General features: G+C 40.5%; 2 protein-coding genes across 4 annotated transcripts; one reads left to right on the forward strand and one right to left on the reverse strand.

Annotated features, from left to right (window-relative positions):
* The first annotated feature begins 10,095 nt into the window (after window positions 1–10,095).
* Window positions 10,096–30,718, forward strand: MED4 (mediator complex subunit 4). Its single transcript, XM_059996224.1, has 7 exons — window positions 10,096–10,232; window positions 20,801–20,867; window positions 23,303–23,473; window positions 25,246–25,303; window positions 26,098–26,184; window positions 27,673–27,804; window positions 29,594–30,718. Exons 1-7 carry the CDS (start codon window positions 10,108–10,110, stop codon window positions 29,764–29,766), a joined length of 813 nt encoding a protein of 270 aa, XP_059852207.1. The 5' UTR covers window positions 10,096–10,107; the 3' UTR covers window positions 29,767–30,718.
* Window positions 30,719–33,588: 2,870 nt separating this feature from the next.
* Window positions 33,589–47,935, reverse strand: NUDT15 (nudix hydrolase 15). 3 transcript variants are annotated; one of them, XM_059996226.1, is made up of 3 exons: window positions 47,695–47,935; window positions 42,792–42,988; window positions 33,589–35,026 (listed from the first exon to the last, which is right to left on the reverse strand). In XM_059996226.1, exons 1-3 carry the CDS (start codon window positions 47,850–47,852, stop codon window positions 34,944–34,946), a joined length of 438 nt encoding a protein of 145 aa, XP_059852209.1. In that variant the 5' UTR covers window positions 47,853–47,935; the 3' UTR covers window positions 33,589–34,943. The 3 variants fall into 3 exon arrangements, 2 of the variants coding, with proteins under 2 accessions (XP_059852209.1, XP_059852208.1); XM_059996225.1 differs by lacking the exon at window positions 33,589–35,026 and adding an exon at window positions 39,677–39,838; XR_009516850.1 differs by lacking the exons at window positions 33,589–35,026; window positions 47,695–47,935 and adding an exon at window positions 47,299–47,410 and having other exon boundaries at window positions 40,258–42,988.
* Between the last annotated feature and the right edge of the window lie 14,372 nt (window positions 47,936–62,307).

The raw sequence follows: 62,307 nt of genomic DNA on the forward strand, positions 1-62,307 counted from the left end.
GCTCTGGACATATCATCTTCACTATGAGTTGCCACACATTATGAAGGACCAACTAGAATGTGAGAAAGAGATGATGATCAGGGTGATGAAAGACCTGGAAATCCTTTCAAATGAGGCACAGCTGAAGGAACTAGAGATGGTTGGTGTGGAAAATGAAAAGTTGGGAAGGAAATACAGCAAAATGATAACAATGTGTGTCTCGTAATGGTAGGATAACAGATGATTTTATTTTCTTTATATTTTCTAAATTTTTTAAGATGGAATGTTTATTTTGTTTTTTTAATTTATTTTTTATAATTACTCTTACAATAAGAAAAAACACTTTAACAAATCACAGTTAAAAGAAAAATTTGAGTGATAGATGTTAATGAAACATTATGGTAATCATTTTGTAATTTATATATATACCATATCACTATGTTCTACACTTTAAACTTATACAATAATATGTCAATTATATTTCAACAAAGCTGGAAAAAATAACACCTATATATACACGTCTAGCACAATATTTAACCCCTTTTTGAAAAGGGACTTATTCACATTTTATTTTGAAATCTAAGATTTTGAAATGTGTATTTGAAAATATAACCTTTTTTTCCCTTGTGAATTCTATGACTATAGGTTACATTTCGCAGAAAGAAAGAAAGAAAAACTTGATAGTTTTTTTCTGTGAAAGACAGGTTAAATGTTTTGCTTATGACCTCAGAAGACAGAGTTTGGTACCAATTATCTTGAAGCACATTTGGGCTCATTATGAATGGAATTGGTTGACATGTGAGGTGGCCAGCTTCCCTTTTCCAGAAAGGGATTAATCAGAGGCTGGGGTTGGGCTAGACCAGATGACCTCTGAGATCTCTTTTGACTCTTACTCTATAACTTGGGCTACTACTTGTGACCACAACATGTTTCTAATGGTTTTAGCTCATGATGTACAAACTGATGCTGTTAATAGAAATGCATTTAGTTTATTAATATTCAGGCACCCAAGAAACACTTAGCAATTTGTTTTACATATAAGAAGAAATGTGATTGTATTTCCTTAGAATCTAATTTAGAATGTCTATTCATTCAAACTAGACTTCTTCCTTCGTGTATTAGTTTCCTAGGGCTGCTATAATAAATTGACACAAACCAGGAAGCTAAAAGCAACAGAAGTGTATTCTCTCACAGTTTTGGAGCCCAGAAGTCCAAAATCATAAGCAGAGCTCTGCCCCCTTGAAGGCCCTAGGGAAGTATCTTTCCTTGACCACAGGCATTCCTTGGCTTGTGGCTGCGTAACTTTCATCTCTGCCTCTGTCCTCACATGGCCTTCTTCTCTTCCCTGTGTCTCTCCTCTATGTGTCTCATATAAAGACTGTTATCATTGGGTTTAGGGCCCACTTGGATAAGCCAGGGTCATCTTTTTTTTTTTTAATTAATTTTATTTTTGGGTCTTAGTTGCAGGCATGCGTGATCTTTGTTGTGGCATGAGGGATCCTTCACTGCGGCGGGTGGGCGGGCTCTTTGCTGTGGCACACTGGCTTCTCTATAGTTGTGGTGTATGGGTTTTCTCTCTAGTGTGGCATGCTGGCTCCAGAGTGCGCAGGCCCTGTAGTTGTGGTGTGCAGGTTCCAGAGCTCACGGGCCCTGTAGTTTGTGGCATGCGGGCTCTCTAGTTGAGGCGTGTGGGCTCCATAGTTGTGGCAGGTGGGCTTAGTTGCCCCGCGGCATGTGGGATCTTAGTTCCCTGACCAGGGATCAAACCCGCATCCCCTGCATTGGAAGGCAGATTCTTCACCACTGGACCACCAGGGAAGTCCCAGCCAGAGTCATCTTATCTTGAGACCCTTAACTTACTTAATTTTCCAAGTACCCTTTCTCCAAATAAAGTCACATTCACAGGTTCTGGGATGTGGACATATTTATTTATTTATTTATTTATAACATCTTTATTGGAGTATAATTGCTTTACAACGGTGTGTTAGTTTCTGCTTTATAACAAAGTGAATCAGCTATACATATACATACATCCCCATATCTCCTCCGTCTTGTGTCTCCCTCCCACCCTCCCTATCCCACCCCTCTAGGTGGTCACAAAGCACAGAGCTGATCTCCCTGTGCTATGCGGCTGTTTCCTACTAGCTATCTATTTTACATTTGGTAGTGTATATATGTCCATGCCACTCTCTCACTTCATTGGGTTGTGGACATATCTTTATGGAGGTCCACCGTTGAATTCACTATGCATTTGAATCAAGAAGTTGTTGAGATATTTTAACCATTCTCTTTCTGACATTGATTCCTTACTCTAGTTCTCCTTTTCTCCATCCCTGCCTATCTTCCTGCCCATCTCCAACACTTAGCCCAGCCAACTTTTACCTTCTTAGGAGTTTCTGATTTCACCTCTTCCAGGAAGCCTTCCCTGACCAGTGTTGTTTTGTTTGCCTTCTACAGGCCCAGCATTTAGTGTGATCCCTGGCACATAAACAGAGCTTAATAAATATCTGTTGAAAGAATAAATGAATCTATCAAAGGAGGCCAATGATGATTCCTACCTTTCTTTGGTATTACTGAGAAGTGGTAAGTTTTCAATGATACCTGGAGAACTTCAGGCAGGAGATAAGACTTAATCTTTTTAAATTTTTTAATAAATTTATTGATTTATTATTTTTGACTACGTTGGGTCTTCATTGTTGCGCGTGGGCTTTCTCTAGTTGTGGTGAGTGGGGCTTACTCTTCGTTGCTGTGTGCAGGCTTCTTGTTGCGGTGGCTTCTCTTGTTGCGGAGCACGGGCTCTAGGTGCAGGGGCTTCAGTAGTTGCACCACACAGGCTCAGTAGTTGTGGTGCACGGGCTCTAGAGCGCAGGCTCAGTAGTTGTAGTGCACGGGCTTAGTTGCTCCGCAGCATGTGGGATCTTCCCGGACCAGGGATCGACCCCGAGTCCCCTGCATTGGCAGGTGGATTCTTAACCACTGCACCACCAGGGAAGTCCGGAGACTTTATTTTTAGAAGGTTTGTTAATTCCAGAAAACCTTTGCATTGAAACCACACCATGAATATTTAAAAAGAATGAGATGTTTAACTTAAACTGTTTTTTGTTCTCAAGGCACAAGAATGTAGGGAGTTAAAGACAAATTGCCACACTTTCCACAGGGCTAATGACTTTAATTAATGTTGAAGAATTTTGGACAGTGGGAGTTTTTTGTTGTGTTGTGTTTTGGAATGAGGAGGATAAGGTTCTTCTGATGAAAGCTTCCCAGTGTAACTAGGACAGGAGGATGAAGAAGATAAGGGGCTTTGTTCAGCTTGTAAAACTTCTCCTGATGTAGGACAGCCCCAGCTGGATTGACCAGAGATAACTCGGCTTATTAAAAGTAGTTAAAATGGCACATTTTGAGGCTTTGTAATTGATTTAAAATTTGAAGTTGCTAACACAACATTGTAAATCAACTATACTCTGACATAAAATAAAAACTAAATAAAAAAGTTTTTAAAGAAACATATACATATAAATGGAAGTTGCTGCCCTAAAACCCAGCAACTTAATGGGAACCCACCCCTTCCCCTCAGTAGCTTTTTGAGAGGTGATTTATGGTTCAGAAACCATAAATGTGATTCTTGACATCAGAGCTTGCTCCTGAATTGAGTGGTATTTTTACCTGGGATTAGGGACTCTGAGGCCTGTGCTTTGAGATACAGTCTCAAGGCTTTCTGCTTTTTGAAGAAGGAGTTAATCAATGCCGTGGGCCTGTTTTCCTTTTCTCACTGCCTGACCACTGGGAGAGAAATGCCTGAGTCTGACTCTCCACCTCCACCCCTGTGGGTTTGACCTGGAATGTGAGTCTTCAAGCTTACTTTGGGGACTGGCTGCGGGAAGGAGCTTCAGAACAGAGGAAGCTGGAATGAACCATTATTTCTCGAGTTACAAGGTACCAGGGACAGTACCCACCACTGCGCTGCCGAATATTCCATTTTTGCTTGAGGATGTTATAAATATTTGGAGTTGCTTTTGAGACTCTTCAAGGAGAATATGGACAGAAGTCATTGACAGTAAGGCTTTACCAGTTAGAAGCAAAATTGTAGACAACTACAGTTTGTTTTCAGTGTCTGATGATTTCAGCATCTCTGTCAACAACAACAAATCCAATAATTGTTATTGGTGTCCACTCCATTTCAGACAGTATTCTAACACTGGGGCTATGCCTGTGAGCAAAAGGGCCAAGAGACCCTGTCCTCATGGAGCTTACATGCTAGTGGAAGAGACAACTGGCAAAGCACATATCAAGTGAATTATATAGAGTGTTAGAAGATGACAAGTGCTGTGGGAACAAAGTAGAGCGGGGTAAAGGCGATGGAAGGTGGGGTGAGACTGCAGTAGTAAACAGGGTGGCCAGGCTGGGGGTCATGGAGAAAGTGACGTTTGTGCAGGAAGTGAGAGGCTAGCCATGGGCCTAGCTGGGGGACAACGGGTGAAGACAGGGAGAATGGCCAGTGTGAGGGCCCTAAGGCAGGAGTGTCCTGGTGTGCTTGTGGACCACAATGGCTAGAGCAGAATGAACAAAGGGAAGACAGAAGAGCCAGAGAAGTAATGCCAAGTCAGAGAAGTAATTACTTCTGTGAAGACAGAAGAGCCAGAGAAGTAATGCCAAGTCAGATGACGTTGGGCCTCAGAGCTAACAGTGTTTGGTTTTCACTCTGAGTGGGATGGCGAGCTGCTGCAGAGTTGTGGGTTATTTTGGCGCAGCACGTGGGATCTTAGTTCCCGGACCAGGGATCAAACCCGCGCCCCCTAGTGGAAGCGTGGAGTCTTAACCACTGGACCGCCAGGGAAGTCCCAGCTGCAGAGCTTTGAGCAGAGGAAAAACATGACCTATCTTGAGTTTTAAGGGGATCACTCTGACCGCCATGCTGAGAATGGTCTGCAGACATCGGGGGAGAAGCCGGGAGAACGGTGACAAGGCAATTTCAGGAAACACCGGTGAGAGATGATGGAGATGTGGACCTGCAATTATAAGTGGAAAGGTGAGGAGTGGAAAAGTTCTGGGCACGTTCTGGAGGCAGAACCACCTTGATTTCCTGATGGATCGGCTGCGGCGTATGAGAAACAAGGAGCAGAGTCGAGGATAACCCCAAGTTTTTTGCCTGGACAACGGAAATGAAGAAATTGCCATCAATTGAGTCGAGGGAGGCTGCAGGTGCTTTGGGTGGGACGGTGAGGGGCGTAGAACAGGAGCTCTGCTTCGCTTATGTCTTTCAGACACCTAGGTAGAGGTATCTAGGGGGAGCTGCAATACAAGTCTGAGTTCAGAGGACAGGTCTGGGCAGGAAATAGAAGTTTGGGAGTCGGTTTACGGGTAGCATTTAAAGCCACTGGACTGAATGAGGTGATCAGACATGAGTGCCGATAGAGATGAGGGCCTAGCAGTGGCCCGAAAACACTCTTGTGTGTAGAGGTCAGGAGGAACCGGGAGGAAGCAGCCGCAGTGATGGAGAAGAGAGACCAGGGAGGAAGCAGAAGAATGAAGAGGGTCTGGCATCTTAGAAATCAAGTGAGGAAAGCGTTATGGAGGAGAAGGGGTGATGGACTATGTCCAGGGCTGCTGAGAGATCAAACACAGCGAGCACTGACCGTTAACATTAGGCAGCACGGAGGTCTCCGGTAACCTTTACGAGCTGAGTTTCGGTGGGGAAGTAAGGGTGAAAAGCTAACTGAAATTGACACAAGGAAGGAATGGACTTGGTAACAAAATAGTCTGAACTCTTTGCTGCACAGGGGAGCAAAGAAGGAAAGCAGTTGCTGGAGTGGGAAGCGGGGTCAAGAGAAGAATTTTTAAATAGGAAAAATAGCAGCAGGTATGATGAGCAGGATGAGTAGGGGGTGGAAAATACCACAAACTGGGTTTTGCTTAAACAGTAGAATATTTTCTCACAGTTATGGAAGCTGGAAGTCCAAGATTAAGGTGTCAGCAAGGTTGGTTTCTCCTGCAGCCTTCCCTTGGCTTGCAGACGGCCGCCTTCCCGCTGGGTCCTCACACCATCTTTCCTCTGTGCCTGCACATCCCTGGTCTCTCAGTATGTCCAAATTTCCTCTTCCTATAAGGACACCAGTCAGCTCACCCTAACAGCTTCACTTTAACTTAATTACCTCTTTAAAGGCCCTACCTTCAAATACAGTGGCATTCTGAGGTACCGGGGGATAAGGCTTTGACATATGAATCTTGAGAGCAAATAGTTTGGAGCCCATAACGACACCCTCCATCTATACAGTGCATCATAGATGATCATCTCAACACACCACTTTATTTGTACATGTTTGCTTTGACTTTCTGCCCCTGGAACACATAAGTTACACAAACTTTCCCTTTGGGTAGTTTCAGGTAGAAGGTGTTGTTTTTCTAAGACCTAGGGTTGGTATCATCCTTACTCTCCAATGCTTGCAAACTTTTTCAATCCACAGTAAAAAATATATTCTGTGTTTGACCTAGTATCCACATACATAAATATACAACCGAAAAAAGTGTCCACAAAGTAGTGATATGCACTTTGATGAAATGTTCTGTTCTATTCTGTTTTTTTAAAAACCTCTACAGAGATATCTGTTAGGTATCTCAAACAAATGATAATTCCTAGTTACATGCAAATGATAGTGTAGTAATGTAAGCACTGACTATCAATTTAACAAAAACTTGGATTTTATAGTAGAAGGACCAATTAAAGATGTTGAGAGTGGTTGCCACTAGGGTGAGGGATGTGACAGGATGTGGGAGTTGGGGAGGTGGTGGCTGAAAACTCTGTTTTTGTGAGCTTTTCAGGGCTGTTTGACTTTTTAATCATGCATTATATAAAAAAGTATACACATTGATAAAAATAAAAAATGATTTTAAAAAGACATGTAATGTGCGCAGCCACCTCTGTTGACTCAGGGGCAGCCTGATTAGTTTCTTGTTCTCACTCAAACGTCCACCAAAGGTTGTAGCTGCTTTTTGCTCAAATCTCTGAACTGTGTGTTTGACGGTGCTTGTGTTTTAGACAAGAGGTGCCCAACCCATTTTCTGTACAGGAAGGCAACTCTTGCTGTAAAAAGAGGCAGGACAACCAGAGGCTAAGAGCACAGACGTTGGAGCCGGTCCCTGGGTTCAGATCCCAGCTGTGCCACTGACCAGCTGTGTGGCCTGGGGCGAGCCTCTCCACTTCTCCGCCTCCAGCTTCATTATCTGTAGCATGGAGATAATTACAGTGCTTACCTCTGGGAGGTTGCTTTGTTTTTTTAATTTATTTTTTATTTTATTTTATTTTTGTCGGCGTTGGGTCTTTTTTGCTGTGCGCGGGCTTTCTCTGACTGGGGTGAGTGGGGGCTACTCTTCGTTGCGGTGCAAGGCTTCTCATTGCAGTGGCTTTTCTTGTTGCGGAGCATGGGCTCTAGGCGTGGGGGTTTCAGTAGTTGTGGCACACAGGCTCAGCAGTTGTGGCTCACGGGCTCTAGGGCGCAGGCTCAGAAGCTGTGGCGCACGGGCTTAGTTGCTCTGCAGCATGTGTGATCTTCCCAGACCAGGGCTTGAACACGTGTCCCCTGCATTGGCAGGCCGATTCTTAACCACTGCACCACCAGGGAAGCCCCATTTCTGGGAGTTTTATGAAAAGTAAAGGAGTTCATTTTTTAAACATACTTAGAACAGCACCTTGAGGTTGCAGACATAAATATTCACAAGAAGGTGGTACTTACCCTTTTCGATTCTATAGATTGAGAAAATCTTTTGCACTCAAAGTTACCATGAATTCAGTTATCATAACAATACAAATATATAAAGTATTCATATTTAATTACAGTTGACCCTTGAACAACACAGATTTGAACTGCGGGGGCCCACTTATACGTGGAAGTCTTCCAACAAATATAGAAACTGCATTTTCATTTTACAGATCTTTAAATTAACTAAGTGTGGGGAAAAGCTTGTGTTTGATTACAGATCACAATATATAGAATCAAAAGAATTAGGGTTTGAGTCCTGATTCTGTCCAATCTTATTTCAGCTTTCTGCCTTGGGTGAGTCATTTAACCATTTCTTTGTTTTTGAGGCAAAGATAGCAGTACTCCGATTGGCACCCTTAACTCTCACGTTGCTCAAGGCTCAGCTGTATAATGTATTATAAAATAACTCATATTTTGTTTCTCACGCTTAGGTCTGCACAGTTTGCAAAAGAGTGTATCAGTAGGAAGTGCCGTTACTTATCAGTCTATAGAGACTGTTCAGTGTGCATGTGAATTTGCACAAATCTGAGGGGTATGGAGTTCACAACACACATATACTGCCCACATATTGACCCTCATTATCTGTAAAGTAGGACTTATAATTGGTCATTTTTAACTAATTAGAACCCTCCCAGAACTTTTATGTGGAAGCTACGCTAATATGACCTCTCTCCCCCCACCGGAATCCTGACCCAAGACAAACCTGTAAGAGTTGAGTAAACAAAACCCACACAGGCTGCAGGAGTTTAGACCATTGGAAACTTAACATAAGAAATTATTGACTAGAGCTACTGGGAGGCATGCTTAGAATGCAATTGTAATTAAGAAAGCTTAAATCTAATTTAGTCCATTGCCTGAGAATTGACTGTATTAAAAGAAGGGGTTAGCCCAGAGCAGAAGTGGAGGGTGGTTGGAAAATAAAAGGTGTCCACGAGTCTCTTGCACTGTCTAGGGAAGGAGGCACGCTGACCTATGAACACAAATATGCCAATCTCTCATATCACTACACTATGGAGGTGCAAATCCATATGATTGCATCAATTAAGTTTTTATTTATGTTCATTTGTTCTGCCAAGTTTATCAAGCGACATTCTGGTGATAATTTATGGCTTCCTGTGTGGGTTTGTCTATGAGTATAATTGTGCTCATCGTAAGAGAATAAAGTGGCATTCTGGATTATTATTATTATTCAGCAGTTACCATGAATGAATTTATTTAGCATGAGTCCCAAGGAAATCCTCAGCTCTGGGTGTCCAGCAGGAGTCAGGTTTGGCACATTCAGAAGGACAGAGCAGAGGACAGGACTGGAACGAGGGGACCACAGGTACTCCTGCCTCGCTCCCAGCTGTTGTCTGTAGGTGACAACTTTCCAGCTCACCTTCTGTGACAGCAACTTGGGCCAGATACAGAGCTCCCACTGCCAGTGCTGTTTAACTTCGGGTTTTCCTAGTAAGGAAGGTCTCCTACTGCATTATTCTCCCCCAGAAAAGTGGGCTAAGGTACATTTTTGGTTGATTTGGAATGTGTGCTACATCAATTATTTAAACTATTTTCAACAACCATTTTCATACTATATTGATGGATTCAGTTCGCTGGTCATCTTGAGCAATGAACAAAACAGTTTGTTGGGGGATGTATGATTTTAAAGATGGAGTACGAAATTGTGGAAGCAAGCCAAGTGTCCCTGACAGATGAATGGCTAAGCAAGGAGGGAGGGAAGAATGGGAAATTGTTGATGAACGGATACAGAGTTTCAGTTTTGCAAGATGAAAAGAGCTATGGGGAAGGAGGTGGTGATGGTAGCGCACAGTATGAAAGTACTTCATGCCTCTGAACTGTACACTTAAACACGGTTAACATGGTACATTTTATGCTAAGTGTATTTTACCACAATAAGAAAATAAGATGGATTTCGGTTCCTGTCCCAAAGTGCTTACTGCCTCCCTGAGAGCCCAAGCAGGAGGGTAGGAACAGTGTTATGGGAATGCAGACTAAAGAGAGGTTAATATGAGGAGACCCCGGCCCATTTTACGAAGAAACGACACAAGAGGCAGGCCATTATGTAATTCCCTCAAATGCTTGAAATCCGTTGAGCAGAAGCTTCCCATTCCAGCTTGAATAACCTAAGGCTTAGGAGACCCTGACCGCGATGGAACCCTTCCCTGTTCTCGGTTTGGCTCTCGCTCCAAGGGTTAGACCCGAGAAGCCCTCGCTGCCCAGCAGATGGCGCTGGAGCCCGCAGGGCACCTCCAGGAGCACAGGGGGCGCTCCCGCCCGCCTCTCGTCCCCCGCCTCGGTGACCCTTCCTTCCGCTTGCCGAGCCCGCCTCTCCACGCCTGCGCGTAGCTGCGCGCACGCTGGCCCGTTGCGGAGAATGGCGGCGTCTTCTAGTGGCGAGAAGGAGAAGGAGCGGCCGGGCGGCGGCTCGGGAGCTGTAGGCGGTAACAGCACGCGTGAGAGGCTGCTGTCTGCGCTGGAAGATCTGGAGGTCTTGTCGAGGTGAGGCCGTCGGCCTGAGGGCCTGGCTGGGGCTGGGCAGGGAGGACTGACTCGGGACCACCGGCCTGTCTTGGGCTTGGTGGGGAGGGCCGCGCTCGGGGCTGTGGCGCACGCTCCCAAGGACAGTGCACGAGGGTCGGGACGTGGGCCCGCAACCCTCAGGGGCTCGGACGGCATATTCCCCCCTTAGAGGACATTTTAATACTGACAGTGACTCTGGAACCCCTGACTGTCACAATCGTAGCGAACCTTAGAAGTCGCTGGGTGTGAGTCCCTTCGTCCACCGACACACTCGACAGACATGTCAGGAACTCCCCTGGGTGCTGCGCGCTGGGAGAGGTGTTGCGGGGGAGGCTGGATGTCGACGAGAAGGAGCCCAGTGTCAAGGGGGAGAGACTTACATGTCAACAGTGACTGTGGCGCGGAGCTTGTTTTGATAGGTAGTTAGGGCAGGCTTCCTGGAGAAAGGACTGTATGGGGCGAATGAGTCCCGCAGACCTATTAGGCGGCATGTGCCTGGAACAGCATGTGCAAAGGCCTGGAACAGGAGCACGCACGACTTGGTGCTGGAATTACCAGTTTGGGGTGGCGGGAGTGCAGTGTGTGTGGCAGAGGTAGGAGATGAAATTGGATGTCCTCCTCCTTATTCTGCCATTTTTCATGGTAATCTGTCAGCGTTCCTTAACTCCAATGCATTCACTTGGATGTTAAAATTGTTCTGGTTCTTCCTCCTAAAATGTTCCCATCCCCACTGTTATAATTAATTCTTAATGCAGCTTCCCAACAGTTTCACTTGCCTTAATGCTTCTGCATTTTATCCTTCTATATTACCTGAGAGCAGAGCTATCTTTTTAAAAAAGCTTCTGGTATTACTTTTCTGCTTTAGAATATTTGGTAGCTTCCCATTGCCCAGTGAAGTAAAGTTCAAACTCTTTAGCTTATCGTGCAGTAAAGCCATTCTCCACCCCTGTTAATCCATCTTGTTGTCCTTACTTACTGCCGCATCCCTCTGCCCTCCCATACCCTTTATTCCAGCCTCGGTGAATGCTCCCCATTCTCAAGCTGGCTAGCTTCCTCATCTTCAGTACCGTTTTTACTCCACCTCCAACTTGATGAATCATTCATTTACCCTCCAGAATCCAGTTCAAGTGTCACCTTTTCTGTAGTCAACATTCTTTGACGTTTTTGAATAAGTCTTATATATAGGCATACCTTGTTTTATTCCACTTTATTGCACTTTGCAGATTTTTTTTTTTTTACAGATTGAAGCTTTGTGGCAACCCTGTGTCAAGCAAGTCTGTTGGTGCCATTTTTCCAACAGCATTATTTTTAAATTAATACTGTTTTATTTTATTTTTTAAACTTTCTTTTTTTAAATTTATTTTATTATTATTTTTTAATTTTTATTTTATATTGGAGTAAAGTTGGTTTACAATGTTGTCTTAGTTTCAGGTGTACAGCAAAGTGATGCAGTTATACATATACATCTGTAACCAAGTCCAGGCTCCTACTGCTAACCACATGACAGGCTAATAAATCAAGAGATGAGGTGTTGGGGCAGGGAATAGAGACTTTATTCAGAAAGCCAGCAAACCGGGAGGATGCTGGACTCATACCCCGAAGAACCATCTTGCCTGAGTTAGAATTCAGGCTTCTTTTATACTAAAAGGGGAGGGGCTAAAGTCAAAAATTTAGGTCAGCCTCCTGCGGGGATGTGTTCATTTCTTCCTCTCTGCAGTCTTTCACAGGTGGGCCTGGTCAAGATGTTTCGCATGAGCTCAGCAAAGGTGTTTTAGCTTAATGCTCATTACCCGGAGGCAGGACTCCCAGAGATGGGCCATCATGTATAATTTAAGCTTATAGGCAACGTCTCTTTAGTAATTAACTTGTAATAGAATAAAAAGGTTCTTCCCTATTACAGATTTTTCTTTTTCAGATTCTTTTCCCATATAGGTTATTACATACAGAGCTCCCTGTGCTATACAGTAGGTCTTTGTTGATGATCTATTATATATAGTGGTGTGTATATGTTGATCCCAACATCCTAATTTATCCCTCCCCCCCACCTGTCCCCTTTGGTAACCCTAAGTTTGTTTTCTAAATCTGTGAGTCTGTTTCTGTTTTGTAAATAAGTTCATTTATATCGTTCTTTTAGATTCCACGTATAAGTGATATCATATGATATTTGTCTTTCTCTGTCTGACTGACTTCACTTAGTATGATAATCTCTAGGTCCATCCATGTTGCCGCAAATGGCATTATTTCATTCTTTTTTATGGCTGAGTAATATTTTATTGTATATATGTATCACATCTTCTTTATCCGTTCGTCTTTTAATGGACATTTAGGTTGCTTCCATGTCTTGGCTATTGTAAATAGTACTGCGATGAACATTGAGGTGCATGTATCTTTTTGAATTACGGTTTCCTCTGGATATGTGCCCAGGAGTGGGATTGTTGGATCATATGATAGGTCTATTTTTAGTTTTTTAAGAAACCTCCATACTTTTCTCCATAGTGGCTGTACCAATTTACATTCCCACCAGCAGTGTAGGAGGGTTCCCTTTTCTCCACACCCTCTCCAGCATTTATTGTTTGTAGACTTTTTGATGATGGCATTCTAACTGGTGTGAGGTGATACCTCATTGTAGTTTTGATTTGCATTTCTCTAATAATCAGCGATGTTGAGCATTTTTTCATATGACTGTTGGCCATCTGTATATGTTCTTTGCAGAAATGTCTATTTAGGTTTTCTGCCCATTTTTGGATTTGGTTGTTTTTTTGATATTGAGCTGCATGAGCTGTTTGTATATTTTGGAGATTAATCCCTTGTTGGTCGCATTGTTTGCAAATATTTTCTCCCATTCTGTGGGTTCTTTTCGTTTTGTTTAAGGTTTCCCTTGCTGTGCAAAAGCTTTCAAGTTTGATTAGGTCCCATTTGTTTATTTTTGTTTTTATTTTCATTACTATAGGAGGTGGATCAAAAAAGATCTTGCTGCTATTTATGTTAGAAAGTCTTCTGCCTATGTTTTCCTGTAAGAGTTTTATAGTATCTGGTCTTACATTTAGGTCTTTAATCCATTTTGAGGTTATTTTTGTGTGTGGTGTTAGAGAGTGTTCCAATTTCATTCATTTACATGTGGCTGTCCAGCTTTTCCAGCACCACTTATTGAAGAGACTGTCTTTTCTCCATTGTATATTCTTGCCTACTTTGTTGTAATTAACTGACCATAGGTGCATGGGGTTATTTCTGGGCTTTCTATCCTGTTCCACTGATCTGTAAATGTGTCTTTGTGCCAGTACCATACTGTTTTGATTACTGTAGCTTTATAGTGTAGTCTGAAGTCAGGGAGTCTGATTCCTCTGGCTCTTTTTCTTCCGCAACATTGCTTTGGCTGTTTGGGGTCTTTTGTGTTTCCATACAAATTTTAAGATTTTTTTCTTCTAAAGATCTGCAAAAAATGCCATTGGCAATTTGATAGGGATTGCATTGAATCTGTAGATTGCCTTGAGTAGTATAGTAATTTTGACAGTATTGATTCTTCCAATCCAAGAACATGGTGTATCTTTCCACCTGTGTCATCTTCCCATTTCTTTCATCAGTGTCTTATAGTTTTCAGAGTACAGGTCTTTTGTCTCCTTAGGTAGGTTTATTCCTAGGTATTTTATTCTTTTTGATGCGATGCTAAATGAGATTGTTGCCTTAATTTCTCTTTCTGATCTTTTGTTGTTAGTGTATAGAAATGCAAGAGATTTCTGTTTATTAATTTTTGTACCCTGTAGCTTTACCGAAATCATTGGTGAGCTCTAATAGTTTTCTGGTAGTGTCTTTAGGATTTTCTTTGAATAGTATGTCATCTGCGGTGACAGTTTTACTTATTTTATTTCTTTTTCTTCTCTGATTGTCATGGTTAGGGCTTCTAAAACTATGTTGAATTAAAGTGGTGAGAGTGGACATACTTGTCTTGTTCCGGATCTTAGAGGAAATGCTTTCAGCTTTTCACCTTTGAGTATGATGTTAGCTGTGGGTTTGTCATATGTCTTTATTATGTTGAGGTAGGTTCCCTCTATGCCCACTTTCTGGAGAATTTTTATCATAAATTGGTGTTGAATTTTGTCAAAGGCTTTTTCTGCATCTATTGAGATGATCATATGGTTTTAATTCTTCAGTTAATGTGTATCACACTGATTTGTGGATATTGAAAAATCCTTGCATCCCTGGGATAAATCCCACCCGATCATGGTGTATGATCCTTTTAATGTATCCTGGATTTGGTTTGCTAGTATTTTGTTGAGGATTTTTGCATCTATGTTCATTAGTGATACTGACCTATAATTTTCTTTTTTTGTGGTATTTTTGTCTGGTTTTGGTATCAGGGTGACGGTGGCTTCATTAAATGAGTTTGGGAGTTTTACTTCCTCTGCAGTTTGTTTTGTTTTTTTTGTTTTTGCGGTACGCGGGCCTCTCACTGCTGTGGCCTCTCCCGTTGCAGAGCACAGGCTCCGGATGCGCAGGCTCAGCGGCCACGGCTCACGGGCCCAGCCGCTCTGCGGCATGTGGGATCCTCCCAGTCCGGGGCACGAACCCACGTCCCCTGCATCGGCAGGCGGACCCTCAACCATTGTGCCACCAGGGAAGCCCTGCAATTTTTTGAAATAGTTTCAGAAGAATAGGTGTTAACTCTTCTCTAAATGTTTGATAAAATTCGCCTGTGTAGCCGTCTGGTCCTGGACTTCTGTTTGTTGGGAGTTTTAAAATCACAGTTTCAATTTCAGTACTTGTGATTGGTCTGTTCATATTTTCTACTTCTTCCTGGTTCAGTCTTGGGAGATTGTACCCTTCTAAGAATTTGTCCATTTCTTGTAGGTTGTTCATTTTATTGGCATATAGTTTAAGAACAGCTAATGGTTAATTGGAAAATACCTCCCTTGCTACTTTTTGAGCCAATTTTTTCCACTTGCTTGAATTCTGGGTCTTGTTCTGTTTGAAATATTCCCTTGAGCTCTTTCTTCTTTTGGGAGAATTCTCACCAGAAGCCCAAGTCTAATACTTGATTGACTTCTAGAATTTTTGCTAAGGAATCTTGATGACACTGATGAGTGTGAAATTAGTTGAGTTAAAATGATCCTTATTATTTGTTCATTTTGACTAACCACATGGTATGGATGGTGGTAATTAATTTTTCTGTAAATATGTTGACTTTGTGAAGAAGTAACACCCCCTTTGGGAAGCAATGGATGCTGCCTTTTGTTCTGAGTAGGTCTTAGTCTGAGAATTTCAAATCTTTGCCTTAGTATAACCAAAGAACTGTTACATCTCACCCTTCTACTCTGGAGTCCAGTAAATTCGTTTCTTTTCTCAGCTTTACTTGCTGTAACATAATTTGTCTGTTTTGCTGAGTAACCCTAGTATATATTTCATGTCCACCAAGTTCAGGAACTGTGTTTCTGAGCCTACCCATTCAGTATAATGGTCTTTGAGAACATCTCCTGACATTGGACAGCCCAGTAGTCAATATTGAGATCTTGCCTCTAGATTGGCTCCTGGGCTGTCTATCTATGGTGTGTTTACCTGATGCTGTCGGTACTATAGGAGTGCATATACTTGGTATTCATGTACTCTTTGCTTGAGATAGCATAGCTAAGTAATTTATCAGTTATGTTAAATTTGAGACTAAATTGAAATTCTCTTGTATCTAGATTTGACCAATTTATCCCTCTCTATATTTGATTCTTGATTGTCAAGTATAGCATTTTCGTTTGATGAAGTGTATTTATCCACTGAAATTCTGAATCATTTAAATTTTCCTCAGGAACCTCGGTGTTTCTGAAACTTTCTCCTTCAGCTTTCCCGTTGTACATGATCACCTGAAGTGCTGAGTTCTCTTTTGCTTCCTCTAAAAGAAGCTGTAGTTCTTCTGCTTCCCATGCTCCAGAAATGCCAAAAAGACTTGGATTTCTCGTTAATTTGTAGTCCTCACTGAATCTGTTGACAGATTGGTTAAAGCCTTCTTTCTTGAGGCGCTCTGCTGCCTGTGGTAATAGCCATTGTCTTAGAAGTTCGTTTTTCTTTTTCTCTGATTTTCTCATGCCGTATCTGCCACATTGTTTTATTTGTTCATCTCTAAAGAAAGACTGGGTGACAGTAAGCAAGTGAGAATTTCTCTCTTTTATAATCCTGGAAATGGTTGTTAGTGGTGATGGAAGACCACCTAAGACTCATTGGAACTCCTCCACAGAATGAGGCTGCTCCAGTGTGATTGGCTTTCCAAAAAGTCCCATTATGTGGCCAGTCACACATAGATACTTATACTGATTCTGTGATATGTGAAGTTTGTCATTATCCTATGAATGAACTTATTCTCTTTGCATTTTTTTATGAAAAATGAAAAAAACCTCATTATTGTAACCTCTTGACTTTAGAAAGTAGTGGTTGTGAAATTTGGCATATATTTTTTTACTCTTACCTGATTATATAGCCTTCTAGTATATTATTGGGGTGGCCAAAAAGTTCCTTAGGTTTTTAAGTAAAAATGAAAGACACATTTTTCATTTTCACCAAGAACTTCATTGAACAACGTATTCACCCTTTTGTTCCACTACCTTCTGCCATTTTTCAGGCAACTTCATAATTCCATCTTCCCAAAACTTTTTATCTTTTTGAGCAAAGAACTGTTCCAGGTGCCTTTTACAGTCTTCCAGGGAATTGAAATTCTTTTCATTAAGAGAATTTTGTAAAGACCGAAATAAATGGAAATCTGAAGGTGCAATGTCTGGTGAATACCGCAGAGGAATCATAACTTCCCAGCCAAACTGTAACAGTTTCTGCCTGGTCATCAAAGAAACATGCGGTCTTGTGGTATCCTGATGGAAGATTATGCGTTTTCTGTTGACTAATTCTGGACGCTTTTCGTGCTTTCAGTTGGTCTAATTGGGAGCAGTACTTGTTGGAATTAATCGTTTGGTTTTCTGGAAGGAGCTCATAATAGAGGACTCCCTTCCAATCCCACCATATATACAACATCACCTTCTCTGGATGAAGACCGGCCTTTGGTGTGCTTGGTGGTGATTCATTTCACTTGCCTCATGATCTCCTCCGTTCCACATTATTGTACAGTATCCACTTTTCATCACCTGTCACAATTTGTTTTAAAAACGGAACATATTCGTGACGTTTCATTAGAGAATCACATGCGGAAATATGGTTAAGAAGGTTTTTTTTGCTTAACTTATGTGGAACCCAAACATCAAAGCAATTCACATAACCAAGCTGGTGCAAATGATTTTCAGCGCTAGGTTTCGATATTGTGTGTCAGCTATCTCCCGCGTGGTCTAACGTTGATTGTTCTCAATTAATGTCTCGGTTTGATTGCCATCAACTTCAACTGGTCTGCCTGACTGTGGAGCATCATCCAGCGAGAAATCTCCAGCACAGAACTTCACAAACCACTTTTGACATGTTTGATCAGTCACAGCGCCTTCTCTGTACACTGCACAAATCTTTTTTTGCATTTCAGTTGTGTTTTTACCTTTCTTGAAATAATCAAGCATAATGTGCTGAAAATGTTGCTTTTTTTCTTCCATCTTCAGTATTAAAATGGCTACACAAAAATTCACCAGGTTTGGTAAGTGCTTTTTTAAATGCATGCTGACATGACAGCTGTCACAGTACAGTCTAACAAAGTTGTTTTGAATGAAGTTAAAGACCACTAAGCGCTGCTAGAGCCATCTACGGAAAAAACCGAACGAACCTTTTGGCCAATCCAATACTTTGTAAGATGTGATAGAATCAGGTAGTCTTTGGAGGAATTAAAAAAAATAGAAACCTATAGGTAGATTGTAGTCTAAAAAGTTTTTCTTAACCTGTTTGTAACTCAGAACTCATTGTGGAACAGAAACCACATTGATAGGAGTCTTGAGGTTTCCCCACCAGCCTATTAATTGTTTACCTGGGGCTTCCCTGGTGGCGCAGTGGTTAAGAATCCGCCTGCCAATGCAGGGCATGGGTTCAAGCCCTGGTCCGGGAAGATCCTGCATGCCGCGGAGCAACTAAGCCCGTGCGCCACAACTACTGAAGCCCGTGCGCCTAGAGTCTGAGCTCCGCAACAAGAGAAGCCACCGCAATGAGAAGCCCGTGCACTGCAACTAGAGAAAGCCCGCGCACAGCAATGAAGACCCAGTGCAGCCAAAAATAAATTTAAAAAATAAATTAATTTAAAAGAAAATTGTTTACCTGAAGTGTAGTATCACAAATAATATAGGACCTAACCCTGTATAAGTTATATTTGTGTGGAAATGTGGGAGGATTCTAATTTGGCATGCCAGGAGTACAGCTGCTTCCTTTGTAGCGCTACGGGCCTCCCACTCCCATAATGAGAGAGAGGACAGGGGGTCCTTCAGCCTCTCTTCACCCTTGGAGTGGACAGAGGTTTCCACTTTGTCCTAGACAGTTAGTGAAGAGCACTGAATCTTACAGACCTCTCCCTCCCTCCCTTAAAGTAAGCCCTTGTAAGGTTTTCTGTTGATTTATACTCCCAGATTGGCAAGAAAGGGTCATTCTGCATCTCCCACCATACCCCCAACCCCTTACCACCATCCCTTCCCCACAGAAACCAGCTTTTATTTAGGCCAGGGGTTCTCAACTCTCTTCATCTCATTAATGGGGTGCAGAAAAGGGCTAATATAACATGCTATTTTCATAAAATGTCTGTTTAATCCATTAGCAAGTCCTGTCAGCTCTGCTTCCAAAATATATCCTAAATCTGTCCATGTTTCCCCATTTCCATTACTAAATCCTAGTGGCTAGGACGTAGTCAAAGCCAGTGTCATCTTTTGCCTGGGACACTACAAAAACCACCTAACTTGATTCCCTTTCTAGCTCTCTTACAGTCTGTTCTCCAGATAGTTCAGCAGTTGTTTAAAAATGTAAATCAGGTCATGTCCTTTGCCTGTTTAAAATAATCCAGTAGCTTCTCTTTGCACTTAAGAGTGAAATACTAATCCTGTACCCTGACCTACAAGGCCCTACACAATCCAGCCCGCCCCCTCCCTCTCTCTTTCACTCCCTCCCTCCCTCCATTGTCCTTATTTTGTATCCTGCTCCCTGGTGCCTGCTGTGCTCTGGCCACATTTCCTCAAACCCGTCTTTGAGCCAGTGAGCTAGCTGGGTCTTTTACCAAGCATTCTTTCCTCCCACATCTCCTGGCTGGCTTCTCTTGTTTAATTCATGTTTTACTTCAAAGATATTCCCATAGAGAAACCTTCCCTGACCACCCAGTTTAAGTAGCCAAAACTACCTCACTGACCCTCTCTGGTTTAACACTGCTTTATTTTCTTCCTAACCCCTGTCACTCTGGTTTTACTTACATATTTTTTGTCTTCTCTATTAGAATTTAATTGCCATTGTTCACTTTACTAACCCAAGCATCTAGAAAGTGCCTGGCACATAATAGGCACTCAAGAAACATTTGAATGAGTGAATGAAGACTTTTTATTCCCTTATCTACTTTTTTCATTAATTAGGTAATTAATTCATACATAATGGTGTATGGGAGGGAGGTTGAGTCCAATTTGCACCATCCACTAAAATAGCCTGAGGCTAGTGAGTGGAAGGTGGAACTATGAAGGTAAAAATAGCATGGCAGCCAGTGAGAAGGTACAAACCCTGGGCTGACTAGTAGTGGCAGGTAGTTAATTGTGAAGCTGTCCTCTCCTGGATAATTTCTGAATTAAGTCCCATCTATCAACAATTTTGAAACTAATATATAGAATATTACCTGCTACACATTTTTCCCCAATCATTCTACTGTTTTTCATGTAGAAAATTAGCATATTTAACAAATGAGCATTCTAGAAATGTATGATTTATTATGTGTAAGTATCCCTCTTAGCTGATACCTGTTTGGTTAATTTAAAAATTTGCAGGTGAGAAGTTTTGTGTCACAACTACTCAGTTCTGCCATTGTAGTGGCAAAGCAGCCTCAGGCAATATGTAAATGAAGGGGAGTGGCTATCATCAAAGAAAAGTTATTTACAAAAACCACAGATGGGCTGCATTTGGCCTGTAGACCCCTTATGTAGGAGTTTTTCTTGCATAAACCACGCATAATGCATTGTCTGCATTTTCTACTTTGGTTTCTTTAAAGTGAAATGAGCACTTGGACACTCATCAAGCAGACTTAGGGCAGGCTCTTGCTGAGTTTTTATGACTTTACTTCTCCTGGTTCCATAGTTATTCTTTACAAACCTCTGTTAAGTGTTTCCAAGCTTAGGTTTTTATAGAAACAGTTTTTCCTATTCACAGTCATACTTCATTTGTATTTATATACTCAATTTATACAATTATAGTAATAGTAAAGTTTGAATAAATGGGCCTGGTAATGAACACAGCTGAGTCTTGGTGAGAATGTACTGTGCCAGTGAGAGCTGAAGTCCACAGTCAAAGTGGCCTGTGGGGCAATAGCTCTGAGTACTCAGCTTGCTGTGGGTACTGTGAATCCAGCAAGTCAGTCAGGTGGAGATCAGGTAGAGCCTCTATTGTATTTACTTTGCAAACTTTTTGTTTTATAGAGAACTTATAGAAATGCTGGCGATTTCTAGAAACCAAAAGTTGTTACAGTCTGGAGAGGAAAACCAGGTAAGTGGTTTCTTTTTGAATTAAACACAAAAAAACCTCCCATCATTTCTACAATTTCCTATTTATATTTACTTTGTGTGAGAACAGGAAGATCAGATTCTATTAAATTATTAATTGCAGTTTTTAAATTGAGTTTTTTTCATCATTTAGGTAAGGTATAATTGACATGTAATATTTTTTTTTTTTTTTTTTGCGGTACGCGGGCCTCTCACTGTTGTGGCCTCTCCCGTTGCGGAGCAATAGGCTCCGGATGCGCAGGCTCAGCGGCCATGGCTCACAGGCACAGCTGCTCCGCGGTATGTGGGATCTTCCTGGACCGGGGCACGAACCCGTGTCCCCTGCATCGGCAGGTGGACTCTCAACCACTGTGCCACCAGGGAAGCCCGACATGTAATATTGTATTAGTTTAAGATGTATATCATAACAATTTGATATAGGTACATAATGCAAAATGATTACCACAGTAAGTTTAGTTAACATCCATCACCTCACATGGTTAAGTTTGTTTGTTTGTTTGTTTTTTTGCCATACCACGCGGCATGTGGGATCTTAGTTCCCCAAGCAGGGATGGAACCCACGCCTCCTGCAGTGGAAGTGTGGAGTTTTAACCACTGGACCACCAGGGAAGTGCCCAGTTTTCTTTTCTTTATTTTTTTTTTCCTTAAACAAATTTTATTCATTTATCTATCTATCTATTTATTTATTTATTTTGGGCTGCATTGGGTTTTTGTTGCTGCACATGGTCTTTCTCTAGTTGTAGTGAGCAGGGGTTACTCTTTGTTGTGGTGCGCAGCCTTTTCTTGTTGTGGAGCACATGGGCTTCAGTAGTTGTGGCGCACGGGCTTAGTTGCTCTGCAGCATATGGGATCTTCCCAGAGCAGGGCTCGAACCTGTGTCCCCTGCATTGGCAGGCGGATTCTTAACCACTGTACCACCAGGGAAGTCCTTTCTCTTCTTATGATAAAAACTTCTAAGAAAATTGCAGGGAAAGTGGCACCTTTTCATGTACCTGTTGACCATTTGTATGTCTTCGGAAAAATGTTCAGTTCCTCTGCACATTTTTTTTTTTTTTTTTTTTTTTTGCGGGCCTCCCACTGTTGTGGCCTCTCCCGTTGTGGAGCACAGGCTCTGGACGCGCAGGCTCAGCGGCCATGGCTCACGGGCCCAGCCACTCCGCGGCATGTGGGATCTTCCCAGACCGGGGCACGAACCCGTGTCCCCTGCATCGGCAGGCAGACTCTCAACCATTGCGCCACCAGGGAAGCTCCTGCACATTTTTTAAGAACTTTTAGAAGTTGCTGAGATTTATTCTCTTAGCTATTTTCAAATTTACAGTACTGTATTCTTAATTATAGTCACCATGGTGTACGTTATATTTCCAGAACTTATTTATCTTATAGCCTGGAGTTTGTACCTTTTGACCACCTTTACCCATTTTGCCGCCTTCCCCCTGGCAGCCACCAATCTGAGCTCTTTTTCTATGTGTTTGGCTCTTTTTACATTCCACATATAACTGAGATCATACGGTGTTTGTCTTTTTCTGTCTGACTTATTTCCTTTAATGCAATGTTCTTAAGGTCCATCCATGTTATCCCAGATGCCAAGATTTCCTTCTTTTTTTGTGGCTGAATGATATTCCTTTGTGTGTGTGTGCATGTGTATAGATTTACATCACGTTTTCTTTATCCATTCATCCATTCATGGACACTTAGATTACTTCCTTGTCTTGGCTATTGTGAATAATGCTACAGTGAACATACGAGTGCAGATATCTTTTCGAAAATAGTGATCTCATTTCCTTTGGATAAATACTCAGAAGTAGAATTGCTGGATCATATGGTAGTTCTAATTTTAATTTTTTAAGTAACCTCCACACTTAATGGAATGTTTTCCACAGTAGTTGCACCAATTCAGATTCTAAGGGTTCCCTTTGTCTCCACATTCTCACCAACATTTGTTATCTTTTGTCTTTCTGATTATAGCTGTTCTAGCTGGTGCAGGGTCATATCCAGTTGTGTTGATTTGCACTTCCCTGGTGATTAGTGAAGTTGAATACCTTCTCATGTATTTTTGGCCGCTTGTATATGTTTGGAGAAATGTCTATTCAGTTCCTGGTGTCAACTAATAAAATCATCTCAAATTTTACCTTCCCTGAGAAATGAATAAACCTGCTCATTTTGGCATATTGCTAGTTCTGAAAGGTTTGTTTTATTTTGTGTGAAAGAATAGCATATAATTAGAAAAAGCAGAAAACCTTGATATTAATCTCTTCTAAAATAATCATAGGTAGGCTAATTTTAACAATGATTAGTAAACAGTACTTTGAAGGTGTTAAGACTTTATGGACTAGCCAATTCACATGTGGATTCTTTGTTTCACTGGAATGTAGTTCTTCAGTATTCTGTTGTCTGCTTTAATCACCTATTATCTGACAGGTCCTGGAGTTGTTAATTCATAGAGATGGGGAATTTCAAGAACTAATGAAATTGGCACTTAATCAGGGAAAAATCCATCATGAAATGCAAGTTTTAGAAAAAGAAGTAGAAAAAAGAGACAGTGATATTCAGCAACTACAAAAACAGCTAAAGGAAGCGGAACAGATACTGGTAAGTTGATAGAGGCTGTTTCTTAATGTAAAAAAGGATACTATTTACTCTATTTCTGAAAAATAAATCTATTACAATTTTGAAGTGGTAGAAAACTTGAATTTCCAAGTCTAAAAGTGACCCCTTGTCACTTTGGTTAGATGAAAGACCATGTCATTCCCTTTTTTTTTAATGTTTATTTATTTTATTCGTTTATTTTATTTATTTATTTGGCTGCGTCTTGTCTTAGTTGCGGCACGCAGGATCTTTTCGTTGTGGCACGCGGGCTTCTCTCTAGTTGTGGCATGTGGGCTCGAGAGTGAGTGGGCTCTGTAGTTGCAGCACGAGGGCTCTCTCATTGAGGCGCACGAGCTCAGTAGTTGCGGCACGTGGGCTTAGTTGCCCCGCGGCAACTGAGATGTGGGATCTCAGTTCCCTGACCAAGAAGAAGGCGGATTCTTTACCACTGGACCACCGGGGAAGTCCCTCCCTTTTTAATTATTGTTTTCCGATAGTCTGCATTACTTTTGAGCCATATTTTCATTATTTGAAGATTTCACAAGTTTGAATTAATAGAAATGGGAAGTTTTACTTTTATCCTGTCCTAAGTTTTCATTTGTTAATAGTCTAAATCTCTACTTTAGTTTTAGAAATAATTTTTGAAATCAGTAAAAGTATATACCAATTTTATATATTGATTAAAATTTACATTTATTTAGTCTTCCATCCTAAACTAGATGGGATTTATATGTAAATATATATAGATATAGATATATGTTAAGGACTCTAGTTTTTCCTTTCTTGTTCTTGGCTACTATTTCAAAGAGACAATTTATTTGTTATTATTTGCTCAGTTATTTCACTAAATACTAACTAATGTCATTGTTATGTGGTGGTATTGCAGGAAGACTTGAGTTTGATTCTCATATGGACCAGACATTGCTGGCTCCTCTCTAGATTAGATTTCCAAAAGACAGTGAACACAAGGACTATAAAAAGACTAAATTTTATGATTTAGATAGTGGCAACTAACAGTTATTAAGTACTAGTGCACCAGGCCCTGTACTTTGCACTTCATGTGTATTATCTCAATCTTCATCACAGTTATATGAGGTCAGTACCGTTATTCTATTTTTACAGACAAAACCATAATTTTAAATGAATACCTACCTTGCCCAAGAGGTAAAAGTTGAGAGATGGAACATAAACCTAGATCTCTCTGACTCCATACTCTTAAATGCTGTGTTACGGTGGAGGATGCATATACTAGGTTAGCTTCATTTTACCCTTTAGTTTGCCTTTGCCCAGGGGAGGGTGGGTGGAAGAGTTCATTATAATAGTCATTAAGCATGGAGGTAATGGTAATGTATAAATGAATGAGACTATCAATCCAAGAATTTATCTTGTAAACTAGAAAAAAAAATTTTTTGGTATTTTATCCTTGAACTAGATATAAGAATAGGATGCTTTGGGAGTAGTACGTGGTCTGTTTTCTGCCTGTTTATGATAGATGACATAAAGAAAAAATGGTAGTGAACAATCCAATTTACATTTTGTTTCTAACAACTAATGTGTATGGAGATTGACTCATAAATGTTTCTTTTTTTCATTGACTGTAACTGATACAAATGATACCCAAGTGGTGGTTCAGAATATTACAAATAAATTGTGGGGATTTCCAAATTTTACATATTGTTTCTATGGGATAAATGATTTTGTGAATTTAGCCAAAAACTGGGCTTGGTATAGTTTTGAATAATCCATATTTCTTTTTTTAATGTTGTTTAAATTAGGCAACAGCTGTTTACCAAGCAAAAGAAAAACTCAAGTCAATAGAAAAAGCAAGAAAAGGTTAGTACTGTGGGAACACTGAATGACTTTCTGAAAAATCCGAATTTTGGTTTCAAGAAACTGATGAGAGGATTATTGGTAATCATTTGCTGCTGTTGAAAAGTTTCCAATAAATTTTCTTGTAAAGTGTCTGCTATATAGCACTATGCTGGGCATTGCTAGGGAGGTGTCACATCCTTTTCCAGGTTATAAAAAGCAATAATAGAAGTTACGGCTATTACCCAAACGTGCAATAAAGACAGTGGGTTTTTTAAATTGTTGGGAGAGGAGAACATGGGCTGGAAGCAAATGGGATTTGAGGTGGATCTTGAAAGACTGTGAAGTCAGAACTAGATAAGGCTTTGGGATGTGTGCACATGTAGTGGTGCTTCGAGAGGCTCAGCATGGCTTCTCGTCCTGTCCTGCTTCTCTCTTTCAAAGGCTTCCATTTTGGATCTTTTAGATTGCATACTAAAAGTCAGAATTATAATGAAGACTTTGGTTACTTTTAATGATTTGTAGGTATGATTTACATCTAACTCGCCTCTTGTCCTATTTTAGATTAACTGCTGTTAAATGTTTGATGTGTGTTCTTCCAGATTTTTCTTAGATCTGTAATACATACGTAACAAGAACAATACAAATACATATATTCTAAAATAAAAACCAGGTTGTGCTATACATATTATTTACTAGTGTACTTTTTTAACCTAATGTATATATTTTAAGTATGAAGTGTATCTGTGATGTATGCACTGACAAACTTGTATGTTTACTAGACTGAAATGTTAACACTATCCTCTTGACTCTCTCAGGTGCTATCTCCTCTGAAGAAATAATTAAGTATGCACATAGGATTAGTGCAAGTAATGCTGTGTGTGCCCCACTGACCTGGGTCCCAGGTAAAAGTAATTCTCTTTTTACTAGATACATGTGGTTTTGAAAATTCTTAGGTGACTGTACACAAAAATAGGAAGAAAAGATTTAAATATGGAATGTATTTATCCTTAGAAACATGTTTCATATTTTCACATCTTTAGTGTCTTATAAGTGATAATATAGGCCATGGGGTTTTATCAGTTTGGTTTTCTACAAAGCTGTTGCCACTGGAAACTGTTTCTTTCCTTTTTTTAAAAAAAATAAGTAATAAATTTTAAAAGTATAATATGTGATGATTCTAAAGCTATAGATTTATATACCTGTAAAACCCAGGCTGGCCAGAAGCTAACTTTTTTGAGCCATTAGGATTTCCACAAGGGTTCCAGCCTGAGAAAGAGACAGTCCCGACTCTTAGGGGATAAAGATGAAGCACTGGACACCCAGCAGCAGACACACAGGACTGCAGAGAGCTGGAGTAATTAGAAATAGCAGAGAAATAAACTGCCACATATATATATATTTTTTTTTAACTTTTATTTATTTATTTGGTTGCATCAGGTCTTAGTTGCGACACGTGGGCTCCCTAGTCACTGCAGGCGGTCTCCTTAGTTGCGGCATGCCAACTCTTAGTTGCTGTGTGGCATGTGGGATCTAGTTCCCCGACCAGGGATTGAACCCCGGCCCCCTGCATTGGGAGCGCAGAGTCTTATCTACTGCGCCATCAGGGAAGTCCCTTGCTACATATACTGACAGCAGAGACGTCAGGTAGAGCAGCAGCCTTTTGGGAGGAATGGGAGGTAGTTATCTCAGCTCTAGTCAGTCCTGACGGTGGTATTTTGCCATACCTGAAACACTAAGGGTAGCTACGGTTTTGGAGGATAAATAATCTGGAGTTGGTGAGAAAATATTACCAAAAAATTGGTCCAAATCTGGCCAAGTTTTCATCAACCCAGAACTAAAAAGTGTGCTTTCATGATTGGAAATGAATGTTATTGGCTCCTGATACTCCACTGGAATGTTACAGGAATTAGCTTTCCTTCCAACCTCCCCGCAGCATGCGGCGTGTGGGACCTTAGTTCCTGGACCAGGGATGGAACCCGCGCCCCCTGCAGTGGAAGCGCGGAGTCTTAACCACTGGACCGCCAGGGAAATCCCCAGGAATTAGTCTTTAAATTACGTGATCAAAGAGGTTGGTTAGGAAAAGGTTTTAATTTAGAAGACTCAAGATTATACTTTTCTTTGTCATTTGGAATGTTTGCTTAAATGAGAGACTTCTTTTCATATAGAGAATAGTGTATTATTGTGAAGATCTAGAGAAGAAATAAAAATACATGTATTTAAAATTTTAATATATTATGTCTTAATAACAATTGATAAGATGACCTTCATATTCCAAAATTGAAAATGTGGCTTGAGTTCTTCAAAGTGAACCAAGGAAAATCAATATTTCAGAGAAGGTATCAAAGCTTATTTTCATATGTGACTGAATTAAAAGCAGTCTTATTTTTTAGGGGACCCACGGAGACCATACCCAACTGATTTGGAGATGAGAAGTGGATTATTGGGCCAGATGAACAACCCTTCCACTAATGGAGTGAACGGTCATCTACCAGGGGACGCACTTGCAGCAGGCAGATTGCCAGGTAACGTTAATCAGAATAATGCTTTCAAACAAAGGTTTTTTTCAGAAATGATGAGGAAGACAGAGATCTGAACAAGTTTGAGGGTCTGGACCCAACTCATTTTAGTTGCTAGGTTCTCTACCAGTTTATCCTCTCTGCTTAGTTTAAAGACTGTTCTAGATGGAGGCTATGAAATTAGAATAAACTGATTTTATGTGCCATTTTCCTCAGGAATTAGGCCTCATTAACTAAGCTCCAAACATAGCTTTTTAAAATGAAGTATATTTTATAAACAGGATAAGATGTATGTATGTTCAGTTTAAAGAATACCAAGTGAGCACACTTGTGAAAAAACCCCAGATTAACAAAGTGACTAACAAAGCTTTTTATGGGCGTTTTAATACCTAAATAGAGTATCACTTTTTGTGAGACTCAGCTCATTCTGAACTTCAGCCTTCCTCAGATTTTGCATATAGGTTTGTACTGTTCTTATGTTTATTTTATGTTCCCCTTTTACCTTTTGTAGGTGACTTGTTTTGTTTTGATCTGGTAGAACATATTAAAAGTTTTTTAAAAGGCATAAAAAAGGGGAAAATTGCTCTTTTTTGAGCAGTTTTAATATTTTACATATTTCATGTTTTTTCGTGTATTTTTTACATCGCTAAAAACATACTGTAGATAATGCTTTTTTATGCTTAACATTTCATTGTAAGGCTGTCCCTGTGTTATTAAAAATAATTTTATAAACATCGCTGTTGTTAACTATCTAAAGTACAAACTGGGAAGTCACTGTGCATTAGTTTCCCTTGGTATCTCCTCATTTTTCTCATTGTGGTTTTACTGTGTCATAATATGCCAGTCAGGTCCAGGCAGGAGGCAGAAACCACACCAGCAAATATGAAGGAAAATGTAAAGAGCTACTGAGTAGTAACCAGGTACTAACTACGAGACAGTAAAGAGAAGTATATTTTCTAAATGCAGTAATAACAGATGCAGGGGGCAGCTACTGCATGTAGGATGAGGCAGATAGCCAAGGAAGGGAATGACTGAGAAGAGGCTCCCCCCCCACCCCCACTCCCCATCCCAAGGCTGATATTCAGCCCGGAGTGGAAAAGGTGTAGCTCTGGCCTGTTGGATGGCAGAGAAGTTAGATGAGGTGTCACAGGCCAGAGCCGGCAAGTAGGAAATTATCCACTAGGGTCCAAGGGAGACTTGCTGGGAAGTCATCCAACTGGGATGCCACTGATGTCCTACACACCCACCAGACACCACAGGAGGGAAACGCAGGATCCCGGAAGGGAAGCCTGTTCCTCCTGTAGAGTCCTTGCAGTGCCCTCTACTGACAGAGCTTAACATTGTGGCTGCTGGCAAAGGAGAAGTGTTTTCAGGGTCCAGGGAGAAGAGTGGAATTGAAGCTTAAGAGGCAGTTTAAACTGGAATACACAGTATAGTTTACATTAGCTACTTATAATATATAAAGAGAGAATATATAGAAAGTACTATATATGACTTATTATATATGTGCATAAAATATGTATAGACATGAGACATTCGATTTGAAATTATGAACATCTTGAATAGTGACTATAGGAAAGTATGATTTAAAAAAAATAAACCAGAGTCTAAACATCACGATACTAAAACATCAGATTTTTCCATGATAAATTTGATTATTGGCCAAATGTATATTTTGATTTCTAGCCTTTTAAGAAATTTTACTTCAGATTATTTGCATGAAGGAAAGTATAACTAAGAAGTAAATTAATTTTTAGTAAAGATGTTCTCATATGTGCTTCTTTCTTTTCTCCAGATGTCCTTGCCCCACAGTATCCATGGCAGTCAAATGACATAGCAATGAATATGTTACCACCAAATCACAGTAATGACTTTTTGTTGGAACCTCCAGGACATAACAAAGAAAATGAAGATGATGTAGAGGTTATGTCAACAGACTCCTCAAGCAGTAGTAGTGACTCTGATTAAAAAAGCATAAGACAAAAACATACAGAATTGAATACTATAGAATTCTGTTTCTTAAATAATTGCAAACCTGTAAAAATAGCCAGGTGATAATCGGCTATAGTGGAATTGTGCTGCCTATTAAAAATCACAGTGGACTTCCTTTTTAAAGCCAAAAAGCATGGTTTCAGTTCTAAACCACTAGGTGAATATTTAGAGAAAATCAAAATTTACTGTTGGAAAAAAAGATTATTCAGTTCATTGTTGTCTTGTTCTATTTCAGTTGTGTTGGACTTGTGCATAAGAGTTCTGGAAATAAGATTTTAGGGAAATGACCCATGTACATATCACTAATAGGCCTCCTGGAATTATTTAGAAAAGCATAAACAAAGGCAGCGGATCACTGAATGTGCATAACTCAGAATAACAGAAACCCTCATTTGAAAGTAAAGGCCGTTAGCTTCTGTCTCAGGAACAGGAGAAATTGTCTCAATTTGTACTATTTGTAATTATTGTATATTTTGTAAGTAAACTCACTTTTGTTTGTACTTTCTATGCTTTTTTTTTTTTAAATTTCAGCATAGGTAGGATATTTCTGTAAATCCAGTTGCATTTTGTACATACTTTAGAATTTGGAGGATGAATGAACATGAGGTAATGTATACATCTGAACTAGTAATACCAACTTTGGTAGGTTTCTTAAAGGCACACACTGCCATTCTTAGAAGAAATAAAATGAAGTAGTTTTTTAAACTAATTGAAAACTTACCATAATGTCATAACAAGCATAACAAATTGTATGAAAGGTTGTAGAATGGAAAACACTCTGGCCTTCACCTTCCCTCTTATGGCAGTTCCCAGAAGGAATCACTTTTAACTTCTGGTGGTTAACATCCATGTTTAAATAATATGCTTATACAGCTATATTTTGACTTATCAGTTTTAGACAGTATTGCACTCTTTACTCTTTTTCCTGATCTTTTGTGGAAAATTTAGCAAATATGGTTCAGCATAAAGGAGACACAATGAAATTAGCATTCTACCCAGAGATTATATCAATTAACATTTTGGTGTAGACTTTTATCTTAAAAAAAAATACACATTATATACATTTTGTTTGAAAAAAATAAGAATATTGTAAAAAGAAAAAGCATACCCCATATGAAGGATGTCAGACTTGTGCAAAGCACAATGGCCATGTTGGTTACATTTTAACTGTCTTGAAAGTGGTATTTCTCAAAGTCTGGCCACAAACCAAGCGTATCCAAATTACTGTGGTGGCCGTTAGAAGGCAGATTCAAGAACCTGCTTCTTACCTGCTGAATGGGAATCTGTGTGAGGCCTTCACATCCAAATCTAAGTACTGGGACCTTAAAGCCTTTAAGATCCTTGTCAGTCACTTGCCATTCACAATTCAAGAATCTTAGCACCTCTTCCCTCCAGGGGTTTTTACTTATAAACCAACAGAGACTAAGAACATAAAAAAAATAAACCCAAATGGAAAAATAGGACTAATTAATATATAGATTCCTTATGAGTTGATGGTTCAGTGGATTAGAAAACAAGTGGAAATTTCACATGTACCTCAAAGAAATCACGCTGCTGTATACATGCTCACTTGGCGTTTATCTGTACAGCTCTACAACCCCTCATCCAAAACCCTCGGGTCTAAATGTATCTCAGAACTTGGATTTTTAAAAATATTCTAGAAAGTTAATAGGACTTATATATCATATGTTATATAATACCTCCAGCAAGATCTCAAGAGCCATCTTATAAATTAAGCACATTAAACTTTCATTTTAAGGCACGTTTCACATACACGTTATTTAGCATTTTCCCCCAAAACACAGGAACTTGTCCTCATTATTCATCACTGTTGGTAAACGGACGTTTGGATTTCAGCTTCCCCCACCTGGTTTCGGACTTTGTGCAGGTCTTTAACCTCCAAGGCAACTCTGTTTCTATTTCAGACTCTAGCTCCTCTCTCCCTACACCTATAGAAACAGTTCTCCTTTATGTCCCTCCAAATACCTGGAACAACATTTGCATTCCCTTCTCTGAGTATGCTCAGCACTACTTGTCTTGTTCCAGCCCAGGACAAGGACTAGTTAAGAACTACTAGAAGGTCAATTTTTCACTCAACCAGCACACACTGGGCATTTAGTACTCCCAGTCACCACTGGCTGCTGTGTGTATAATACACACAGTCTCCAGCCTGAAGTTTACTTTCCCCGGGGAGGCAAGCAATCAACAGAACACAGCAAGGCATGTGCTGCAGTTCACAGGCACTGAACCAAGCTCAAGACTGCAAATAATCAACGGTGGTGCTCAGCCACAGTAAATACCCCGAGAATCACACCTGATCCCTGAAATGTGGACATGTTTCCTCTTCATTCATACAAACAGTGCTTATGCAAACTATGCACTATAAACGAGCACCTATTTTCAGCCATTTTTAAGAAGGCTGATTTGGGAGCATTTTATCTGCAGAATCTATTATTTCACAAATGCTTTGGGAGTGAATTCAACCCATTAGAAATTAAACCAAGTTATACAAGAAGGCAAAAGTAGATGACTTTAGAAGAACACAAGTGTCACATATCACTTAAGCCTACAGCCTCACTAATTCAAAAGCCACCACTGAAGTTAAACTGCAGCAGAAATAGTGTAAGGCGTGGTATGTGAAAGTCAGCCTGGTTGAGTCTAGAAAGCTTCACAGAGGAAGGGACCCTTGAAGTGCAGTATGAAAAATTGGTAAGGTTTTGTTGAGGCAGACTGAGGGTGGGAGTGACATTCAGTTCACAAGGAGCTGCAGACACACTGGCGAAGTACACTTGAGGAAGCACAAAGAAACACACCTGGAATGTAGTAGAGTGAAAAAGTGATGTGGATATGGTGGGAAAGTTACTATAGAGAAATTATGAAAGACCTTGCATGTCAAGGATTTTTCATACAAGCAATGGGGAACTTCTCAAGAAGTTTGGGAAGACAAGAGACACGACCAAATTTATGATTCTGAGAAGTCATTCTAGGAGTACTGTCAAAGATGAGTCAGAGGGTTAAGATGGTAAATTTTATGTTGTGTATTTTACCTCAATCAATCAGTCTGAGGGTACAGCTGCAGGAACAGGAGAGAAGATGATGAAGGACCTGGACCAGGGGAGAGGCAACCAGGACAATGTGGTAAGAATGGATCCAAGAGGCATGAAAGAAACAGAATGGACAGAGACTGCTTTATGTGGGGAAAAGGAAACTAATCTGAGCAACTAAGCAGATGGTAGAGGCATTCCCTTCGAGGAATACAAGAGGAAATTCAGTTCGTAATGTATCAAGTGAGAAGGACAGAGAAAATCTCACCTAGAGATGACTGGTGTGTGATTGGTGTGTGATCTGGAGTTTAGGAAAAAGGTTTGAGCTGAAGATAATGTTGTTTGCGGAGCCATCAAACAATAGGTGGAAAGTGAATCTGTAAAGAAAAACAGAAGAATAGAGGACAGAATACCAAGGCAAATTGAATCTGGTGATAAGCTTGGCTTGCTTGCTACTTAGTTCTGTTTGCCCATAAATTGTTCTTGTAAATAAAATGAGGAGTGATATAACTTAGTGCATATAAAGCTATTAAGTGACATTATGCAGAAAGCCAAATACTTAAACATTTTAAACATAAAAATGGGAAATCTAGAATGGGAATTTGGCATTAAGGAAGTGTGATAGATTCAATTTACAGTGTAAATATTATTAAGCATCTACCACAATATTTGGCACATAGTAGATGCAAATTAAATGTTTATGGGGGGCCTTAACTTACGTGTTCAATTTCTTGAGGTACATAAAATGGAAAGCTTAGTACACACCTCTCAGTCAATGCCTACTGTTATTTTTAATTTGCATTTTTCACAAGCAGTACTCAAGTGCAACACTGATTTCTAAGTACAACATAAATAATTTAAAAATAAAAGAGGCAGCATCAATATATGATTGAGTTTATGTTGGAAGACTTTGTTTCCTCCCTTACAGATGACTCCCTGAGCTCTCCTTCTCCACGATCCCTAAATGATCCTTGATGCCCCCAAGAAGAGAATATTTCATCTGAAGGAATATTCGCCTTATCTGGAAAGCTGGCAGTCCAGATAATGAAGAACTGCCTCTTCCAGGTGGATCTCAGGGAGGCCGAATTCACATGATGCTCCGCTGGGCAGACCTCTGCTCGGATGTTGTGAGGGTCAGTGTAGGAGCACTTGCCTATCTTGGGATAGAGGACACCTCGGGGCTTGATTTAGCAAATACATGAAGAGCTATTTCAGACTTGCCAGTATCCTGGCAGAGTGAGGTATAGACATTTCATGAGAATACTGCGAGTAGTAGTAGTTTTTTCAATTAAAGGCAATTCTCAAAACATTTAAGAATTAACTGCTTACTTAAAGAGCTCTAAATCCTGCTCTGGTCATTCACTCTTTTAGAGAGAAATTTACAGAGTGATTATTGGATGCCACTGAGCATGCTGGGTGCCGAGTAAGTGCAATCCCCCTCTAACATGAAACTTAGCTTTTTACTTTTTACTATAAATAAGGGCCCAGGTTGGTTTTTTTCTTTTCATTGAAATAGACCTTCATGTCTAATTTGGTGAATTTAAAACAAACAAATGGAAAACCTCACAAGCTCCTAATGAGTTTGTCTACTAAAAATTGAAAAGTAGCAGATACAGAAAAAACTCCTCAGGTTTGTGATAAGTTTCTGAAACTATAAAACACCTGCTTGGATAAGTACTGGCATAAAGACATATATCAATGAATTCCCAATCAACTATATTTGGGATAAAGCCATGGAGGAGTTTCACCTACAAGGCAGCCTGGGTTCTTCTTATCAAGCCTCCCATGTCTATCATTTAGGGAGGAGCCAGGGACAAACAAGGATTATGTCAGTTGAGGAAGGGAGTAAAACTAATGAGCAAGCAACAGAAGGATATGGAGTAATCAAACAGGAGTAGGAAAAACTGAAATTCATAAGTTCAAGGAATATACACTAATTTCACTTGGGCTCCTCTCACACTCTTAAAAAAAAGTCTTTTAAAATAGAAAATGAGATTTGTAAATGGTAAACTATACAATGTGCGTATATAACTTTGAAAACGTAAGCAATTAAGAAAACAACTTTAGGGACTTCCCTGGTGGTCCAGTGGTTAAGAATCCGCCTTCCAATTAGGGGACGCAGGTTCGATCCCTGGTTGGGGAACTAAGATCCCGCATGCCACAGTGAAGATCCCGTGTGCCGCTACTAAGACCTGATGCAGCCAAATAAATAAATATTAAAAAAAAAAAAGAAAATAACTTTAAAAATGATCTTCATTCACTGAAGAAAGATTCTTTTGTAACACATATTACAACAGTATTTGAGTCTGTTGAAAGGGCAAAATTCAAATGTAACCAGCTTTAGGAGAAGCAAGGGATTTTACAGAAATGGGCTCATAAAGGAAAGGATGTGAGTTCATGGCCTAATCCAGCAGTTCTCAAACTTTTTGGTTTTGGATCCTGTTACACTCTTAAAAATTACTAAGGACCTAAAGACTCAACACAAAAACTATTAGATAAATGAATTCAGCAAGGTAGCAGGATACAAGATTAATATACATAAATCTGTTGCATTTCTTTACACTAACAATGAAATATCAGAAAGTGAAAAAACAATCCCTTTTAAAATCATGTAAAAAAACCCACCTAGGAATAACCCTGACTAAGGAGGTGAGAGACTTATATGCTGATAACTATAAAACACTGATAAATGAAACTGAAGATGATTCCAAAAAAAAATGGAAAGATACCCCATGCTCTTGGATTGGAAGAATCTTATTAAAGTGGCCATACTACCCAAAGCAATCTACAGATTTAATGCAATCTGTATCAAATTACTCAAGCATTTTTCACAGAACCAGAACAAATAATCCTAAAATTTATATGGAACCACAAAAGACCCAGAATTGCCAAAGCAATCCTGAGGGAAAAGAACAAGCTGGAGGCATAACCTTCCCAGACTTCAGACAATACTAGAGTATCAAAACAGCGTGGTACTGGCACAGACACAGACATATGGATCAATGGAGCAGAACAGAGAGTGCAGAAATGAGCCCGCACACCTATGGTCAGTTAATCTTCCACAAGGGAGGCAAGAATATACAACGGAGAAAAGAGTCTCCCTTCAGCAAGTGGTGTTGGAAAAGTTGGAAAGCAGCATGTAAATCAATGAAGTTAGAACACTCCCTCTCACCATACACAAAAATAAACTCAAAATGGCTTAAAGACTTAAATAAGACACGACACCATAAAACTCCTAGAAGAGGACATAGGCAAAACTCTCTGACATAAACTGTACCAATGTTTTCTTAGATTGGCTTCCCAAGGCAAAAGAAATAAAAGCAAAAATAAGCAAATGGGACCTAATCAAACTTATAAGCTTTTGCACAGCAAAGGAAACCATAAACAAAAGGACAACCTACAGACTGGGAGAAAATATTTGCAAATGATGCAACCAATGTTGGGCTTGATTTCCGAAATACACAAACAGCTCATATAGCTCAATATCAAAAAAACAACCCAATCAAAAAATGGGCAGAAGACCTAAACACACATTTCTCCAAAGAAAACATACAGATGGCCAAGAGGCACAGGACAAGATGCTCAACATCACTAATTATTAGAGAAATGCAAATCAAAACTACAATGAGGTATCACCTCACACCAGTCAGAATGGCCATCATCAAAAAGTCTACAAATAATAAATGCTGAGGAGGGTGTGGAGAAAAGGGAACCCTCTGATACTGTTGGTGGGAATGTACATTGGTGCAGCCACTATGGAGAATATGGAGGTTCCTTAAAAAACTAAAAATAGAGCTGCCATATGATCCAGCTGTCCCACTTCTGGGCAGATATCCAGAAAAGATGACAATGAATTAAAAAAGATACACACACCCCCAATGTTCACAGCAGCACTATTTACAATAGCCAAGACATGGAAGCAACCTAAGTGTCCATTGACAGATGAATGGATAAAGAAGATGTGGCACATATATACAATGGAATATTACTCAACCATAAAAAGGAATGAAATAATGCCATTTGCAGCAACATGGACGGACCTAGAGATTATCATACCAAGTGAAGTAAATCATATGATATCACTAATATGAAGAATCTAAAAAAATGATACAAATGAACTTATTTACAAAACAGCAACAGAGACTCACAGATATAGAAAAAAAACTTATGATTACCAAAGGGGAAAGAGGGAGGGGAGGGACAAATTAGGAGTTTAGGATTAACAAATACACTAATATTAGATATAAAATAAACAACAAGGACCTACTGTATAGCACAGGGAACTATATTCAGTATCTTGTAATAACCTATAACAGAAAAGAATCTGAAAAGGAATGTGTGTGAGTGTGTGTGTGTGTGTGTATTAATATATATCTGAATCACTTTGCTGTATACCTGAAACACAACATTGTAAACAACTATACTTCATTTAAAAAAAAAATTACTAAGGACCCCAAAGAGTTCTTGTTTTTGTAGGATTTTATCTAGTGATAGGACCATATTAGGAATTAAAACCAAGAAATTTTAAGAATTCTTTTATTAATTTATTTAAAAATAACAAAAACCCATAACTCAAAACCATTATATGTTAACATAATTTTTATAAAAAATATAGCTATTTTTCTTAAAAAAAAAAGCAAAAGAACCAGTGAGAAGAGTGGCACTGTTTTACATTTTTGTCAGTTTCTTTCACATCTAGCTTAATAAAAGAGAGCTACACTCTCATGTCTGCTTTGCATTCAGTCTGCTACAGTATCACACAACATGCAAACTCCTCTGTACACTCAGGAAAGAATGAGAATGAAAAAAGCAAATGAAGTCTTCATATGACAAAAACAGCTTTAACCCTGAGGGCCCTTGAAAGGGTCTTGAGGACTTCCCCGGGCCACACTTTGAGATCCACTGCCCTAGTCTAATCGCATTTTACACATAAGGAAGCTGAATCTCAGAGAGATCAACTGAGATCCCAAATGACAGGGCCTGTTAATGACGGGATACAGATCCTGGATGGTTTGTCTCACTTCCCTTGCTTTAGGTTCTCAACTGGAAATCTGGGAAATACACCCTAAAGACCTGTCGTGTTTGCTCTAGTTGCAGGGACTGTCACAATATATTACCAAAAATTTTTTTGACTTAAATAAAACAAAAGAGGAAAATCAACAAATGTGATAAATTCTGCAACGGGCATACTGTGTTAGCACCTGAATTAGGTTCTCTATTAGAACTGAAACACTAAGACAAATTCTGCACTCTCCTCCATGCACACTGGTAATGACAAACAGCACAGTCAAACCACAGAGTAATATGGAAAGCAGAATTACCACAACGTCACCATTTATCACGTTTTCTGAGTCTGAAATATAATTCATGACACAATCCCCGAAAATTTTTCACGAGTACAGGCTGAAAGGGTATTGGGTATATTAAGAGACTCCAAATAAATAACTGGCAATTGTGTGGGACTTTTCAGCTAAAATGGAGCTGTTCTGAAATGAAGATATTTTTCATTCTTTTACAGGACCTTATTTTGCCTTTTATGTATGGGTTGGCCAAAAAGTTCCTTTGGTTTTTTGGGTAAAAATAAAAGACACATTTTTCATTTTCACCAAGAACTTCATTGAACAACGTATTCACCCTTTTGTTCCACTACCTTCTGCCATTTTTCAGGCAACTTCATAATTCCATCTTCCCAAAACTTTTTATCTTTTTGAGCAAAGAACTGTTCCAGGTGCCTTTTACAGTCTTCCAGGGAATTGAAATTTCTTCCATTAAGAGAATTTTGTAAAGACCGAAATAAATGGAAATCCGAAGGTGCAATGTCTGGTGAATAAGGTGGAGGAATCAGAACTTCCCAGCCAAGCTGTGACAGTTTTTGCCTGGTCATCAAAGAAACATGCGGTCTTGTGGTATCCTGATGGAAGATTATATGTTTTCTGTTGACTAATTCTGGACGCTTTTCGTCGAGTGCTGCTTTCAGTTGGTCTAATTGGGAGCAGTACTTGTTGGAATTAATCGTTTGGTTTTCCGGAAGGAGCTCATAATAGAGGACTCCCTTCCAATCCCACCATATACACAACATCACTTTCTTTGGATGAAGACCGGCCTTTGGTGTGGTTGGTGGCGGTTCACTTCGCTTGCTCCACGATCTCTTCCGTTCCACATTATTGTACAGTATCCATTTTTCATTGCCCATCACAATTTGTTTTAAAAATGGAACGTTTTCATTACGTTTCAGTAGAGAATCGCATGCGGAAATACGGTCAAGAAGGTTTTTCTCGCTTAACTTATGTGGAACCCAAACGTCAAAGCGATTCATATAACCAAGCTGGTGCAAATGATTTTCAACACTTGATTTGGATATTTTGAGTATATCGGCTATCTCCCGAGTGGTATAACGTCGATTGCTCTCAATTAATGTCTCGATTTGATCGCTATCAACTTCAACTGGTCTACCTGACCGTGGAGCATCGTCCAGTGAGAAATCTCCAGCACGAAACTTCGCAAACCACTTTTGACACGTTCGCTCAGTCACAGCACCTTCTCCATACACTGCGCAAATCTTTTTTTGCGTTTCAGTTGCATTTTTACCTTTCTTGAAATAATCAAGCATAATATGCCGAAAGTGTTGCTTTTTTTCTTCCATCTTCTATATTAAAATGGCTATGCAAAAATTCACCAATTTTGTTAAGTGTTTTTTTAAATACACGCTGATATGACAGCTGTCACAATACAATCCAACAAAATTGTTTCGAAAGAAGTTAAACACAACTAAGCACTACTAGAGCCATCTTACGGGAAAACCAGATGAACTTTTTTTTTTGGCTAACCCATTAAAAAAAAAAATCAGGGAGTCTCCTTGTTCACCTCTAGGTGATTTCCTTTGTATCCTACCAGATGATCCAAATCTTCTCTAAATGGATCGTAGCCTTGTTCCTTTAAACAACGTAGTGGCCAGAAAAGCTGGTCTAGGGGAGGAAATTCTTCCCAAGGAACCCACTCCCAACCTAGAAAAGAAAGGTATCAAAGCAATTTCTTTAGATGAAAGGAAACAAAGGATATCTATTTTGGCAAGTTAACCTATACTAAGAAAAATTAATTAAATTTAAAAATGATGGGCTTCCCTGGTGGCGCAGTGGTTGAGAGTACGCCTGCCGATGCAGGGGACACGGGTTCGTGCCCCGGTCCGAGAAGATCCCACATGCCGCGGAGCGGCTGGGCCCGTGAGCCATGGCCGCTGAGCCAGCGTGTCCGGAGCCTGTGCTCCGCAACGGGAGAGGCCACAACAGTGAGAGGCCCGCGTACCGCAAAAAAAAAAAAAAAAAAAAAAGATTTGCTACTAATGAAGTGCAATAGTGATGCTATGCATTAGCTTGGCTATACAAACATAATTTGCATTTAGAATGAAGATCTTAAGAAGGGAATGATGATCATTTAAAACATGCTGTTATTTGAATATGACGCCAAGTTTACAAAGGCCACATTGTGGTCAAACCCAGATTTAATGCCCCTGGAGAGAGAGAGAGAGAGAGAGAGAGAAGAAGGAGGGGGAGGGAGACACTCACAATGTGCTGCAAGATGCTCAATTAACTGAGTCGCAAGAGAGCTGAAGTAAAGTTTATCCTAGGGGCCCCCTAGAAAACGAAGCATCTGGATAATCCTTCTAAGTATAAACAGATGGCTAGAGGAAACTGAAGCAGGCAATCCAGATCCAGGACCTGATGAACATGGGGCAGAGGCTGCATGCTTATATTATAAAAAACGAAGACCCCCGAGTGCCTGCACCTTGGCCAGGTTATCAGCTCCCCCAGTGAACCTGGTACAATCCTGCCTCCCACTTCCTAAGGCATGAATAATTTCTGTTGTACCCTAGGCCAGCTGAAGGCCTTTGCATACTTTCTGTGTGTTTCTTTGTGTGACATCGTGATATAAGAAATAGGTATTTGGTCTTTATCCCTGTTTCCTGGCAGGGTTCCTAAAATCTTTGTAATTTCCTGAGTGATAGGGATCAGAGGAGCATCTTTTGTTTCCATAATAAGCTCCTTTCAACCAATGCTGAGTTTATGCTAATGAGATGGCTGGTGGCTGAGGACCCCTGGAGAGTTTCAGGATGGGGGCTGGTGACCAGGAAGACCCAGGCCTGATCACAGGGTTGGAACTTTCAGCCCACCTCTCACCCCACACTCCACCTTAGGGATGGAGAGAGGGGCTGGAGACTGAGTTAACAGCCAATGGACATTGATTTAACCAATCACAGTAATAATAATCCCATTACATAGGAACCTCCATAAAAACTCTACACAGCTGGGTTCAGAGAGCTTCTGAGTTGAACACATCGAGGTGCTGGGAGGGTGGCACATCCAGAGAGGGCATGAAAGTCCCGTGCCCCCTCCCCAGACCTGGCCCTACCTCTTTCATTTGGCTGTTCCTGAGCTGTACCCTTTAAAACAAACTGGTAATGTAAGGAGAGTGTTTTCCTTAATTCTGTGGGACATTCTAGCAAATTACCGAAGAGGGGGTTGTGGGAGCCTCGATTTATAGCCAGGCCGTCAAAAGTACAGGAGGCCTGGACATGAGATTGGCATTGGAAATGGGGGCAGTCTCATGGGACTGAGCTCTTTAACTTTTCGGATCCAAGTAGACAGTGTAAGAATTGAACTGAATTATAGGACACTCAACTGATGTCTGGAGAGTTGGAGAATTATTTAGTGTGAGGGTAAAAGTCCACACATTTGGTATCATAAGTGCTGTGAGTAAAAACAGTTCAGACTTTGCTAGCTCATTTTAAAGGATTCCAAGTAGTTACCTATTTTACAAAAAATCTTATATGACTCAACGGGCCTTCGGGTAGAACATGCCCTTCTGTTCATTCAATCAAGTCAGTCTGTAAAACACTTCAGACATGACTTATTCATTCTAGCAATGTCACTTCCTTCTGCACAGAAGCCCTCCCTGACCACCCCACCTGACACAACACCCATGCATCACTATCTTTACACAGCTTTATTTTTATTCTTACTCCTATCATTACTATCATAAAATATCTGCTAATTTGTTGCCTTTCCCCCCAGATAAAATGTAAAGTCCAGGAGGGCAGGGACTTTGTTTTAAACACCACTTTTCCTTTAGTGCTTAGAACAATGTCTGGCACACAGTACTCAGCAAGTATTTGTGAATGAAAAGATTTTCGCTGTTAGAGGAGAAATTAAACGTTTAGAGGGGTGATCCTACATGAGACCACTTGGATAAGGTTTCTTATGGCAAATAATATACTGAGTAAGTTTGATATTTTACTCTTTAGTTCCTTTTATCATGCAGTTTTACGAAATCTGAAGAGAGATGATACATGCAAAGCCCTAAGAACAATGCTTAGTACACAGTAAATAACAGAATATCAGTTATTGTCATTAAAGCTTTCAGAGCACTCAATTCAACGCAGAAGGTAACAGCTAAGTGTTTTGTCAGGTTAAGCATTCTCTATAAAAGGAAGTTTTACCTCTCTTGCACAGGTGAGAAAACTGAGGAAGTCACGTTAAATGTTTTGCTTAAAAATCAGTGTGAAACAAAATTAAACACTAACAATAAAACTAACGCTTACTGAGTACTTACTGTGTTCACTAGGCCAGGCCCGTTGTATGTATTAACTCATTTTATTCTTACAACAACGCATCTGAAGTAGGTACTATTGTCACAAGTGAGAAAAGAGGCCCAGAGACCTAAATAACTTGTCCAAGGTTACAAACCTCTAAGTAGAAAAACCAGGATGCGAACCAAGTAGTCTGGCTCTAGGCCCAGTTCTCTTTCCTGTTCTGTCCTTATGTATCCAGGATTTAAGTATATTTACATTCTAACTGAAGTATAATTATATTCTAATCTAATTTTCTTCCTATGGCAATATAACGTAATCTTCCTTCAGACCATGTGCTCTCATAGAAAATGCATTATTTATAGTTCTCTTACTTTCATTTTTCTCAGGCTCTACATTCTTTGGTTCTGAATCATGAGTCACATCCACCTCTCCTTTCATTAAAATAGTGACATAATGGTAATTCTCTTCCTCAACGAAAGAATTCACAACCGAGGCAAAGCGAACATTTTTCAGGTGAAGAGCTGCTTCTTCCCAGGTTTCCCTTTGAGCACATTCTTCCCAGCTTTCACTGAAAAACAGAAACACACCACCGTATTCAATTCTATTTATGCATTTTTTTTTGCCATGAAATTCCTGGCTAGAAATTCCTAGTGTAAAGCAAAAAGAGCTGTAATTGGTTCACGCTTTACAACAATAAATCAACAACCCTCCTTTGACACTCTGTTTATCCTATATCAAGTATCTGAAGACCAAAAGGACTTCATATTGAACAAAAAAATGAACTTTTAGCCAATTCAGCACTACTTCATGTGCCTGGAAGCAGCATGCAACCAGGAGGTGGTTTAATATACCAGTTAAGAGCACAGCTTTGGAGTCAACTAGACCTGGGTTTGAGTTCAAAGTCCATTATTTTCCACCTTAGACAAGTAAGAAGATAATACTACTTTCTCATGGGGTTGTGTTAGTTGTACCAAGAAGTGGACACTGTCTTTTCTGAAGGCTCAGAAGGCTCAAAACTGAGGGCAATAGGCAACAGGCATTCATGAAATATTAAAATACACTGATGTGATTAGTTCACCTTCAACGTATGATCCATAACTAGATATTGACAAAAACGCTGATATTCCAAGTTACAAAAACCTGTATATAAATTAAAACATTTCACTGCAGTTTTCATACATGAGACAAGACTAAAAATATATAATATCTCCCTTTAGAAATTGTTCCAAATGAAATTTTATACAATCAGATAAAATATGAGTATTGAATGAAAACAAATATTATTAAAAGAAATCATTAGTGATTCAGTTTTTCTAAAAGTCATTTCATATGCACTTTAGATTAAATTTCCAAATATTTATGAAGCACTTTAGTGTGATATTCAGCAAAAAAGAATATTGTTTCTCTATCTTTTCTACCTTGAATATTTTTGTATCTCTAATTATCTAAACTACCGTCACTACCCAGTCTACATAAGAAGACAGATCTTTGGGAGGGAGGAGAGTTGTGCGTTTTCAGCCTGAAGGAACGTTCCTCTTCCTCCTGATGAGGGGCCAGCTCTGCCTTGAAACCAAGTGAGAGGCCCTCCAAGAGAATTAGTCACAAAGACTGGGTGAGACTCTCAAGAAGGAGGTACTGGTATGTTACTCCCCAGTTAAAGACTGAGCTGTGGAACCTCATAGGTCTACCCCAGTGCATCAGAGTAGAGGTGCAGGAGGGAAAGAGCTCTTGTGTTAATCTGAAATGTGTCCCGTGGTGTTTAGGGATGCACGTGAATACACAAGGTGATGCTCATTCCCACTTTAGGAATTTGGAAGGCAGGAGAGTGGCTAAAGCAGCCCACGATGGCTGAGCAGAGAAAATGGGCAGCAGTGAAAGCGTCCTTCCCAACATGTGTTTTCTTTGGGCCAAGCAGATGCTACAAGAGACTGCTGGGGGGCCCGTCACAAAGAAAATGTAGCGTGGTGTGCTAACAGCAGGAGCTGGTGGCCAGCGTCACAAAAAGTCAGTCACCTATGTCAGGGAACTGTGCAGTGTAGAAATCCTTATAGGACTTCCAACCAACCAATAAACACACCCTAAGAAAGAGAGCACGCAGACTTCCCTGGTGGCGCAGTGGTTAAGAATCCTCCTGCCAATGCAGGGGACACGGGTTGGATCCCTGGTCCGGGAAGATCCCACATGCCTCAGAGCAACTAAGCCCGTGAGCCACAACTACTGAACCTGTGCTCTAGAGCCCGCAAGCCACAACTACTGAAGCCCGCGCACCACAACGAAGAGTAGCCCTGCTTGCCGCAACTAGAGAAAACCCGCGCGCAGCAACAAAGACCCAACGCAGCCAAAAATAAATAAATTTTAAAAAAGAAAGAAAGAGAGCACGCCTGTGAATACTGCACCCAGAGGGCACATAACATAGATCACAGCAGCACCACTCAGGTAAAAGTTTTGCTCCCTCTCCTCCTTCCTCAACACACCAGAAAAAGAAACCAGAAACAGTGAGAAGAGGAGGAGGTAGAGAAAGCAAAACAATGGCCCACACCTCCTTTCCCCACTACAAAGGAAAGCTAAATGCCTGGAAGAGGATCATAATAACCAAAATACGATTTACTTTTATAATCAAGTGAAAGTGAGACAGGCTGGGACTGGGACCCTTTACTGCACTGCTTGCACCTGGACTAACATCTCCTCTCCCTGAACAACAGAATACAAAGAAACTCTAAGAGACGACGAAAACTAACTGCACCCATGTACAGTTAGGGCAAACTGTGAACAAAGATACAAAAAGGCCAAAACCCAACTGCCACTTTGAGGCACCAGGAGCAAAACCAGGGTACCACACACGACACAGGCACCCGGCACCACCAAGGGGGTGGAGAGATCACCTAAGCCACCCCTCCAGCCCAAAGCACCTATCCACTCCCACCCTCACCCCGTTTAAGGGACCAGCTCACCTGCCTCAGAGAGCGAGCAAGGGCACCTGTTACCTCTCATGCTGTAGCATGAGTCCCAATAAAGTCTTGCCTGAATTCTTTTGTCTGATGTCTTATCAATTTCTATTGATTAAAGAGTTCAAGAACCCAGGTTGGTAACAAGAGCAAAACAATTGAATTTGCAGAAAACATCATGGAGAAGCAGAGAAGGGAAAGACAAATCATATTTGAAGACAATGAAAAGAGAAAATAAAGCTACTTCCTTCCTGTTTGTTTCCCATCGATTTAGCCCACTCAGTTTACCAGTTATACAAAGATAAGTGAAAGCACACATGTGAAGAGCTTAGCATAACACCTAGCACTTAGTAAAAAGGTCATTAAAGTTCAATTTTGGCCATTATCATTCAGTATGAGTCAAGACTCCAATACTGTCTTGTGTTACTGTTAGGACAACTATCTCGAACCACTACTCTAGAAATTACACATTCTAAATAGTGCTTAGTTTGTGATCTAACGTTGGCTAATGCTCCCCCGCCCCCCAAACTGACAAAGTACAATATGGTGTGCTTGTCTGGGCAATTTGATTCTTAATCTAGGCATTTTATTATTTATTAAGTGATAGCTTATCTTACTTATCTAAAAACGAGAAACTTATTGATGCTTTTAAAAATTCTGAAGACCATTTAAACAATTCCCTGTGCTAGAAGATAAGAATTCCATATTCTATAAAGATCTGAGTCTGATTAAAAGGCACTAGGATCAAGCCTCTACTTCTAACAACCACTTTATAAGAAATACGTGAATTAGAAGAATATAGTCATAATGTGAGAAATTCAAATGACCCATATTCAACATGGCATAGGAAGAAGGGGAGGGCGGGTACTGCTAGATTAAGAGACTTAAAAATGTATCAATCACATGCAACATGTGCCCTTCCTTTAATCTGAATTGGTACAAAAGAGTAAAAAGACATTTTCAAGACAACTGCAGAAAACAGTACAGACTGGGTAACAGATGCTATAAAATATTTTAAGGTTTGAAAATGGTATTGTGGTTACTTCTTTTTAAAAGCCTATTACAGATAGATACTGAATTACTTAGGGGTGGTGTAATAAGATGCCCGCTTTCCTTTAAAATAGTTTAGAAAACAAGGGGTGTGTGTGTCTGTTTGCCGGGAGGGAGGAGCAGTAAAGACGAAACAAGAACAAACTGAGTAACGGGTACATGAGGATTCACTGACTATTCTATCTTTATGTATGTTTGAAACTTTCTATACAAAAGGAAAAACAAGCTCTGTGTCTTAAACGCTTTATTCTCACTTTGAGATAGATCATCTACCAGAGCGCTTGCACCTGGACAAAGATAGAGGGTAAAAAAATAACTGCACGCATGCGCAGTTGGGGCAATTATAAACAAGCTATAAAAAGGCCACAAACCAACTGCCATTTCGGAGCTGCTGAGAGCAAAGCAGGGTACCACGCATGATTCCCACACACACCAAGGGGGTTAGGCGGGCCACCTAAGCTGCGCCTCCTGCACAGCCCGCAGATCCATCCCTATTCTCACCCCATTTAAGGAACCAGCCCACCACCACGTCCCCTCCAGGGGAGCCGAGCAAGGGGCACCTGTGTCTTGTTCTCGCTCCCTCTTGCTACAGCACGAGCCCCCAATAAAGCTTCGCCTAAATTCCTCATCTGGCATCTTATCAATTTCTATTGATTAAAGAGTCCAAGAGTCTGGGTGAATCCACCTTCTAGCACAATCTCAGCCTTTTTTCACCCTTGTGTAGAACTTTCTTTGTCGGTCTGACACATCATCAAACCACAACATGCCAAAGCAGAGAGGGACCTTAAGGAGTACAGCATCTAACTTCCCCATTTTAAAAAGAGAAACTGAGGCCCAGAGTTTCAGTCGCCCATTCGCTTGGTTAGAGCGCAACTAAACTTACTGGAGCAGGAAACACGGAATATATCCATGTGCGTTTAAATCACCAGCAAACCGTGCAAAAGCCTTAACTGACAGAACTACATCGACCGCGGCCTATAAACACCAACTTCCGGTCTCTCAAGTGCGAGCTGTAAGAAAAACACAACTCACCAGCCAACTCCCAGCCGCGTCAGGTCTCGCGAGGAGCTAATGGCGCAGGCGCAGCTCACACGGGAACGAGGAAATCTCTCCTTCAGCCATACCCAGCGCAGTGCCCCCTCCCGGCCCGAGAGGAGAAAAGAGGAACTCGCGAGAAACGACGCAGCGTCGGCGCGCACGCACGGACGCACGCAGGGAGCGAGGTCGTCCTTTCCGTGCACTTCCCGCTTTCCCCGTCCGCCGGGCAGCGGCTGCTTACCCGAACTCCAGGTGGCCCCCAGGAAGTTGGAATTTGCCGGCTCCAAATGACCCTTTCCTCCTCCCCAGGAGGACGCAGCGAGGATGCCTGCAGCTGGTCACCACTACTCCTACCCCGACTCCTGGGCGCCGCCCCCGCGCCTCCGCACTGGCCGTCATAGCGCGAGAGGGCCTCGCGGGCCGAGGCCGGAAGTGACGTTTGCTTTACCCCGCCCCCGGGGCCGCCGCCAATCTCCCTGAGCAGGTGAGGGACCGTAAATCACTGTGGGATTCCCCCGGGCTTCCGCCGCTTTTCCTTTGTGCTTGGTGTCTCCCGCATCTACGGGTCCAAACTTGTGAAGGTTGTTTCCTCCCGAGAGGCTCTGTGGCCAGAGTTTGGCTTTAACTAATGCTATTTACTGTTGCGCTTTCAGCATTATTTATCTACTCTTAGATTCCTCCATGCACTTAACCAGCCATCTACTTTTATAAACCTCTGTGTCTTTGCACATCTTTTTTTTTTTTTAAATAAATGAGCTTCACCACAGTAAACTCATTCCACTATGGCTCAAATCAGTGTGGTACTGGAGCAAGGACAAATAGTATAGAAATATCCTGGTATGAATAACTATTAACAAATCATGGGAAGAAAAGCACTAGTCAGTTATGCTGGGACGAATTAGTTACCTATTTAGGAGGAAAAATAGACGCTGTTCCAGTTGTTTGCATGCCATGCACCAACAAAAAAATCCCAACTGAATCAGAGTTGTAATGAAAACAAACAAAACAAATGACTGGTTTCTGGTTGGAGACTTTTTAAAAAAATTAATGTAAATTAAGTTTTACTTCTAAAATAATGTGCACATAATTTTTAAAAGGCAAATGGTACAAAAACTATAAGAAGAACAACCTTACTTTCTAGTCATGCTTCCATTCACTTTTTTTTTGGTACGCGGGCCTCTCACTGTTGGGGCTTCTCCTGTTGCGGAGCACAGGCTCCGGGCGCACAGGCTCAGCGGCCACGGCTCACGGGCCCAGCCGCTCCGCGGCATGTGGGATCTTCCCGGACCGGGGCACGAACCCATGTCCCCTGAATCGGCAGGCGGACTCTCAAGCACTGCGCCACCAGGGAAGCCCTGATTAAACATTTTTATAGCATTTCTCTTTCCACCCAGAAACTCAACAGTCTTCAATGTGGTGTGCACCACAAAAATACTCCATGGTATTTTCCCAAATAAAAATTGGTAACATATGAAAAGGATAATACATCACGACTGAATGGGGTTATTCCCAGAAATACAAGTCTGGCTTGAAATTTGAAAACTCAATCTATGTAATTCACCATGCTAAAAGAGGGAGAAAGGAAACACATATTATCATTTTAATAGATGTAGAAAATAATTTTATAAAATTCAGTACTCATTCAAGATTAAAAAAAAGCAAACTAGAAATAAAAGGGAATTTTAACAACCTTAGGTAAGGTATCTACAAAGACCTACAGCTAACATCATATTTAACGATTGTTAGGGCTGAATCATGTCCCCCCAAAATTCACATTTTGAAATCCTGACCCTCAATACCTCAGAATATAACTGTATTTGTAGACAGGATCTTTAAAGAGGTAATTAAGTTAAAATGAGGTCATTAGGATTACTCCTAATCCAGTATGACTGGTGTCCTTAAAGAACAGGAGATTAAGACACAGACACAGATACAGACAGAAGACCATGTGAAAACAGGAAGAAGACAGCCATCTGCAAGACAATGAGTGAGGCCTCAGAAAAAGCCAACCCCACTGACACCTTGATCTTAGAATTCTAGACTCTAGAGTTTGAGAAAATACATTTCTGTTGTTTAGGCCACCTAGTCTGTGGTACTCTGTTATGGCGGCCCCAGCAAACTAATACAACAGTGAATGACTAAGATTTGAGAGAAGCAAGGATAGCCACTCTCAGCACTTTTAGTCATCATATTGCTGGAGGTTCTAGTTAAAACTAGAAAATCAAGAAAAATCGCTAAAGGATAGTTAAACTGGAAAAGAAGTAGCTTATTCACAGACAATCCTAAGGAATCCACAAAAAAAAGCTACCAGAATAAGTGAGTTTAGCAAGTTCATAGGATTCAAGGTCAATATACAAAATCAATTATATTTCTATACACTAGCAATGAATAATCAGAAAATTCTAAAATTACCATGAAAAATGGAAAATATAAAATACAAGGGGCTTCATGGTGGCCCAGTGGTTAAGACTCTGCACTTCCAATGCAGGGGGCGTGGGTTCGATCCCTGGTCAGGGAACTAAGATCCCACATGCTGTATGGTGTGGCCAAGAAGTAAATAAAATAAATGGTCATGCTACTAAGCAACATGTACTAGACAACAATGTGGTGTGCTCCAAGGACAAAGAACAAGATAAACTCGAAGGGCCAATATTGCCAGAACAAAGAGTTACAGGACTCCTATCACTGTCAGAATGTGACCATTGCAATGTTCCAGAGCCCTCCCAGGCAGCATGCCCTGTCCCTTTCCCATCCCATATAAGGAAAGATATTTGCCCTGTTCTCACGCTCCCCACACTGAAAGTATACATACTCTGCCCAGTCAGCAGATGACTTACAGGTTCCCTGGCTATAAAAACAGACCAGAAACCCATGCTCATGGTCAACTTTCCCTGGCTACCAGGAATTCGGCCCACTGTTCTTGCAGCAACTCTTTTGAATAAACTATATCTTCCTTACATTCTGCCTTGTGTCTGGAAATTCTTTTCCAACCTGTGCTCGGACCATGATGAATAAATGTTAAAAAAATTTTTTAAAGTAAAATACTAAAAGGTAAATTTAGCAAAAGAGGTTCAAGACCTGTACACTGAAAACTATTAAACCTTACTGAGGGAAATTAAAGAAGATTTAAAGAAATGGGGAGAAATACTGTGATCATGAATCAGAAGACTCCATATTGTTAAGCTATCAATTTTCTTCAAATTGATTTGCATAAACTCAATGAAATCCTAACCATAATGCCAGAAGGCCTTTTTTTTCCAGTAGAAACTGACAGACTGATTCTAAAATTTGTATGGAAATACGAAGGGCTAGAAAAATCAAAACAATTAAAAATTTTTGGAGGATTCATACCACCTGATTTCAGACTTAGGATAAAGCCACACTAATCAGGAGAGCATAGTACGGGTAAAAGCATAGACACATAAATCAATGGAAAAGAAGAGAGAAACCACAAATAGACATATGGATTTTTGGTTAATTGATTTTTGAAAAATTTTCAAAGGAAATTCAAGAGAAAAGATAGTCTTTTTTTTAACAAATGGCGCTAGAACAATGTGACATACAAATGTTAAAAAAAAAAAAGAGCCTTGATCTATACCTGGCACCATGTATAACAATTAAAATGGATTGTAGACCTACATAAAAACAGCTGAAAGTATAAATTTTCTAGAAGAAAATATAAGAGAAAAGCTTTGTGATTTGGGGTTAGGCATAAACTTCTCAGATATGACACCAAAGGCATAATCCATAAAAGAAAAATTGTTAAGTTGGGCTTCCTCAAAATTTAAAATTTACTCTCTCTGAGAGACATTGCTATGGACTGAATTGTATCTCCCCACAGACTTACACATTGAAGGCCTAACCCCCAATATATCTGATTATGGAGCCTTTAGGAGGTAATTAGATTTAGATGAGATCATGAAGGTGGGATCCTCATGATGGGATTAGTGACTTGATAAGAAGAGACCAGAGAGCTTGATCTCTCTGTCCCCACCATGTGCGGAAACAGCCAGAAGGTGGCAGTCTGCAAGCCAGAAAGAGAGCTCTTACCAGGTGCTGAATCTGCTGGCATCTTGATTTTGGACATCTCAGCCTGCAGAGCTGTGAGAAATAACTGTCTGTTGTTTAAACCACCCAGTCTACAACATTTTATTATAGCTGCTGAGCTGCTAAGACAGAATAAGAAAATGAAGAGACAAACTTCAGGCCTGGGAGAAAATATTTGCAAAGCGTATTTCTGCTAAAGGACTTGGATCTAGAATATGTAAGGAATCCTCAAAACCCAGCAATAAAGCAAACAAGTTAATAAGTAAATAGGGGAAAGAATTGAAAATATATTTCACCAAAAAGAAATATGGGTGGCAAATAAGCACGTGAAGAGACTCGAGTCATTAAAAACTTAAACTACACTGAGGTACCCGTACACATCCATTACAATGAATAAGATTAAAAAAACCAACAACAACAGAAAAACTGGTATTACTCAGTACTACTGTGGATACAGACTAGTTTGAACTCTCATACATTGTTGGTAAGAATGCAAAATGGCACAAACACTTTGGCAAACAACTGACTATTTCATATAATGTTAAGCATATGCTTATCACACAACTCAGCAGTTCCATTCTTAGATATTTACCCAAGAGAAATGAAAACTTATCTTCATTCAAACACCTGTATGCAAATGTTACAGAGGCTTTATTTATAATCATCAAAAACTGGAAATAACTCAAATGTTCTTCAACTGGTGAATGGATATATCTACTATAGTACATTCATACAATGGAAAATGACAGCAATGTAAGGAGTGAACTTCTGATACACTTAACAACATGGATGAATCTCAATTGCATTATGCTAAGTGAAAGAAATCAGATATAAAAAGCTACCAGCTGTTTGGATCCATTTGTATGACATTCTGAAGGAGGTAAAACTATGGACACAGAAAACAGGTCACTATCTGCCTGGGGCTGAGGGTATAAGGAGGTTGACCACAAAAGGACACGAGGGATTTTTTTGGGTGAAGCAACTGTTCTATGTCCTGATTGTGGTGGTGGTAACATGGCTATGTGTTTGTTAAAACTCAGAACTGTACATTAAATGGGTAAATTTTACTATATGTAATTAAATCTCAACAAATCTGAGTTAAAAAAAAAAGAATAATGCACTGTGGACTTGAGAAAGGAAAAGTCAAGATGCCATTCAGCAGTGGTGAGATTCAAGACATCGCAGAGCTAAACTGCTCTTTTAACAATATCCGAAGTTGTCATCCTTGTGGGTGGAGTTGTGTAGATGATGATGTCTCCCAGAAAGCTAGCCTTAGGCTGGAGCTGAGGGGGGAGACAGGTTCCTCCTCTCACTGGGCCTTAGAGGATTCAAGGAGCCTGAGCTGTGGGGAGGTGGGGAGTGATGTTCACGGTCACAGGCATCTCCTCTGTTAAGGAGAGTAGGCTACTCCTAAAACATAGTAGGAAGTCTGGGGCTAAAAGGAGTGGGTAGGTAAGGACATTGACATTCAGAAGTCACATTTAGTAGACAGTTTAAAGTTTTCCTTTACTACATTGTAATTCCATTTTGCTATCCTGAAACCTTCCATAAAGTCTAGTTATATGTTACAGCCTGGTCCTAACTTGCTTTGAAGGATTGGGATGGGCCTGGGTTTACCCTCCCATGAAGAAGTGAAAAAAGAAAGGCATAGGGCCAGAGAGCTTTGAGGTCAAGGAGAATGTCTTTGATCTCACTGCCCCGTGTACTCAGAACAGTGATTAACACATGAGTGCCCTATAAATGAATACTTGAACGAAAGCTTCTCTCATTATCATTTAAGCAAACTAGAAAACAACTTCTCTCAAAATCTTTATGCTGATTTATGTGAAATACAATGGTTATGAAAGGAAAAAGGCACCGAGCTGATGATGTTTAGGACTCCTACAAGAGAAACATAAATCAACCCACATAGATGTTACTTATTCTAATTAGAGAATCCACACACCAAAGTTCCTTTCTGCGGGACCCCCAACCAGTTGAACAGGGTATACCAGTAGTTATTGCAACATTAGAATCTGACAGAGCTTTTTATCACCACATCTCCTCCTAGTTTATCCAGATTGCCAGCTGAAGGGTAGGTCACTCAGGCCCAGGGGCCCCTCCCCTGCCCAATTCCGGGACTTTACCAGGAGAGCACCCTTCTCCTCCTGCCCATCCACATGGAAATATTGCACACTCAGTCTGGAGGGTTCCCAAACTGATTATTTTGTCAAGCTTCAGTACATCATTTTTTTTTTTTTCCCACACTGCGCAGCATGTGGGATCTTAATTCCCTGATGAGAGATCAAACCCACGCCCCCTGCATCGGAAGCACAGTCTTAACCACTGGACTTCCAGGGACGTCCCAGTACATCCTTATTTTAATGAAAGCCTGTTTAATTTATTTTCCATACCTCTTCTATTTATTTATTATAATTGAATCAGCTTTTTACCAGAAGGTTATCTGATCTTACTTCACAATTTATACTTAGGCTGAGAATATTCCTAGCAATGAATTATGAAGTAGACCCTCCTTTATTTTCTGAAAAAAAAAAATCTAATACAGTTAGGGCATAAGATGGAATGATACAGTTAAAGCAGTGCTTTTTCCTCTTTCCTTCACCCATAACTCCTACTCAGGAGCTTGATTTGGAAGAGAGAGCCCACTGTAGCTGGATCAAGTCCTTCACCCCGCCCTGCCCTAGACAGCCCTGTGCTGATTGGATGTCCTTAGTTCTTATCCCACACCCTTATGTAGTATGGTATGGTATGTATTGCAGAAGAATCACAAATATAACTCATACTGCAACTCAGACGTGCAAAAATAATGACTTTCTTTCCCTCCCTCCCTCCCTCTTTCTCTTTTCCTTCTTCCCTCCCTCCCTCCCTTTCCCCCTCTCTCTCTTCCATTTTTCTCCCCAAACCTTGCTACTAGTTAGGGTATGAGTCTGTGCAGAGTTCATTAAATGTTCAATTTAATTCAAAACAGTTCAGTCTAATAAATTTAATCAGTCTCTTTAAATCGCGTTCAGGCTGTCTTAGTGTTTTTTTTTTTTTTGGCTGCACTCCACAGCATGTGTGGGATCTTAGTTCCCTGACCAGGGATCGAACCTAGGCCCCCTGAAGTGGAAACACAGATCCCTAACCACTGGACTGCTAGGGAAGGCCCCAGGCCGTCTTAGCTTAAACAACTGACCTCTCAGTAAGCTTTCTCTTCTTTATTTCCATGGAAGATGTCCAGATGTATGAGGTTGATGTGTGTGGTTTGTGCCATATTGTAACATTTTTGGAAGACAGTTTTCTTGAATCCATGTGGACTCAACGTGGTGCCCAGGGATCAGGCAGGCAAGAAATCTCAAGTGTCCGCACAGAGGAACCAAGGGTGACTAAACCCCCTTCTCCCTATCTACAATTACCAAGTATGCTTTGGTTCAAGGGACTCTTCAAGGCAATCTTCTCTCAAAGCCTCAAAGGGGAAGTGTGACAAGACTGGAGCAGGACAAAAGAATCTTCCTCCACCTTCACTCACTCCTTTCCTCTCTAGTTACAACTATCCTCAAGGGACAGAAAGAGAAGGTTGCTACCTTCCATTCTTTACAATTTATGGACTAGCCCTAGTCTTTCAGATTCTTAAGGAAGAGGTAAAGGTCTGATTTACAATATGATGTAAAGCATGGTGACATACTTCATGATTCTATTTTGAATGTTGGAAACTGAATATTCCATTGGTCTATCTCTTTGCATTCCTTCTGTAACACACACTAATTTTGTCCCCACAAAATGAATGTATCAGGTGGATATTACCTAGTGATAGATTAAAGATAGTATTAGCTAAATTCTTTGCTCTTCCTTCCATTGGGATGTGGAGTTTAATTTCCCTTCCTTTTTAGCTGGGCTAGCCTTAGCGACTTTCTTGACCAATAGAATGTAATAGAAATGATGTTCTGTGATTTCCCACGTGAGGGCGTAAGGATCCTTGAATTTTTTTTTTCCCCAGGCTCTTAGACTGCTCACTGTAGAGAATGCTGGGTACCATGTGAAAAGTCTGATTACCCTGCAACAAAAAGAGGCCACTTAGAGAGAGGGAGAGAGATGCTTGGCCATCCCTAGCTTTCCCAGTCATCCCAACACAGGCAACCAAATATGTGAGTGAAGAAGCTATCTCTGACATTTTAGCCCAAGCAGACATGACGTAGAGAACTGAAGAACCCAGCTGACAATGAGAACTGTGGGACTGACTACATATTTTGAGGGACCCAGTGCTAAATGAAACTGTGGAGCCCTTTTTCAAAAATTGTTCTGAAGTTCAAGATGGTGACAACCCAAGAATTAAACCAGGCATGATTTAATGAGTACGGGACCCTTTTATTTTTGAGTCAGCATAGGTCACACACCTGTGAAGCCAGACCTTCTCCACATATATAAGCCATATAATGGCTTCTTCTGTTTGAAGCCATTCTAGCAAATCTCTAGCCTTTTGAGCCATCCTAGTTATTATAAATCAAGAAAAATTCCCTGCTGTGCCCTGTGCAAATTCCTTACCCACAAAACCATGTACATAGTAAAATGGCTGTGGTTTTATGCCACTAAGATTTAAGGTGGTTTTTTACATAGCATTACATTAGATACACTTCCATTACAGAATGATATCTGACTGTCCCAAATGTTAACCTTTATGTGTATTTAACTAACAAAATACAAAATATTATAAAACCAGTTTGTAGCAATCATTAAAATGTTAGGCTGTGTTACAACACTGGATGACCCTTGAAAGCGTTATGCTAAGTGCAAGAAGCTAGACACAAAAAGCCACTTGTTGTATGACCCCATTTATATGGAATATCCATAAAAGAGAGATTCATAGAGACAGAAGATAGGCTACTGGTTACCTAGGGTTGGCGAAGGTTGAAGGGAAATGGGTAGTTATTGCTAATGGGTAGTGACTGCTTTTGTGGGCCATGAAAGTGTTCTGAAATTGTTGCACAGCACAACTCTGAATATACTAAAAACTATTGAATTGTACTGTTTAAATGGATAAAATGTATAATACGTGAATTATATATCAATAAAGCTGTTATAAAAATGTTTGGCTGGGCTTCCCTGGTGGCGCAGTGGTTGAGAGTCCGCCTGACGATGCAGGGGACACGGGTTCGTGCCCCGGTCCAGAGAAGATCCCACATGCCGCGGAGCGGCTGAGCCTGTGAGCCATGGCCGCTGGGCCTGCGCGTCCGGAGCCTGTGCTCTGCAACCGGAGAGGCCACAACAGTGAGAGGCCCACGTACCGCAAAAAAGAAAAAAAATGTTTGGCTGGTGGGAATTCCCTGGTGGTCCAGTGGTTAGGACTCTGCACTTTCACTGCCGAGGGCCCGGGTTCAGTCCCTGGTTGGGGAACTAAGATCCCACAAGCCACACGGCATGGCCAAAAAAAAAAAAAACAAACCTCTACTACTTTGTATTCAGACCACATGCTCTTCCAGCTTCTTTGAGTGTCACTCAAGAATCAGCTCTGTTGCATATACCCTGCTTCTGCCACTTGTACTCAATGTAGTACTGGAAGACCAAGCCAGAGCATTTAGGCAAGAAAGAAGAAACATGGCATTCCAAATAGAAGGAAGAACTAAAATTATCTCTGTTCACAGATGACAGGATCTTATATGTAGAAAACCCTAAATATTCTATAAAAAAATGATTAGAACCAATAAATGAATTCAGAAAAGTTGTGGATACAAAATCAACGTGCAAAAATCACTTGTATATGAATACATTAAAAATGAACAATTTGAAAAGGAAATTAAGAAAATTACATTTACAATAGCATCAAAAATACTTAGCAATAAAACTTACAAAATGTTGTTGAAGGAAATTAAAGAAGACACAAATAAATGGAAAGAAATCCCGTGTTCATAGGTTGGAAGACTTAATGTGGTTAAAATGTCAATATTATCCAAAGAAATCTATAGATCCAACACAATCCTTATCAAAATGCCAACGTTGTTTTTTTGCAGAAATAGCAAAATCTATCCTAAAATTCGTAAGGAATCTTAAAGGATCACAAATAGCCAAAACAACTTGTAAAAGAAGAACAAAAGTTGGAGATCTTACATTTTCTGATTGCAAAACATATAAAACTATAGTTATCAAAACACTATTGTACTGGCATAAAGACAGACATATAGACCAATGGAATAGAATAGAGAACCAAGAAATAAACCCTTGTGTGGTTAGCCACATTGTCCAGCCGTTAGCTTCTTCAGGGTCTCCCCGCTTCAGTGTTTGGCTGAGGTCACATTCTTCTCATGGTATTCCTCAGCCAGTGACTGAGGTCACAGTTAGAGTCAGAGGTACAAGGCATTTTTACCTCATGTAGAATTTATCTAACAGGCCATTTTTGCTCCAGAGTGCCCTATTGGGTTAGCAGTCTTGTGGTCAGGTTATTGCTTGATGGTTCTCCTGCCCAATATTTCTCCCTCACTTTTTCTTAAGAAGCATCACTCTCCAATAAAGCTTTTGCACTCCTAACTCAATCTCTATATTTGCTTCCAGGGGAACCTAACAAGCACAACCTCCTTAGAGGGGCCTTCCCTGCTCGCTGGCAACTCTACATAAACTACAGCCCTTGCCCTAACCCCGTCTCTTTCTCCCATCCTACAAATTTCTGCTGTTGATACCTAATTATGTTGGTGTTCTTTATATCTCTTATCACAATTAAAAATAATAAATTCTTTGTGTATTATTTGTTGTTGCTTTCCCTCTAGCCGTGATACTATAAGCTCTTAATGACAGAGGCTATTTACTCCTTGTTCAATACAGTGAAGGTAAACATAGTCAAGTGCCTGACATAAGCTAGGCTGGTCACTCATCAATATTTGTTACAAGCATGTTGCATGAATGAATGGCATGCATGACTTTTCAAGGTCCCTCTTCCACCCTAGAGAAGAAGTATAGCTTAGTAGAAAGAACAGGGGCTTTGGAGACAGACAGACTTGTACCCAAACTCCTTTCCTGTTCTCTCTTCCTGCGTTTTAGTTAGCTTTTGCTTCATAACAAACCACCCCCAAACTTGGTGACTTGAAACAACTATTTATTTAGCTAATGATTCTTAGGCTCGCTGGATGGCCATCTCAGCTGGTCTCTACTGGGCTGTCTCATGCAGCTGTTGTCAGGTGGTGGTTTGTCTAGTGGCTAGATGATTTAGGATGGCCTCAATCACTTGTCTGGTCATTAGATTAGCAGGCTGTTAGTTGGGACAAGAGGAGCAATGAACCACATGTCGCTCATCTGGAAAGGTAGCCTGGACTTGTTCTCATGGCACGTGATTCAAGAGCAGCAAAAGGACAAGCCCCAGTGTGCAAGCACTCTTCAAGCTTGTCACGTGTATTAATGTCTCATTGGCCAAAGCCAGCCACATGGCCAGCCAAGCTGATTTAAGAGTGGAGAAATAGTCTCCATTCCTTAATGGGAAGATCTGCCAAGTGACATTGCAAGGTGTTGATGCAGGGAGAAGATTGTGGCCATTTTTACAATCTACCAGAGAGACCTTGGAAGAGTTAGCCAACTCCAGTTTTCTCTTAAATAAAATGAGAAAAATGAGTACCTATAATTCCTGAAAGTGTTACTGAAAGGCTTAAATGGGACACAGTAAGTAGAGGATCTAGTGTAGTATATGCCGCACAGCAGGCACTCTATGTAGCTCTGCACTGAGCTCCTAAGAATACAAATGATGTTTTTCATCTTCTCTGCATTTTTCCAGTTCTCACCATCATAGTAATTGCTCAGTAAGGGAATACATTTTGTGAGAGATTGTATTATTATTCCCAGATATCCACTGATCCCTTCCTTGTAAAATGATTGTACACTTCTGCCTACTGCCATGTAGTGCATCCCTTGGAAGGAGTATAAGTCACTGCCTTATCACTAGGCTTAGCCATGTCTCTTTAACAACAACAACAACAACACAACAAAACCCCACAAAAACCAAAAACAAACAAAAGGGAGATTACAATATGCCAGTTCTTAGCAGAAATGTTAAGAGCCATTGTTGTTTCCCACTAACTCACGTAATATTTTCCTCTGCCACGAGAATGTCAGCTCCAGATAAAGACCATTCCTTCAGCCTGGGTCTTAAAATGAGAAGAAAAATGGAGCAGAGCCACAGCTGACCTGCAGCCCCTCACGTGTAACATGAATGAGAAATAAACTTGTTGTAAGCCATTGAGATTTTGAGGGCTGTTCGTTACTGCAGCATGATCTAGCTAAATCAAATACATATTTCTAGTTCTTAGTTGTGTTGGAATAATGGATGTATCCTTATAGGTACTTCAAGTAAGGAAAAATTCTGTTTTAATTTAAAAATTTCTCATCTAGTTTCAAACTAGTATCACTCTGAGACTATTTATAATAATAGCTATTTAGTTATTTTCCCTTGGGTAGCTTGTCATGCAGATTTCCTAAAATGTGTGTCTTTCTCCCATTAAAAGTAGCAAGGTTTCTTGTGGCCTTGAATCTTCCTTCTTGTACGCTGTAGATCAATATCAATATTAACTCAGTTGGTGTTTTGCATGTTGTTTGCTTTCCTAACAACTTTCATTTTATTAAATTTACTGTGTATTGATTCTTCACAATTACTGCACCACTGCTGAAATTACTAGAAATAATTCCTTTTGAAGCCTTATAATCCCTTTAGTTTGCAACTAATTTTGCCCTAAAAAAAGATATTCTGGGCTTGTGAGAAATTTAGAAGAGGCATAATATATTTCTACAGTTTTTTCTAAGAAAATCGAAGTCAGATATATACAATATAGAATACGCAGACATGAAGAAATGTACAAAGAGGAAAAACAAGTCTACCAGCCAGAGATAACTACTGTTAACATTTACGCTGTGTCTCTCTCCAGTCCCTCTCCTAAGATACTACTGGAAAATTAATAAGCATCTTATGTATCTACTGGTCCTTCTAACTTCATATAAAACATAGGATAAAATCAATATGGGCTTGAATTTCCATCTTTGAATTTAGATGAGTACTAGTTACACCCTCTTCTAATAGAGACAACTCTCTCTCTTTTTCTCTCTCCCCCATTTTAGTTACTGCTCAACCTCTACTGTAGTACTTGAGAACTCATCTGGGGAGGAGGCATCCTGGGGTACAGTCCATTTCTGGAACAATGACTTTAGAAATCAGGGGACAAAGGCACTTTGCAAAGCTTCTCTTGAGGGCATTGACTTGCAATCTCCTTTGTGCTCTATATCCACACCTTATTTCTAACTTTGGAGGTTTAAAGTATTGCTGTTTTGCTCACCCATTTCCCTTCCAAACTACAACTCTAGTAATAGGAAGTTCATTCCTACTTTTAACTAATGTTATTTCAGGAACTTGCTCTCTGCTAGAGATAGTGCTGGGCCCTGGGGCGACAATGGTTAACAAGCCGCAGCTTGTCCATCCAGCTTTCAATCTAGAGATAAAACCTTAGAGTTTTCTCTTAAATGACTGAATGACTATTTATTCTACTGCACCCTTGGCTAATCCATAATCAGCCTTTCTCTGCCATTCCTTCCATCTCCTTGCCTTCACTGAAATCTGACTCTTCCTTAGGTCGGCACTTTCTCAGCCAAGGTCACAGCCAGTCTGGAGGGTGCATTCGGCAAATCTGAAAGACATGCCTTTGGGCTGATACAGTCCACTGGGGCACAGCTTAGGGAATGATTCTTCTAATGTGTCCCTTTCACTAGATTGAATGTTGACTGTTGATGCCCTTATACCCACTGTCCTCAGGAACCAGCATTAGGTTTTGTGTCTGCCTTCTTTCCACTGCTTCTTCCAGACCATTACTCCCTCACTCTCCTGCAAAAAAATCTCCTTTCCTATGGGTCATGTGTTGTCCCATCTGTCTTCAGGTCCCTGTCATATGCCCACCTTGGGGTTACACTCTATCATTCAATGAAGACGTTTATGCTTAACTCAGCCTTCTCTACCAAGTGTACCATCACCCTGCACGGATGACCCTCCAAGATGCTGAATTCCTCATTTCCAATGGCCTTTCTCCACTTCTGCCACCCACTCCCACAGCCATACCCCGAATTTTGTAACCATTTGAAACTGTCCAGAATAACGAATTTAAGCATTGATAAATGTGTAATGGACCTGTAATTGTGTCCTTCCCTCCTCACCAGCCTAGTCAGGCTCCAACACTGGGGAGACGAAACCTGGGAGTGGGCAGGGTGTGGGCTGAGGTCTGGGGCTTATGCTAATGGTTGGCGGCGGAGCAAAAGTGATGCTAAAAAACCACCACTCTTTTATCACTTTATTGATGGGTCGTGGCTCTCACTGCCTTGCTTTCATGCTGCTTCCTCTAATATATTTTCATCATGTCTTAATATCTGATATTGTTGAAGAGGTTCTATGTTTGGAGGATGTGTTCAGGGATAGCCCCCCCATCCTGCCGTCTTCCAGCTGTGCTCTTGTCCGTCCTTCCAGCCTACTGTTCAATCACCCTCACTATAGTTGTTCTTCCATCTCCTTGGCAACTCCAGTCCACTGACACCCCTCCCCTTTTTCCAATTAATCAGGCTTCTCCTCTTGGATTCTGTGGTCCTTTATTTTACCAATTATCCTAAACTCCCTTGACCCACTGGCACTTCCTCATCTCAATTTGGCAAATCCCCAACCCTGAATGAAACCAACTGTATGCTTTCTCTGTGGTTTCTGGGGAAAATTACACGATAGGCAGACTGTTGTTAGTATATAGTCACCATCACCTATCTCAGATGGGTTCTTCTTAACACACCCCAACCATTCTGCTGCATTTCTCAGTTGACTTGCTTTCCTGCA

Source organism: Delphinus delphis, chromosome 18, assembly GCF_949987515.2.
Source record: "Delphinus delphis chromosome 18, mDelDel1.2, whole genome shotgun sequence".
In the NCBI taxonomy this organism is placed as follows: Eukaryota; Metazoa; Chordata; class Mammalia; order Artiodactyla; family Delphinidae; genus Delphinus; species Delphinus delphis.

What these genes read in the sequence shown, in the direction of transcription:
- MED4 (XM_059996224.1), top strand. Translation starts at nt 10,108, where the DNA reads ATGGCGGCGTCTTCTAGTGGCGAGAAGGAGAAGGAGCGGCCGGGCGGC. An exon ending in AATAGAAAAAGCAAGAAAAG is followed by an intron (nt 25,304 to 26,097) that starts GTTAGTACTGTG and finishes TGACTCTCTCAG; the next exon opens with GTGCTATCTCCTCTGAAGAA. An exon ending in TGCAGCAGGCAGATTGCCAG is followed by an intron (nt 27,805 to 29,593) that starts GTAACGTTAATC and finishes TCTTTTCTCCAG; the next exon opens with ATGTCCTTGCCCCACAGTAT.
- NUDT15 (XM_059996225.1), bottom strand. Translation starts at nt 47,852, where the DNA reads ATGACGGCCAGTGCGGAGGCGCGGGGGCGGCGCCCAGGAGTCGGGGTA. An exon ending in GGGGGCCACCTGGAGTTCGG is followed by an intron (nt 42,989 to 47,694) that starts GTAAGCAGCCGC and finishes TCTGTTTTTCAG; the next exon opens with TGAAAGCTGGGAAGAATGTG. An exon ending in AGAGCCTGAGAAAAATGAAA is followed by an intron (nt 39,839 to 42,791) that starts GTAAGAGAACTA and finishes TTTCTTTTCTAG; the next exon opens with GTTGGGAGTGGGTTCCTTGG.